Below are 72,089 nucleotides of genomic sequence, written 5' to 3' on the forward strand. Positions count from 1 at the left end.
TTCAGATGGTACACAGTTAGTACATATAAATGCTCCTGAATTTGTATGTTGAATTTGCATCCTACAACTTTACCAAATGCATTTATTAGTTCTCAGTTTTTTTGGTGGGGTCTTTAGGGTTTTCTATGTATAAGATCATAGCCTCTACAAATAGGAATAATTTCCTTTTTTCCTTGCCAATTTGGATGACTTCTATTTCTTTCTCTTGTCTAATTGCTCTGGCTAAAACTTCTAGTACTATTTTTAATAGAAACTGTATGGGTGGATATCCTTACATTGTTCCAGACCTTAGAAGAACAGCTTTCAAATTGTCTCTGTTGCACATTACCGTAGCTGTGGGTTTGTTGTATATGGCATTTATAGATTCTTAAAACAGTTTCCAAACTGATTTCCTGGCTTCCAGTATTGTCACTTCCCAGGTATTTTCTAAATACCTGGGAATTTGGAGAATTTTGGATACCATATTTATCTTACTAATAAAAAGTTTGATTTTGCACTCACCTATGCAAATTAAATATGCACACAAAGATATATACATACACATAGAAATACAAAGACATATACACACATGCAAATACACACAGACACAGATACACAAACACACAAATACACACAGTCACATACATACATATATACACACACTCCCTATTTTGTCAGAGGTGGCTTTTCATGATCTGATTCTAACCTTTCTCTTTAGCTTCCTCTCTTGCCTTTTTTTCTCTTGAAATAATTAAATACCACTCTTTTAATAGCATGTGCCTGAAATATATTTTCTTGTCCACAATCTCTTCACATATAATCAAGTAAACTCTGTCATTCTTCATCCTCTATGTTTGCTTTTAAATACATTCTGTGAATAATTTCTCTGTATAATTCAGTTATGTTATTTGATAAATTATACTGAAATGTATCTGTTTATCTATTTCTTTCAATAGTATCTGAGTGCTAGGAAGGCAAAAATTTCTTTAATTCTTGGTTTCTCAGATTACCAAGGGATATGAAACAGAGTAAACAATATGTGCTAAATGAATAAATGGATAAATGAATAATAAAGACAGAAAACTTAATAAACAATCATTGAATGCTTACTCTGTGTAAATCTGTGAGTCAGACACTGCAGGTATACATACCAATGGGGAAGATAATTGAAGCATATATGTAAGGGCTTGAATGCTGTTTTAATTTTTTTTTCATTTATTTAAAATATGTTCCTAACTGAACTTGAACCTGGGTCAATTTGTACTCCATTATTAGCTAAGTTTTTTCTTAGGATTGCCATCTAAGGTTTTCTGGATGGCATAGTATAAAAATCACAGAGAGGAAAACAATTTGATTAGGTGAGGAAAATCCCTGCAAGCTTCAAGGCCCCAGCTCATTATTTATTTACTCCTGGAGGCTGTAACCTTTTCTCCAAAGAACTGATAACTCATTTAAAACTTATAAATTCATTGCTGAAAATCAGCCTACCAACCAGGGATTAAGACCTGCAGGAATCACATTTGGCTTAGGACAAACCTGGGTGCAGTCACAGAAAAACAGCACGTGAACGGGAAGGAACAGAGGGTTCCTGAGCCTCCCATTCCTGGAAGCTAATGCCGAGCGCCCTCAAGCGTGGTTGCTGGAGTTGTCTTAGTATTAATAACTGCTGTACAGAATTGCAAGATCATTCCTTTATTGTTTTGTTTTTCATTAGATACCTCAGATACAAAATTACAAATGCCCTATCCTAAAGTTAATCAGTATAAGGAATGTCAGGCCAGCAAACATCCTCTGAGCTGTGGGGACCGGCTAAAGTCTGCATCCAGTGGTCTCTCAGGAGATTGTCCACCTCTAAGAGGAGTGGCCTTGTTTGTGAAAGATAGAATATTCTGGTGCCTGAGATTCCCAAGAATTATACATAAGGTTTTGTGAAAGACTTAAAGTCGGTGTGGTGTGGGCAAGATTATTGAGACAGGTTGGTTTCAAACACTAACGATGTGACCTTGAACAGTTATTTAAGCTTTCTATGCCCCAATATCGTAATCTGGAAGATCACTTCCTTATCCCAAAGGACGTAATTGAAAAGATATTACTCCCATGTAAAAAGAAACTACAAAATATGACAGACTTTGGAGGTTAGAAATTGAGATGGTAAAATGTTCATGTGTGTATGCGTGTGTATGTGTTCTTACTGTTATTAGAAATTAATCTCAAAATTCATTCTCTCCTACACCTCAAATAAGACAACGTGAATAAGTATTCTCCAAAGCAATACAATTTTTGTATCTTTTAAGAACAGTTAAATCATTTACAGTTCAGTATGAGTTATAAAGAAACATGATGTCTAGTTTATGTCAAAAAGGAAATATGTATCTCTAAAAATGTAAAGTGTCATGTGAAGAAAAAATCCTTCCTGAATATTGTGAGTTCCTGCTCTCTGCTAATTTTAGAGGTGTTACCATACTCAAAACCTACCTTCATTCAAGATGCAGCGACTGCAAGTGTTTGAATCAGATGGCACAGATAAAAGTGTGATGATTGTGCAGCAATAACACATGCAAAAATAATTTTTACTAAAAATATTCTTTGTAAGACTTAATTAACAACAGAGTTCCCAGTTTACACATGAGATACAAACATTGCAAGCTTGTACGAAAACTGGATGTTCAAATGAGGAGAATTGTGTAAGGCAATATTCTAACCGGACAGCTGGGCTGAAAAGGAAGTAGACTAGGAGAGGAGTGGGCGGCAGATGTGATCATGTATCACCTGTGACCTTATGTAAAACACTTAACAACTCTATCAATAAGTGGGCCAGATTGCATTAAATTTAATATGGCTTCTCTGTTGTACATACTTGGATCTGAGGATACAGTGTAACCACTACTGTCCCTAGGTTGTTATTGTTCCTGTTTTTCCCACAGGAACGATAGCTAGGAAGAGGGGATTAAGCTAATTCTAAAGTCCAGAAGTCCTGATAGCTTTATAACTCTATAGTAAACCCACATTCGTTTCATGTTACCCCCTAATAGGAGGGCTCTGTTTCTTCTCAAGGCACCAAACAGGACTCAGAAAGCCACAGGATCACAGACCTTTGCTGGGCAGGGGGGAGTGTTACCACACATGAATAACACAGGGGGGAAACAGTATTTGATATTTTCTATCTTCTCTGCTAGGAAAAGTGAATCCTCCTCCACTTCCCCTACTGTAATGTTTGCATGTGTTCACCTGTCTGTCTTTTCTAATACACATTCTGTGGTCTTCTAAAAGGTAGGAGCCACTTAACTCTGGGCCAGGCATAGAGTAGTTTGCAATGAATAGGGCAAGAAGGAAAAAAGTAGAGTGAGAGTAAGGAGAGAAAGAAGAAAAATGAGAAAAGGGAAAGAAGAAAATAAAAATTGAGGAAGGAAGTACTGTCTCGTAAATGCGTTAATCACCATTTGTTTTCTCCCAATTGTTCTTTCCTTTCTGCTTGTCATATTAGAAATATCCAAAAACAATATCTGTGTAGGCAGACATTTTGAAAACACTTTGTATATAAATAACCAAATTTAATGTTAAGCACTGTAGTGATGCTATGTTGTAGATATTCAAGGGAAGGTAACTATTATCTTCTTTACAAAGAGACAAAAGCTCACAGAGTGTGACACTGGGTTACAAGTGCTGTGCTTCTGGACTGTACTTAGTTTTCAAGGTTCTGTTTCATCTCACCTCCCTCACGATGCTCTCAGCTCCACAGTCCCAGATCACAATAGTTTCTTGGGAGACTGAACAAACAATAGAAAATAAGGATTTTGTCCTAATTCAAATATTGCTTCTTAGCTTTAATTACATTTTATATACGCACTTTCTCTCCATCTAGATAACAAACTGCTCGGTTATAACATATTTCCAAACATCTAGCCAAAATCTGATAAGAAGAAGGTACTTAATAACTAGTTATTCTTTGATGGACCAGAGAGCAAAACATGATATAGCACAATGGGGAAAAGACATATAATCTCAATCCATTCTTATTCAAATGCTTAACAGGGACATAGGAACCAGAAGGTTTGAAAGTTCAGTGAGTGTGCTGCTGAGTTGCTCTACCTCTACCTTGGGCATACATCAGCATCTGTATACATTTGCTAAAAGTAAAAATATGCTTACTGTCCACCTTATACTAAAGGTTGAGTATCCCTAATCCAAAAATCCAAAATCTGAAATGCTCCAAATTCAAAAACTTTTTGAGTGAGTGCTGACACAACACCACAAGTGGAAAATTCCACACCTGACCTCATGTAACAGGTCACAGTCAAATGCAGTCAAAACAGTTTTATGCACAAAATTATTAAAAATATAAAATTACCTCAGGCTATGTGTATAACATGTATATGAGACATAAATAAATTTTGTGTTTAAACTTGAGTCTCATCCTCAAGATATATCATTATATTATGTAAATACTCCAAAAATTCAAGAAAATCTGAAATCTAAAACACTTCTGGTCCCAAACATTTCAGATAAGAGACACTGAATCTGTATCATAGTTGCTTCCAGTGGTTCTCCCTTTAAATGTGTCTTCTATTTGCCTATCAGCATGTTCTTTTCATAATTATTTCTATAACATTTCCTAGCTTAAACGTTCTCAGTGTTACCCTAGTGGTTAAAGGATATTTCAACTCTTGGTTTCTCATCCGTAGAACTTGCCATTCTCAAAATATTCAAATTATTTTCATGCTTCTCTGTCTTTTTTCTTTGCCCAAGACAACTTTATTTATTTGGCAAACTTTTCTCATCATCAAACTCAAGTATCCTTTGCTTTTCAAAGATTTCTCTGGATAACTTTTATTTATTTTTCCACTTGATATTGGCCTTTATCATTCATCCTTTTTTTTCTTTTTGCACAGATTAACACTGTGTTTGACACATCACCTGTGCTCAATAACTATCTGTAGAAAAAGTGAATACATTAACTACTTAATTCACTAATAAAGTGCTTTCTTTCTGGTTCATTTTCATTTCCTGTGGAATGGTGTCATTCTTCAAAATACACTGAGGCCCTGTTCAGTGCTGACATTCTAAGTGTCTACATTATTAGTGTGATAATATTGCTAGCGTGGTATAACGCATTGCTCTCCAACCCATTACAAGGAAATGGGTTTACCAAGGCCAAGTAATTTTGAGAAAGATGACACACTCCACCCCATGTCTCCTCACACATGTCTGTTAGTATATGAATGGCTAGATAAGGTTCACGGTAATGAAATGAGTTTTACTTCCTCTAACTCAATAATTTCTAAATTGGTTTAAGAATGTCATAATCACAGCTGTTTCCCATTACCCACATTCATGTCTAAAATTTAAGCCAAAGAGTCCCTTTATTAAGATAGAGTGAAGACAGGCTAGGTTGCCTTTAAGGTTTTAGATAGGGAAGAAAATGAGAGTGACAGATACTGAGCCCTTATACGGGTCAACATTGACTTTGGTATGGTACTTCTCAATAAATAATTAAATGCTATGAGGGAAATATGATTGACCATCATAAAGAACAGATGAAGTAATAAGGGAAAAGAGAAGCTAAGGAACTACAAAAGAAAAAAAAATGGGGAGACTGTAATTGGATGCTGTTCTTTTACATTCTGTTCCATTTGATATAAAGGTCGTTTTGGTTTTTATTTACTTTCATGTTTCATCTCATATTTTATCGAAGTCCCAAATGTGTCTTTGCATCTTAAAATAATTTAATTTCACATACTATGTTTTTAAAAAGTCCAAATTATAGGAGTCACTCTGGCATTTTTTTCCAAGAAAGACAAAACTTCATGGGGTGCATGAACATTATTTTTAAACTGTGAAATTATTACTTACAGAAGAAAAAATGACAAGCATTTTAACAATAGGAGGCCTCATGATAATATGCTTCGGGTATTAAAAATTATGATAATAACATCACAAAATTTGATAAAATTAAGACAAATTATAAAGTAAGCGTTTAAACAACATGCCTATTGGGGATTACTTAGAGTGGCAATAATTTTTCTGTGTAACAATAATTTTAATAAAACATACTGGAAAAGGCAAAGTTTTCAAGCATAGACATTAATGGCGAGAATAATATAAAAACATTGATTATACTGTTATTTCTTTCATTTTTAATTTTTAATTATTATTAGTGCATAATAGTTGTATATCTTCATAGGGCACATGTGATGTTTTGATACAGGTATACAATATGAATTAATCAAATCAGGGTAATTAGAGTATCCCTCACCTCGGGCATTTATCATTTCTTTGTGTTAGGAACATTTCAATTCCATAATTTTAGTTATTTTAAAATTTAGATTATAAAGTATAAAGTATTTTAAAATATTTTAACCTTTCGTTGATTATAGTCACTTTGTTGTGTTCTCAAATGTTTATTCTAACTATCTAATGATATTTTGCACCCATTAACCATCCCCACTCTATCCCCCCTCCCCACTACCCCTGACATCCTCTGGTAACCATCATTCTACTCTCTGTTTGCATGAGATAAATTGTTTTTAATATTTGACTTCCACATATGAGTGAAAACATATGAGATTTGTCTTTCTGTGCTTGGCTTATTTCACTTAACATAATGTTCTCCAGTTCCATCCATGTTGTTGAAAATGGTAGGATTTCATTCTTTTTTGTGGCTATATTATCAGAAAGACAATCCATAAATATTGATGAGGATATAGAGGAAAAGAAACCCTTGTACACTGTTGGTGGGAATGCAAAATGATGCAACAACTATATAAAACAATATGGAGGTTCCTCATAAAATTAAAAATAGGATTACCTTTTGATCCAACAGTCCCACTTCTGGGTATATTTGTGGAAATGATATCAGGATGTTGAAGAGATAGCTGCACTCCCAAGTTCATTTTCACATTATTCACAATAGCTAAGATATAGAAAAACCTAAATGTCCAGCAATGTATAAATCAACAAATAAAGATAACGTGGCAGGTATATAATAATATTCCAACACACATGTGTGTGTACACACACACACACACACACAATGGAACAATATTATTGAGCCTTAAAACAAGAAGGAAATCCTGCCATTTCAACAACAAATCCTTATTGAAGACACTGTGGTAAGTCTTCAGAGCTGGAAGACATGATGCTAAGTAAAATAAACCAGAAGATAAATATTGCATGATCTCACTTACATGTGGAATCTAAAATAAACTCATAGAAACAGAGAGTAGAATGCTGGTTACAGGGGACCAGGGAAAAGGGGAAATGAGGAAATATTGGTCAAAGGGTACAAAGTTTCAGTTGTGCAAAATGAGCAAGTTCTGAGGAGCTAATGTAAAACAGTGTGGCTACAGTTAACATTATTGTATTGTACACTTGAAATTTGCTGAGTGGATGTTATGTGGTCACCCCCACCTCACACACACACATACACAGAATGCATACATCAAATCATCAAATTGTATACCTTGAATATAAATAATTTTTATTTGTCAACTATATCTCTGAAAAAACCTGAAAAAAAGTCAATTTCTATTTAAAAGAATAAAAAATTAAGACAGTTTATTACATATTTACCATTTCCAGTGTTCTTCATTCTTTCATTTAGATCCTTTACTATCTGGTACCAACTTCTTTCTGAAGAACTACATGTAACATCTTTTATACAGTAGATGTGTCAACAATTCATGTCTGAAAAGAATCTTTATTTTTCTTCATTTTGGATATATTTTCACGGGTAAGAAATTCTAGTTTGGCAGGCTTCCTCCTCAACCAGCACTTTAAATCTGTCTGTCTTTTGGCTTGCAGAGTTTTTGACAAGAAATTTGTGGAAAATTGCATCATTGTTCCTCTCTACATAATATGTCTTTTTTTCATCATGATGCTTTTAAGATTTTACTCTTCATTACTATTTTTTTAACATTGTTAATATAATGTGGGTTGTTTTGTTACTTTTTTGGAGTTTATTCTGCTCATAGTTTATTTAAAATTGTGTATGTGTGCATTTACAGTTTTACCATTTTTAAAAATATTGTGCCTATTTTTCTTGGGCATTTTTTGTTGTGCCTCATTTTTTCTTTTGCCACTCAAAATTGCTCCTTTGAGCAATTTAATATTGTCTCCCAGGTCACTGAAGCTTTATTTATTTCCCATCCATTCTTTTCCTATTGTTTTAGTTTATTAATTTCTATTCCTTTGTCTTTAAGTTCACTATTCTTTTCTTCTTTGGTAATGAATATGTTATAAAGCACATTAGTAAATTTTTCATTTTAAATACTATACTTTTTTCCAATTTATAAATTTGATCTGTTCTCTTTATATATTTTATTTTTCTTCTCAATATGTTTAGGATTTTCTTAAAATCCTTGAACATATTTTTATCTGTTTTAAAGTAGTTCTTGTTAATTTTCTCATTTCTGTTATTTCTGTCTTTTCAGCTGACTGGTTTTTCTCATGAATATGCATCATATTTTTATTGAATGCCTGATTTTTTTTATTCTATATATTTTAGTATTATACTTGGTTATATTATTTAAGTGTTGGTCTATGTTCTAGCTTTTAAGGTTTGTTTCAAAAGCTTTTAGTGCAAGGATAGAGTAGTCTTACTCTAGGGTAGTATAGTCTCATTACCAAGCCGTGCCTTCTTTTGGTATCTGTTAAGGGCCCAAGTATCTAATAAAGTCTCTGCATACTGGTTGCTAGAAACTAAATACATCCTTTCCTCTGTGTGAACTCTAGAAATTGTTTATTAATATTCCCCTACAGTAGTTTTTTTTCTCCACCATTTGTGATTTGACCAGCCTTGTGGAATTTTAGTCAAAGACTCAAGGAAACCTTTTTGTAGATTTCTGTTTCTCTCTCTGAATGATTTTCTCCTCTCCCATCCTCTGCTACACAAATTCTAACCCTCTTAATTTCTGTAAATTCTGATTTCTTTCTCCTTAACGTAGCAAGACTGTGGGACTCTGTTTAAATAGTTACTCTTTACTCAGAAGGTTAGAAACTCCCTCAAAGCCAGGAGTTAAGTGTAGAAGTCAGTGTGTCACAACTAAATTTTTGAAGGGGGATTTTCTTAATTGGATTTTAGATTGACAAATTCATAAATTTTAGACTCTGCAAAACTAGGGTGGGTTGGTTAATCTGAAATCATGAAGCTTCTTCTTTTTCTATTGTTTCCTCTCTCTATCCCCTCTTCTTCAGTAACACTGATTTTTTCGTTCTGTTCTATGCTTTGAAGCAGCAGTTACTGTAAGTTCTTTAGGGTACTGCTACCTCATACTTTAAGAGTTTTTACTGACACCCAAGACAGACCACCTGTTTGACATTCATAAGGAAGATTAAAAAGAAAAAAGTTGAGGTTTGGATTAGCTCTATGTAACATTAGATTCACGATAATGCAAATTCACAAGTGAATGTTGGCATTGCTTGCAGCCCTTTGAATCAGATGTGTTAAATTACTTGTAGGCAATTTGAGAACTTTGAATATTATAATGCATAAATATGATTAGCTTAACTTAGGAAACCTCATTAATAAAACACAATCAGCCATTCTGAGACATAGTCTATGTAAGGACTCTCACATCTATTTTAGGAATTCTAATAGTCGGCTGATTTTAAATGCAGAATTGCCTTCCTATGCATTAGTTTTCAGTTTGCCAGAAAAAAATAATTTTTATCACTTCTCTATTTTTCATATAAGCTATTCTATTTGGCATTTTGGTACATTTTTCACATTGGCCTTCTGCTTCTCCAACATGGAAAGCATACAAAATAAAGGAACAAAAAAGCTTATTTGTGATCTGTGCTCAGCTTAGTGACCTTGGGAAAGTCTATTAATTGTTCTCAACACATTTTTCTCAGCTATCAAATGAACATAACTTACAGCTCATAGGATTTCTTAATATCTGCTGTAAAAAATAAATGTGCAAGTGTTAGGTAAATAGTGAGGAATTCCAGGTTTCCTAGGGAGAAAAATGGGTGATGTTGCTGTCCATGCCCCGCCAAATGGGCTCTCAGAGAAGCTCATGGGAGATGCACATGTGCAGTAAGACTCAGGTCATATAGCTCCCAACTGTCCAATCAAAGTGGTTCCATGGTGACATCTGAGCCATGAGGGAGTTCCCAATCCCGACACTGTAAAACAGGACCCAGACCATAACTAAGCCCTTTCTCTCTCTCTTTTGCTACAACAGTGGGTCCTGTCGTCATCTGTGGCATATGTATCTTGCTCTGTAAACCTGTATCTTATTCTTGCTTTACAATCCTACCTTTCTTTCCTCAATAAACCTCATTTTTGGGCTTGCCTCACTTTGGTGTGTCTGTTCATTCTTCAGCCATGAGGGCACCAAGAACAACATTTCAGACTGCGACCCGACAGAAGCATTATATAAAAGATTAGAATATTTTATATTTGCTGTTGATAATATTTATTTATTTTACTTAGCCATCTTCTCAAGAATGAATGAGCCCAGGAAATAAACCCTAAATTAGCAGTTTAATACGATTGTACCATTTCTCATGCTTGACTCCATAATACTGTACTTGGACGAGTTTAAAAAGAGATAATGGAATACACAATTGCCTGCCGAGATATAAGCACTTGACCCTTAAAGTCACTTGGGCAGAATCCTTCATACTTTGGCTTCTCTGAACCCTACTTTAATCTTGACTTAGCTTTTTAAAGAGAGTTCCACTTCTTTTTTTAGCTCCATAGTCTTACAGATGGAAAATAAAAGGGAAAAGAAAGTTGACATTGTCCAAAAGACCAAAGAAAAATAGAGAATATCTCCAGACAGACAAGACTTTTGAACTTTGCTATCACTCCTTTGAAAGCTCCAACTCCTAACACTTAGGCCCCAGTTAGTCTTTGACCCGAATGGCAGCTCTTCTCAGGCGGCAGGTAATAGTGGAGGGGCAATTCCTTAACCTTCCTTACCTGTAGGCAATTGTCACTGACAATTCTCCACATTTTATTCTTTTGTTAATCTAAGGAGTTGAACAGTCAGTTTTACTGTCAGTGAGAACTGTTAATTGCACTCTAGAAGGAGAACCTCAGCAGAGATTCAAAAGAATTTACCTTTTAAAGCTCACATTCCCAACCTTATGATTGGCCCTTAGTAAGTCCTTTGGTCTAAGGACAGTGTCAGACTCAAGACTTCCTGTAAATTTCTATTTAACGTTGTCTCCAGAAATCACCTCAACATGTAGGAATATTACTTCAGTTACATTTTCCCCAAAGCTACCTCATACCCTGAGATAAGGACTCTCTATTTCCATTTCTTACCTTGGTGTTATCCAACTAAGGGATTTCACCAAACAGGCTCATCAAACAAGAGTTATACAAGTGTTTAGATAAGAGCATAGCCCAAGCCCTACAATATCCAGTGATATAAAACATCTTCCAAATATGCCCCCAATAGCAAAATTTAAAATTGTACCTTGTATATTCTTAAAGAAATCATTTGTTCCCACTAGAAAAAAAATCGAACCCCACAAACTATAAAGCACATTTTCTTTTCCATTTTTCTTTTTTTTTTAATTCTATTCAGTCCTAGCTAGAGCATGGTCTTGAAAATTTGGATGCCTGTCTGGGAGAGATGCAAATTGTGTATTCTTCTATATCCTCTCAACTTCACCTTTGTATTGAGTCTGATCTCTACAAATCTACCTGGTAGTGTGATATTGGAATTAGATAGAATGAGGGATAATGGAAGAAAGTTGCAAAACTTAGCACCAATATAATCAAAATTGGCTATCTATGAAAATTGCTAAATTCTTGTTATTGACAACTGTAACAATTCCTCATACTTGCATAATCCAAGTCAAAGTTAGCAAAGTCCTTTGACACATGCATGACCCTTTTGAAGATGGTAGATGAAATGGGAAGTGTTATGGATATTTTACAGTAGGAAAAAAAAACAACAAAACACCAGCTGAGAACCCATGATGGCAAATGATTGCCAAAGGAAATAAAAGAAAACTAGGATGAGTTCTGGGGACTGAGTGTGATGGCCCACACCTGCAATCCCCGAAGTTATAGGGGAAGAGTAGGACTAGAAATAAATATTTAAGAGACATCAACTGGGTAAGTTCACTTATGTAAATAAATAAAAGAAGAAGGATCTATACCATGTCCTAGGGTATTTTAATATTTAGAGGTTAAGCAGGGAGACAAAGCCAGTAAAAAAAAAAAAATCTCATGAGGAATTTCCAGGGAAGTAAGGAAAAATCAGGATGTTAGGTGATCCTGAACCCAAGAGCAGATGATTAATTTGTCAAATTCTTCTGAGACAATTAAGATAAGTGGATATCAGATATGTCAAGAATCAAGTTACTGGAACCTACTACTCATATTGCTATGAATAGTAGCTGTATAGTCACGGAGACAAGAGAACCTGAGCAATTAGGAAGTGGGGACATCTAGAGGCACTTTGTTCATTATTTCTCTATGTAAATGAGTAAAGAATACATGCGTCTGAGGTCAAATGAGGATTATTTTTACATATGTGTATATGCTGTTAGAAAATATCATGCAAAGAAAAAGAAACTGAAGATGCAGGAATGAGATGGGATGATTGCAGAAGGTGAGCACCGGATATCTAAAGAGAATCATGAAAAATAAATAGAAATCATCCAGACTTCTAGGGCAGCATAGACAACAAATGTAAACTTTTCAGGCAAAATTCAGACTGTAAAACTTTATTCCAGATATTCCAGATCAATATATTCAACTATATCCTGTACTCTAACACTGATGCAGGTGCTTCTTATCCTCCAAGATGCATTTACTTTTTGTTTATCTTTAATTAAGTGCTTCTTAATTTTTTGTTGTAGGCTGGGCATGGTGGCTCATGCCTGTAATCCTAGCACTCCAGGAGGCCGAGGTGGGAGGATTGCTCGAGGTCAGGAGTTTGAGATCAGCCTGAGCAAGAGCGAGACCTAGTCTGTACTAAAAATAGAAAGAAATTATCTGGCCAACTAAAAATATACATAGAAAAAATTAGCCGGGCATGGTGGCACATGCCTGTAGTCCCAGCTACTCTCTGGAGGCTGAGGCAGTAGGATCGCTTAAGCCCAGGAGTTTGAGGTTGCTGTGAGCTAGGCTGACGCCACGGCACTCACTCTAGCCCGGGCAACAAAGCGAGACTGTGTCTCAAAAAAAAAAAAAGATTGTTATAAAATATCTCCATGTTTTGTTCTTAATGATGTTAAATATCAGTTACATACATAGGAATAAATGTGTTGATTTTTTTATTCTACTCGAGTCAGTTGAAGCACAAAAAAATATTTTATCTGTGGTTCTATTGCTGAGATGTGATTATGTTTCACTTTCCTTGTTAGAAGAATAAATTACTAATAGCTATTATTTTATTCACCAAATATCAAACTGACTTGAAAACTGTGCTTTGGCATGCTCCCTTAGGCTCTTTTTCTCAACATGAATCCCACTCTGTTTTTGGTATTTTTTTACTGATATTAATGTATCTTAGTTGTACATTTGTTTGGGGTACATGTTGTATTTAGATACATACATACATATATGTGTATATATGTATATAATGTGGAATGATCAAATTGGGGTAACTGGGTTATCCACCACATCAAACATTTACCTTTTCTTAATTTTGCTAATGTCCAATGTGCATTTCCTCATCTCTGAGGCCAAAATAAAAGAAAACAAGAACAGCCAAGACCTTACAACAGGACTCCAAAAGCCAACGGATCTATCTCCATCAGGTCAAGACAGAGCCAAAAAATTCACCACCAAATATAACTTTGAATTGACTTCTTTAAAAATAGAGGTTCCAAGGAACTCTACCTTTTTTCCCAACTTTCTTCACTCAGAGAATGCTACAATTAATAATGACTTAAGAAGATCCCTTTAATTTCAGTATAGGTTCCCATGTGCTATGAGGCATACAACAATAATAGAATGCATTAATTTAGAAGCTTACTTGGGATATTCTAATAAGTCTAAGGTCATTAACACATTATTGTTTTTATTTATTCTAACAGTTTCCTAGGTTTTTATTTATTGTTTTGTTTTGTTTTGATACATTCCTTTTTCATCAATCTAGAACTTATGGAAATAGTCGAACTTTATTTCCTCCCCTCACCAATGGATATCCAAGTACCCCGTGTCATTTATTTCATAGCCTGTCCTTTCTACTCAGCTGAAATATCACTTATTTCATACATATTATATTACTTATTACATGCATATTATATATGCATTTTACACATGCATGAGTCTAATGCTCAAATCTTTTGTTAAAATTACCTGCTGGTCAAATCTGTACCCTATCACACTCATTGAATTGATAGCATTTTAATGTATGTGTATATATAATCTATAGTAACGCAAGCCTACCCTCTTTATTCTCCTTTCTCAAAATTACCTTGTCTCTTCTTGCATATTTATGATTCCATGTAAATTTAAGATCACCTTTCAAGATCTCTATATATTTGAAATCCAGAGTAGAATGAAGGGCGTAATAAGCTGCTTCCACTTTTGGCAAAAATATATAGTTCACATTTGAGGTCAATTCACAAAGCATTCTCCAAATTATACTCCTTCCGTCTTAAGGTTATAATCTAATGGGAACACAGAAACATAAAAGATTGATTGCTCTGAAAGCATTTGTTGGTGATTACTTACTTTTTGGGGTAGTGTTTCCTATTATTACCTGAAGTAATTATCACTGCCACCTCTCACCCATGAGACATTCTATGGGATTTTACTGTTCAACTCTTTTGTATCAAATATATTTCATGCTAAACTTTCATATGCAGTTTATTTTTTAAAAAAATGCATTGTATGTCTTCTATGTGCTACAGCCTGTAGTTGAGAATGGAAGGAGTCCACTCTCAAGGAGCTGATGATCTAGAGGTAGTAACAGGCAGAAAAGCACAGTCAAGTGCAATAGATGCTATGAAAGTCTAGGGCAGGGTGCTACAGGCACCATACAGTGTGAGCAGAACACTGCGACAGTTGAGAGCAAGGACTTGGACTCAAAGCCCTGGGGTCCAACCCTCTGCTCTCCCATTCACTGCTATGGAATCATAGGCACGTTGCTTACATGCCCTAAGTCTCAGCTTTTTTATCTGTAAAATGAGGAAAATAATAGAATCTTCCCCAGAAAGTGTTTGTGATGGTTACATGAGATAATCTGTGCAAAACTTTCATATCAATTTGGCACAGAGTAAATATGAGAGGAAGGATAACTACTCTTATCAGTTACTATTATTGGTCAGGGAAAGATTTTGGAAGGAGGTTAATGTTTGATGTGAATCCTAGAACGATGCAGAAAGACCAAGGGAACACTTTTATAAAGTGCACTGTTATTCGTTGGGCTCAGCTCAATCTTTCCAAGTCATCAAAATTTTAAGTGGGAAATATTTTTATGCATGTTTCGCAGGTGAGGCAACAGGCCCAAGAAGGTAAGAAGCTTTCCCAGAAATACTTTCTAGTAAGAAGCAGAAATGGAAACCAAATGTAAAAGTTTTGATGTCGTGTTGTGCATCTATAACTCTTAATAGGGCGGCCTGCTTCCTTGCCTGTTACCTACTAACAATAAGCTATGACTCGCTGGAACTATTAAGTCAGTGCACCTGCAAAAGCAGAAGCTGAGCTTTTCTCTGCCCACTCATCTAAAATGCCTTGATTTGTTCTGATTGCGCACTCTTTATAACTGGTAACGGAGGAGCAAGTGAAATGAATTCATCTCAATTTTATTTTAAAGAAATGTTACAGTGAGTTTAGTTAGAAGGAGGAATCTTGTCTTTTAACCAGTATAGCTAGAGAATTTTAATGGAGAAGTCATTTTGAGAAGACACACCCGGGTTCCTAAATAGCTAAACCAGAAAACAGTCACTTCCCTCAATATGTGTTTAGGGATTGCTAGAAAATGAAAATTTCTACCCAATAAAAAGCACAGTTTGAATTATTGATGGTCTGGCTCTCATGTGTGGCTTCCTCTCTTAGTGCTGAATCACATGCAAATTTGGTGAAACTAAAAATCACACGCCGTTTTAGAGAGGGGGTAGTTCTGAGTTCACGACAATTCAATTTTAAACACTTCCTGATTTTCCCTTCCTTATCTTAAAGTTTCACATTAATATCCTGTGGCAATCTGCAGCGTCTCAACGTAACAATCTATAAACCTGGTCTTAAACCTCTTCTCCGCATGCCCTAAGAATAAAACATACCTATCTTTGGTGCCACCCCAGAAAAATATTTACTTTAGAAAAATCTAACTGGTTACTGTCCATTATTTGTGTGCTGATTACTTCTGGCCATGCACTTGAGTTAGGAAAGTTCACAACTGCTTATTTGAGGCTGATTTTCACTTCTGTGTATTCTTGCACTGTTTTTATTACCTGGAAATGACTCTGAGAATGCCTGGAGGAATAATCAGTTCCATGATGAATTATTCCTCTTCATAACAAGGGAGCATAATTACTTGTTCACATGTCCACATTTTTAATTTGGTTTCATAACAGAATGCAAATATTATTTCACAAAAATCTGTCTGCATTATATTTGTACAATTAGCAGAGACTTAAAGCAACTTGATGATCTCTTAGTTCAGTGAACTTTGAACTATACTGTATCAGTATTTTATTATCATCTGTTTTAACATTAATGTGAAGTTCAAAAAGAATAACTACATAGACCCATTCCATGACATTTTTACTTAGCAGTCATATTTTCTTTCCCTAGAGTCTTCTTTATACAGATAATTTACCAGTTACAAGTTGAATGTGCAACCAAGAACTTTTTAGCTTTTATACTTTTTTGGAAAGAAAAAAAAATGAGGATTTCTTATTTTCCTTACATTTAACATTGTGTCAGCTGTTATAAGCAAATGTTGGGTCTAAAGTGCAGGAAAAGAAAATGGTAATGTCAAAGGAAAAGAACCCAAATTCTGGAAAATAACTTATAGAGGTTTATTCTGAGCCAAATGTGTGTTACTAGGACCCAGAGAGCCATGCCCAAGAAGCCTTGAGCAAGTGGTCCTGCCATGGTTGGGTTATAGTTTGGTTTTAAGCATTTTACGGAGATAGGAATTACACATAAAGTCATAAATCAACACATGGAAGGCATATATTGGTTTGGCCTGAAAAGGCAGGGTGTCTCAGAAGCAGGGGGCTTACAGGTTAAATAAAGTGTCTGTTAAACAGAGACAAGTCACTCAAGTGATCTGTTAAGTAAATTGATGGCTTGCAGGTGTGTTTTAAGCTTTCTCTAGAGTGGCCTTAGGCCTTTTAATGATTTAGTGTCTTATTGTTTTAAGGAATAACTTCAAAAGAGAGAGAGCTTAACTAGGCCCGTCTCACCTCCCCTCTCCTCAGGGCTGGCAACTCAACTTTAAGGTTTTTCTGGGGTCCATTTGGCCAAGAAGGGGTCCATTCAGTTAGTTGAGGGGCAGGCCTAAGAGTTTATTTTAGTTCACAGTAATGATAATTGTCACTCATCATTTTCCAACAACGAAATGAGTTTTTGACTCACATAATAATAAAAAATTCAAGCATAGTTCCATAACCTAATTCACCTTTTTATCTAAGAAGTACTGTTCTGCAAATTACTCTTGCAACTTAATCAAACAAAAGATTCCAAAAATAAATTTGTATTAGTCAAGAGACTTTGAATGTCAAAGGGAGAAAATCAACTCAAATAAGGTTTTTATTTATTTAATTTTTAAATAGGATTTGGTTTGCTTGTGCCTAAATTGTAGACTCTAAAATACTATTTCCCTCTGAAGAAACCAGGACTCCTGTTTGGGATTATGTTAAACAAAGGACAAGCCTAAAACATCTTGTTATTCCAGAATTCAAAGAATATATCCGAGAGTAGGAAGGTCACGTCAAAAGGACTAAGGAGCCATTTGAAAGAAGCTTTTTGTATCTAAAGTTTAAAATAAAATGAAATAAAATATATAACAATTTAAATAAATTTATAATGATCATAAAATATGGTCAAATTTTGAGCATGCTAAAAATCTAATTCAGTATTTTAAAAAGAGATAAAGGGACAGAAAAATATATGTAATGTCTTTGCTATATAACCTGTACAACAGGTAACCATATAACTGATTAGAGAAGTTTCCTGTATTATGGCTAAGTAAAGAAGGAATGATAGCGTAGCACCATTCTGCAATCTACAACGGACTAATGTATCTGGGCAATCATCAGTGGCTGCTAATTTCACGCACATTGTAGAGAAACTAGAGATATCTGCATATTTGTAATTTATATGTATTCTAAGATTACAATGTTAATAAAGAACGGAAGGAGATTGAGATTCAGAACTCCAGAATACTTCCTAGGAGTTTGTTGTTAAGGTTGTTTAAATATCTCAGCATAGATGATCTGTTTTTTGTTCCTTTCTCCAATTAGCCTTCTACTTGAAACAACACAGAATTTTTGTGTCATCATGGAAACACAAACAAGATCAGGAAACACCAAAGGACTATATCTGAAATTATAATTTCTAGTTTCTACAATATCTCTCCTGTTTGTGACTAAGTTTGCATCTCTTCTGAGACTGCTTTGCTTTCTACTCATTATAACTTTATCTCAAAACAGTGGCAATGTCTGCCTAACTATTTTCACACCTATAAAACAGCTACTTTGCCATGAGAGTTAGCTTTCTAAATCACTGGGACAATCATAGCATCTCATATTGCAGAAATTTCCTAGGGCATTGTGGTGCCGACGAATGCACCTATACCCACTTTATATGGACCTAAACGTTTCCATTTCCCTTCCGTCTACATCCCTCATTGTAATTTATGAACTTATCAGAATCAACTATGCTTTGATTTTTCAAGTCTTATGTGATTGCATATGTTATCCCATGAATCTAGACCACTCTTATGTCTAATTGTGTGTTGTAATGGATTTCAATGTTTTTGAAATATTTGAAAATTATAATTCATATCTGTGTGTGTGCATGTGAGCTGCTGTCTAAAATGTAAAAAGTTAGCTATTTGCAATGGGAAAGCATTCAATAATAGTCTTTAGCAAAATCTGTTCTGCTCCAATACATGATTCAAATTATGATTCAAATTAGCTCATATTTAATTGCTATATAAAGGATTGATGTCAATATAATACAGAAGTCAGGTTGTTTCATTTGCATTTTTCCATTACATTAATACTTTTATGCCATTCATGTAAGAACAATTGAATGAAAAGTTCACTAAGCTGAATACAAGTCATAAAGAATAGATTACTGTATGTGATGTTTATTCATCTCACTTTTTTGATGTCTTAGTTCAGTTTGGACACATGCTTTGTCCTATCTTGCAAGTGCTTTCCACATGATTCTCCTTAATCTATGTGTATTCTGTCCTTGTCTCTATAATTTAGTACCTTCAAACTTATTTGTCCTCCTCTGATTTTGAGAACACTAACTTTGACTTTAATGGCAAAGCCTAATATGTTATCTAGCTTTTCTTTATTTTGTAGGAATCCCACCTATTTTTTACTGTGCTAGTGTTGATACTGTATTGTATTACAGCATATTATTCATAAAGATGTATTGATTTTGTGTGGCTTATCCATAACCCTATTTTTCCCATAAGTCCTGTTTTCGTTTTTGAGAAGACAGGGTTATTCAGTAATACATATATCATTTTACAGTACTCAGTTCAGTAATGTTAAAGAGAAAACATGTCCAGAGGGAGTTTCCACAAATTCCTTCCTTTGCTGGCATGGGGATATATAGCTTTAGACTTACATGCAGTGATGTTATGTTACCTCTTTCATCTCTAACAAATAGGAAACTAGTTTTATTGCTGGTCTGTTTTGTCTTTGCTTCATTTAGCCTTCTTATGATTGCATTTCTAAATTTTTCATTTGGCACTGACTTTGACTTTATCACCTGTTTCTTTCCCATTGCTCTAATTGTTGCAAATGTTATAGAAATAATTGCCTTGTAATTTTGAATTAATACAATGGCCCGTTATATGACTTTACTCTATGACAGCTTTTGATTATTTTCAAATACATTTAACATTGCAAGCTAATCTTAGGATTGACTTAATGGTCTTTCACAAATACTATAAGACCCACTAATATCAAAGTTGTAGATATTTCATGCCTTATTGGATAAAATTCCATCTGTGTGTTTTGAGAATGTCAGTCCCTGCCTATCTTGCCTTGTCGTCTGAGAGTTTTAAAGACCAAGGCTTCTGGGCTCTGCTCTTTCCAGTCTTTGGCAAGTGAGAACCCAATCATCAGGATGCCATAGATGAGGTATGGAAATGGCCTCCTGCCACATCCGCAAAGCCAGCATGCATGAAGCTAACAGAGCCCTGAGGGTTGCCAGGTGCATTGTCCTTCCCTCTCCCTCCCTTACTCCAGCCAATGTGGCCTGCTTGGGCCTCCACCCTAATTTCAGGTTTCATTACCTGAAATGCCATTCTAAGCTGCAGCTCAGTGAACTAGATACTTGATTCTCTAAATTATTTTCAAACATTCCCTCTTCCCGGATTCAAACTGGAATGTGTTTCTGTAACTGTACTTTGCTCCACATTGCTGTGCTATGAATTAGCCATAAATAGAAAGGAGAATTTGCTTTCTAGAAGGCCCAGAACCATGTGTCCTCCTACGCCTATCTGTAGTCTGTGTATTTGTGATGTAAATTCCTGATTCCTCCTTTGAATGCCTAATCTTCCTTTCTGGCAAGTTTCATTATTATTCTTTTGGGTCTCTCTGGCCTTTTAATTCCCATTGTGATCTCTTTAACATAACATACTTTTCAGCTACGTTGTTAAGGTGAGCTTTAGTACTGTAACAAACTAAGACCATCATTTCAGTGATTTAAGGTAATATACATATGACTCTCACACATAACAGCACAATGGGGGTGTCTATCGTCAGTGGGTGGGTACAGCGCTCTGCTCACCACAACACATTAAGGCACCTGCACTATCTTTTTCAGAGCCTGGCTTCTAAGGTCACTCTGATCATCTGTATCAAAGTACAGAAGAAAAATTTTATGTCCCAAGCCTGGAAGATATGTATACCTATATTAAGCCGGCTACAACACTATGTAATAGCTAAGGAAGCTCAGAAATGCAAACTGTTTGATCACAAAACAAACAAAAACAAAAACAAGAACAAAAACAGAAAACAGGGATTGTTGATCTACAAGCAACCTCTGTCTGGCATGTACAAAAATATAAAAAACACTATAAACATACTCATGCCACACCAAATGCCATTAAAATCATAATATAAACTTTAAAGTGTATGTTAACCATGACATACTTAAAGTAGATTAAAAACTGTCTTTAGAACAAGGGCCAGGTAACATAAGTATACTAAATGTAATAAATTTGTACCATATCTGGGTTTTTATAGTTAGAAAATTTAAAATGATGAAATTATAAGAAAAGTGTAACAAAGCCAATTAATTTCAAACATTATTATCTTAATACTCTCTATATGGAACACATTGAGGGGAAATACAGAAATGATTAACAACTTTGAGGCATAGTTCAGAAGCCTTGTTTTCTCTGTTTCTCATGAAGAAACAAGCAGATACATAAAAGGCTCTATTATAAATGCCAAAAGAAATAACATAGAGAGAATGAATTAAAATGGATGTGGAAAGATCTTTGACTTCTTCTGGGATCTAACTAACCTAGCTTGACTGCCTGACTCCCAGTTCATGCAGTGGTGATTATCTCTGGCATTGTCAACATGACACTTTCAAGGGTCACTTTCTGGTAATGAACCTCTACATTTACAGACACATTTATCAGCATGCACACGTCAACATCACAACCCCCCTTTCTTAACTGTCTATTCAAATTCAAAAACAAATTACCTGTTCTCTCCAGGGTCAAACACCCATGTCTTGGCGATGAGCAGTGATATTAAATTACTGAAAATAACAAATAGATAAACAAATAAATTGAAATGGTCTCTAGGGAAATGCACAATGTATTAGCGCCTATTAGAATCAATAGTTTTTTCTCCTTTTCATTTTCTCAGTCAACCTTCCCAGGAAGTCTTACTATTAATACTTCTGGAGAGAAACTCTTAAGTTCCTTTTACGCTGTCCACTCATATCATGAATTAGCTAGCACATAGCATCCTTCCACGATTAATTGGGAGTCAACTTTGTGCAAGCTTTTGTTTTACATTGTTTGTGGGGTATTTTTATGAATTGTAAATCTATCAGATTTATCACGGCATAAAAGTCTTCACAACCTAGCTCTCTATTTTTCTCCGGCTACATGCTCCAGTACTTCTAATTTCCTATGCACATGTACTTAATTCTTTGCCATACTAGACTCTTGTCTGTTCCTTGCTCCACTTACTTTATGGATGTTTATCCCTGTATCTAGAAAGGCCCCCTTACTTAATTTACTTTGAAAACACATTTTCCCCATACAAGTCTCAGCTTAAGAGTCACTCCTCCTAGAAAATATTCCCCAACACAGCAGACTGAATTTATAGCATCATTTTTTATGTTTCCATTGAATCTCAAACACACTTCTATTACAGCCTTCGGCAGAAGCTTGTGTATCTTTCTGTATATGTGACTATTTATTCATTAGACCATGAGTTCTTTAAAAGCAGAAACTATATTTTAATACACTTTAAATACCTTAGATAATAGAAACTCAATAAGTTCCCAATGCATAAATCAAAAAATGAATCAAAAGTTTTTGTTGCAGTTGAGGGAGACAAGCTATAGACACAAAAATAAGTCTTTAATCTATTTATTCACATATTGACTTAATACCTTTCTTCCTATTCCAAATGCTGAACTTCACAAAAAGAATGCAAGAATGAGTAGCACATAGTACTTCTGAAGAAGCTCATATTCTTATGGAGCAGCAGACAGTTGAAGACCTTATTTCAGTGGATCTAAAACATTATTTATAAAATGTACCATTATATTATGTGTGATAAGAAATATAAAATAATGCCAATGAAACTCTGGCACATTGTAATTATTATGTAGAATTCTCACTGTATTAGTAATGAAAAAGCTCTTTAAGACTTAGTAAAAAATAGTTTGAATTATTCTTAAAATTTCTATACATTTGAACTGTGATTTTTTGAACATTTTTCAATTCATAGTTGTCATTCCTGTGTTTAATCCTTGTATTGTAATACTCTGTGCTCAAGAGAATTATTTGTATTGCTGAATGTCTTAAAATAACTCATAAAGAACTAATAGACATTCAGGTAGATTCCTAGCATTTACTCCTGTTTTTTAAATATTGCCCCAAACTTCTGATTTGTCACCTTCCTCATCTCCTCTGCAGTCAACTTGATATTGGGGATTAAAAACATTTTCCACATTGTTTCTGAAAGTTTCTTTTAAATTGTGATGTTGCTATATTTGATGTTTGTGAATGCTTGGGCCATAAACGCCGACATTATGGCTGATGTCTGGTGTACTGCAAGATGACTGTTTAAAAGACACACTGCAATTCAGAGAGGTTAAAATGTTACAAAAATCCATCTTAATTTTGCTAGAAAACTCCAGAATACCTCTACATAGGTGCAGAAGCAGTGATGTTTAGAGCTGCATTTTGGGATTTGAATAAAATGGAGTGCAGAATGATTGTGATATAATATTATTATGTCTACACAAGCCTTGTAGAAATGACAACTAGAAGTTCCAGGACTCTAACATAGCTCATAAAGAACAGGTAAAAGAAGTCATAAATACTTCAAGAAAATAATCTCATCTTTGGGTGGTATGTACATATATTAAATATTGACTACTGAAAATATTAACACGTAATGTATTTTTGAAAAAAATGAATGTTTTATGATTAAGCATATTGTACAAAGGCATATGTTTATTTGCAAAATATCTTTAATATTTAATGGTATCAGTGAAGATAACTTCAAGTTAGAAACATCATACAGTTTGAAATGCAAAAATTATAAAAAGAATGAACTTTTAAACATATATATAATAGAAAATAATGGTTACAGGTCTTAATTTGTTGGTAGGACTAAAAAGTAAAAAATTATCTCTAAGTCCATATATGCTATTAGCATTCTACTCATTCTACAAGAAAAAAAGAATGACAACAACAATAACCACAGAAGTTATTTATTGAATGCTTATTATATGGCAGACATTGTACTAAGGTTGTACATGCATTTAATTTATTTTATTGCCCAAGAAACACTATGTGACTGTCATTCTTATTTTCCTGATGCTAAAGATGGGGAAATATTGTGGAGCCAGGTTATCTGACCCTGAAGCAGAGGTTGTACAATAATCAAACTATTGCTGAGGAGGCTTAGGTAGATGCAGGACAGCTAACCAATGGGCAGAGATACCAGGTTTGGGAAATACAGCATGGCCCAGCAGAAAAATAGACTTTCAAGTCATACATATCTGCTAAAATTTTGACTTAACATTATTTATTATATGATTTGGGGCAATTTTTTAAGCAGAATTTTAGGTTCTTTATATTAAAGATGGGATATAGGACATCAGAAAGATGGTGGGATAGATTGCTTTCTTCTGTCATCTTCCCCACAAAAGCATTGATTGTGATAATTACTCAAGGACTAGAGTACCTTTGTGGGAGTCTGGGAGTCCAACTAAGAAGTTCCAGCTCACGGTTAGAACAAAAATTAGGAAAATAGATGCACTGAAAAGCATAAGAAGAACACTTACACTTTAACCATGTCACCTTTCCACCAAGGTAGCACAGTTCAGTACTAAGGAAGACCCTCTAATGCTATGAATTCTCCCATGGGGAAAGTAAGTGTATGGGGAGTGAGTGCCCAGTTCTCCTATCCATACAGGACACTACTCCAAAGATCCTCATCTTTCTAACTCTACCCAGAATACTGAGATAATCAGCAAGCATAGATAAGAGGTTGGGAGAGGATGGGAAGAGAACAGAGATGTCATGAGCCTTACTACCCACTCCATGGACCCCATTAGAAAACTTGAGATACTCTCTTGTGGACCTCCAAACTGGCCATGGGCACCACAAATGCTCTATGTGCCTCACTCTTGATTGCACAAGTCATCTCTTCAACTGCATCTCTGAAGACATTGAGTGCAAGCCTCTCAAGAAGACAGCTGGCTTTACTCTATGGAATTGAGAGAAGGCATAAAAGCTTGAATATTTCAGGACATTCCTATATGAAAAACAAACAAGAGACTCTCTGCACCTTACCTGGATTTGCAAAATTGAGAGAATATATTAAATCTTAAGAATTACCTCCAAGATGCACCATGAGTTGTGGAGTGAACACATCTACAGAAAATGTCTGAAAGACCCTCAGATTCCAAAGTTGGGATGATCTGTGAAGGTTTTTTTGCTCACACACAGTTGGTAAAGAGTTGAAGAGGTGACTTCTTCTTGAAATGCAAAGTCGCAATGCAAGACTACAAAGAACATGAAAAGTCAAGGGAACATGAGACCACTAAAGAAACACCAAAAAAATTTTGAGTAACCAACCCCTCCAAAATGGAGATCTACTAATTTCCTAATGGAAAATTCAAAATAACTGTTTTAAGGAAGAGCAGCAAGCTACAAGAAAACACAGATAGTCAGTTAAAAAAAATGAGGTGAACATTACAAAAGCAACATTAGAAGTTCAACAAAGAGACAGAAATCATAACAAAGAACCAAATAGAAATCTAGAGCAGAAGAATACAATAAGTGAACTAAAACATGTAACAGAGAGCATCAACAGCAGACTTGATCAAGCAGAGGAATGAATATGTGAACTGAAGCAGAGGTCATTTGAAAGTATTCAGTCAAAAGAGGAAAAAAGATAAAGAAAGAATACCTGTGGGATTTACAGGGCACCATAAACAAAATAACATCTACATAAGGGAAATTTTATAAAAAAAGAAGAAGGACAAAAGGGACAGTAAGCTTATTTTAAGAAATAATGAATGAAAATGGATATGGACATCCAGATACATAAAGCTTAAAAGTCTCCAAACAGGTTCAAACCAAAGAAAACTTTACCAATACACATTATAATCAAACTGTGAAATATCAATAAAAAAGAGAGATATTTGAAAGCACAAAGAACAAAAAAATATCTTGTCAAATACAAGGGAATGGCCATGAGGTTATCAGATGTCTCCGCAGAAACCTTGTAGGTCAAAAGAAAGTGGGATGATATATTCAAATTGCCGAACGAAAACAACCACCCAACAAAGATATACTTTGCAAAGCTGTCCTTCATAAATGAAGAAGAGATAGGACAGTACGGTGACTATAGATAATAAGAATTTATAGTGTATTTCAAAATAGCTAGAAGATTTAGAATGTTCCCAACAGAAAGAAATGACAAAATTTGAGGTGATAAATGTCCCAATTGCTCTGATTTAATCATTTCATATTGTACGCCTGTATCAAGAAAACAATCATGTATCCCATAAATATATGCAACTATTATGTATCAATAAAAATGAAGAAAATATAAAAACTTTTCCAGAAAAACAAAAGCTGAGGGGGGTTATCATAATTATATCTGCCTCATAAAAAATGCTAAAGGAAGTTCAAACTGAAACAAAATGATGCCCTCTTTTCAAAAATGCCTACCCATATTTTTAGCCCACTTTTTAATGGCTGGATGGTTTTTTGTTGTTGTTATTGAATTGTCTGAGTTTCTTGTAAATTCTGGATATTAGTATCCTATTGGATGCATAGCATGCAAATATTTTGCCCATTTTGTAAGGTTGTCTCTTCACCCTGTTTATTTCTTTTGCTGTACAGAAACTCTGTAGTTTAATTAAATACCATTTGTTTATTTGCGTTTTTCTTGCCTGTGCTTTTGAGATCTTAGTCATGAATTCTTTGCCTAGCCCTATGTCCAGAAGAGTTTTCTCTAGATTTACTTCTGGTAGTTTTATAGCATCAGGTCTTATATTCAAGACATTAATCCATTTTCAGTTGATTTTTATGTATGGTGAAAGATATGTGTCCAGTTTCATTCATCTGCATATAGGAATACAATTTTGAAATCAGTATGTTGAAGAGGTATCTACACTCACATGTTCATTGCAGCTTTATTCATAATAGCCAAGATATGGAAACAACCTAAATTCTCATCAGCAGTTGAATGGACAGAGAATATGTATATATATATATATATATATATATATATATATATATATATATATATTTGAACTCATAGAAACAGAGAGAAGAAGGTCGTTTGGGAAGTGGAGGAGCTAAGGAGATTTTTGTCAAAAGATACAAAGGTTCACTGATATAATGAATAAGTTCTGGAAATCAAATGTACAGTATGATGACTGTAGCTAATAAAAATGCATACTTAAAGTCTGCAAAAAGAGTAGATCTTGAGTATCAACTCTCACCACACACAGAAAAGTATGTGAGGCAATACAGACGTTATTTAGCTTGATTTTAATAATATTATCACAATGCATACAAATATAAAACAAAATCATGATGTATAACTGAAATATATAATTTTTATTTTTCAATTATACCCTAGCAAAACCAGAAAAATGGCACAGAATATCTGTTTTGCAAGATTGTTGGGATAATTAAAAACAATGTTTATATAAAGTATACAAGTTGAAAAATCAAATTATTATCTGCAAGTTGTGGTAAATTTCCAAAAAGATGGGAATCTACAATAGAAGCCAGAAAAGAAACAGCCAGAGGGAACAAGATAAAAGGAGAAAAATGCCAAACTGTTAAATAAATAGTTCTGATACTCTTAAAAATCTAAGTGTCAACCCTTCCATACACATCACCCAGGAGAGGAATCTTCATGCTTATAGAGATCAACAAACTAACTACCTTCCAACAGTTACATATGTTCCCCAAGCTCAAACTACAAGTGCTGGTGCAGGAACTCAAATTCCTGGGTCAGGTTATTTTGTCTTCCAAAAATCCAGCTGAGTGACGTTTTGTTTTCTTCAAAGATACAAAATATATTCAAATACAACTTTTCCATCAGTTTAACTTCTTTGTGCTATGTCTCCAAGAGAAGCTTTTGCTAAGTCTTGCCTAGCATTTTAAATAATAAATGACTTAACTCTCTTGAAAGCAAAATGTGTTTTTCTTAAAAATACATTTCCAGTTTAGAAAACTTCTAACATAATAAACATGAACACTTGAAGAATTAAACTTGGAGAACAAAAGACTTTCATTCTCTGAGAGTGTTTGGAATAAGAGAATAAACTGGCCACTTTGCCACATAATTTAAAATATTCTAATAGCTCTTATGAAGAAGAAAAATAGGAATCTTTGCTGTCAGTAGATTGCTTTTATTTTTTATTTTAAATGTGCACAATGCTTGGTGGCAGATAAACTAATATAATCAGGACAGTATAAATCCCACAGAGCATATTGTTTATACTTTGTGACTTATCCCCGTGGACAGAAGCAAAGAATGTGTTTAATAAAAGAACATACTCCCTTCCATCTCTGTGTTTTATAGAATACAGAAATATTTGGAAAAAAGTATTGAGTTGGAGTGACCTAGTAAAAATAAGAACATGATCAATTGCTTCAGACCACAAACCAGTGATAAAAATGTTAAGACGATGTTAAATTCTCTCACATTAGGAAGTTGACCCCATTAAGGAATAATGGGTGTTTTATGCAAGAACTAGTTAGAAATATACCAAAATCCCACCACCATCTGAGGTTTTTAGCATTTCAAAAGATACAGAGATAAAAGTACCCCAATTAATGTTCATATCACTATATGACAAGCACTGATTAATTATCTTCCTATAACAACTTTAAAATCAAATTCTTGATGCTAGAATTAATAGTGAAATAGGCAGTGATGGGGAGGGAGTGAAAGGGACTAATCTAGATATTTTGTAATTTCCAGCCAAAGATTCTTCGAGAATTTTTCAAAATTTTCTATGTATCCAGTATGAATATATTAAGTATTTGTATCTTAATTCTTAGAAAAATATTTTGAGATAAAAAGAAAATATTTGTATGTGGAAAAAAAATCATGTGTATGATTTTGTGATCTTATATATGATCATATACACGTAGGTATGCATGTGTGTATATGTGTGTGTGTTTGCATAGTCACTGAATGCTTCTCCCTTTGCTTTCTTTTGCAGTGCATGCTGGGTCTTATTGTTCGACATATAAAGCAAAAGGATACTATGCAAAAAGAAATGGCATGAGAATTCTGTCTTAGTCTTTCTATTTAGCAGTCACACAGCAGAATGGAAAAAGGGTTAGGACTAATGATCTGAGCTAAACAAATTCTAATTTAAATAAAGGCTATCCTAGCTACCTGATGTTAACCTCACACCTCTCTATTTTTCCCATCTGTCAAATGAGAAAAAAATTAAACAAGTCTAGGAATAATAAGTTTTTAAAAATCAAATGTTATAAAACAGAAAAAATGCTTTCCATAATATGCATCATGTAGTGTGCCCTCAACAAATGTCAGCTATTATTCTACTTGTTATTTTAATTATTCACTGTGTGGATTCCAGAATGTCTTTTCCTCTTTACGTTTCACAGTCTTTATCTTTATAAATGCGGTTGTCCACTTGTAGTTGAGCATAGGAAAGGGAGGCATGGTCGAATTATTCCTTTGTTTTGCCTAGGAATTTTCATTTCCAGACTCAATAATAGAGTGTGAGAAGAACATATGGGTAAATTAAACTTCTTAATTAAACTATTATTTCCATAATAAATCTGAGAAATAATCCCCATCAAAAATGCTTTCAAAACTTTCAGAAATAGGGCAGGTAGGAGTTTTGTGCTTAGAAAATTTTAGCTGAACTGATATTGTGATGATGATATTGATTGCTTACCGTGTGCTAATCAATGGAACTTTTATTACACCCATTTTTTAGAAGAGGAAATCAAAGGCACAAAGAATTACAGATTAAATCACTTGCACAAGTCAGTAAGTTTTTCCTTGCTTTTTGAACATAATTGAAGAGCAAGAATTTTATTCCAGAAAATCTGACTCAAGAGTTTATGCTTTTACATCACGCACTACCTGACTTCGAGCTTGCTGGTGCTGGCAGATGTTGGAAGCCAATTCTTTTTCTCTTGTAGGTTCTTTTATGTAATTTCAAAGTGTCCATCCTCAGAACATTTCTTCTCAATGCTCCCACTTATCTGTTTTCCAGCAGTCTGCTAGTCTATTTGAGACTTCCTTTTATCCCCTAGGGTTGAGGTCCCCAACTCCCCGGTGCAGACTGGTTAGGGATCCTGCCGGGTGGCAGACTCTGTGCAAACCCCCTCCTCCAACACACCTTCTGGTAGATCCATGGAAAAATTGTCTTCCATGAAAGCTAGGAAAGGAGTGGGGGTTGGGTGAGCAGCAGGAGGTGAGTGGGGAGCAAGGAAACTTCATCTGTATTTACAGCTGCTTCCCATTACTCACATCACTGAGTTCCGCCTTGCCCTCCCCCCAGGTCCATGGAAAAATTGTCTTCCATGAAACCAGTTCCTGGTGCCAAAACAGCTGGGGACTGCTGCCCTAGGGCAGCCTCTCACCAGCTTCTGGATGGCCAGTATCTCTTCCTTTCTGAGACCGGATGATCTTGCATTAGTTTCCTCTTGCACACGCCCTGCTTGTGCTGCCTGTGATACCTGCAGGCATATTTGCCCCTCATGCTCTGGCCCAACCCAGAGCAGCCTCTCTCCTGCTCCCATAGTCTGTTTTAGCATTTTCAGTCATGAGTCAGTGCTAGTTCTCAGTCTCTCCCAAAGGAAGGGGACATATTTAAATTCTGAATCATCCCAAGAAAGCTTTCTCTCAAGACATGCCACAAAGGAGGTAGATTCCACCACTCCCTCATCTCTCCCAACCCCGCCAAACATGCACACTCATGCATCCTAGGCTTGATCTCACCCCCATACCTCTCTATACCTAGGGTCAGCTTCATGGACGTGTGGCCAGACAGTTGCACAGGGCACCATGCTCAGAAGGGGCTCCGCATACAGGGTTTAATGCTCTGTGGTCATGTAAAGTCCACATTTCCCCCCATCTTTCCCCCTTCCTGGCATGGGTTCTCCAACCCCAGCAGGGGCCTGAACATGTACAGGGAGGGTCAGGGTCCACACATGCACCTCTTGTCAGTGATGGCAATATTCCTATGTCTGAGGGAGTGCAGCATTAAATGGCACATGGAAATTCTATGATACATCAAGAAAGATTGAAGAAGAAAGAAGAAAAATCAAAAACAAAAACCACCAAAAAAGTCCTTTTTTTCTTTTGGAACAAGACCCTTGCATTTTCATTTTGTGCCAGGCCCTGAAAATTATGTATCTGATCCTACACTTACCCCATCCTTTACTGCAGGGAGAGAGCCATAGAATCTGCCTACAACATCCTCCAAAGACATTTTTGCATAATTCCAAATAAATTTTTCTCTCCACCCTCTAATTCTTTTTTTGTCCTTGATTCATCTTTGAGGTCCAAGACTTGTGGAATTAATTCTTGAAATGTATTTTGATTTAGGAACTTCATATCAATTATATTTGATCTCTTGTTCAAATTTCCATTTTTACATTCAGTTAAAAAATGTGAAAGTACTATTTTTTTTTGTCTTCAACATGTTTCATTTTTCAGCTCAGCTCCTCACCCAGGAATGCAGTTGTTATATTTTTTAATTAGCATTGGTAAGCTGGAGGTTGAAGTTCTGTCTTGAGAAGATTATATTAAGAATAATCAATGTCATTGATTTAAAAAAATAAACATAACAAACATGTATGAAGTCCTAACTCTGGGCTTCATCTTTATAATTATTTCATTAGGTAGATATTACTATTAACTTCATCCTGTAGATAAGACTTTGGGGCAGAAAGAGGTTAATAAATTACTCATTTTTGCAAAATTAGGAACTGGTCTAACCAGAATTCAAACCCAAACACTATAGCACCAGATTCCAGTGCCCTTGTTCACCTGGCAGTTGAGGGACTGGAATTGTTTGTTGATTTTTTTGTTGTTGTACATTTTTTGTTTATTTTTATTTTTCCCCAGAGGTCAGAAATTCATTTATTGATGTTTTCATATTTTAAGTCATTCTACAAATGCTTTAAAGCGTTGAACTAAAATTCTAATTTTTTCTCCTTAAATTTTAGTTGACAGGTAATAATTGCACATATTTATGGAATACAGAGTGATATTTCAATATAGACATACAATATGTAAGGATTATATAAGGATAATTACCATATCCATCAGACAAATTATAACAAGATAGGAGGAATAAGTTCTATTGTTCTATAGCACTGGAATGGTTTCTTTTGGGGTTTTTGTATCCCCCTGCTTTATGAAGAGTAACAACAATATTAATTTATTCACTAAGGCCTCACTATGCACCAACCACTGGACCATGCTATTAGTATCAGTTAAATTTCAAAATAACTCTTGTAGCAGACTCTAAGCTCCTACCACTCACCACTGGAGAGCCAGTAAATAGAGAGACAAGGTGTTGGGGCAAGAAAAGCAACTTTTATTTGGAAAGCCAGCAAACCAAGAAGGAGGCAGACTAGTGTCCTAAAGAACAATCTTAAGTTAGTATGAACTTTAGGCTCCTCTTTATGTTAAGGGAAGGGGAAGAAGAGGGGAGTTGTAAGAAGTGACTGATGACAGCAGACCTCTGGGCGTCAGCGAGGGTTGGAGGACATTGTGAAACTTGTTTGTTCTTGGTCAGTTAACTTTGGATGACGTAGGTCAGGTCACCATGTTCCTATAAATCTTCAACATAGCACTATTACTTGTGTGCATACTTTCCTTATCTCCCCAGGAGTTAGTTTTGGGAAAGGGACGGTTATCATCTTCCTTCTAGAGCTGAACTGCAAACTAAATTCTTCCTATAATCAGCTGGCCTACGTGCAGAGCTAAGCAGAAGCTTTTAACCTAAAGGATATTACTGCAGGGGGCCAGAAGCAAAGTGGAGTCAGTCATGCTAAGCCTCCTTTCCACTGCTACACTCTCTGAAATAGGTATTAGTTTCAGTTTAAAGATGAGGAAATTGAAGCTTAGAGAGGATGAGAACTGGAGCTCCTTCATAAGGCTACTAAATACAGCAGCAATTTATTTCAAATCCAGGTCTGCATGAAGTGCCATGATGTACTGGCCTTCGGAAGAGCGTGGAGTCGGCACTGACTGTCGCTGGAGCTGGCTCACAAGCACGTGGCATTCAACAGCCCCAGCTCCCTCCTGAGAGCCCCTTATGTGTATCTCTTAAATCAGGCTGATATCTTTTTTTTTTTAGTTAATAATTGTATCAACAGGTACAAATTTTATTATAAAATTATTAATATTTACCAAGAAAATTTTTATTTTTTATTATTTTTTTTTATTTCTTGAAATTACCCATGGGGTGAGCATATTTACATTGCAGCAATCAACGAAGACTATAAATCGTGGTCCCCCAATCCCATTCAGAAATCTGGTTAACCAGCATACCGTTGTGTCTGACCTTGAGCAAGTTACATAAACATTACTCAGCCTTTCAGTTTGCCACCAATTCCTGATTTACTCTTGTTGTTTATACTCCTTAATCTCTTTTCCACTTGACCAGGAAATCTTCCTCCATTGACTTCTTGTCCGGACTGTTGATACAACACTGAGTCTAGTCTTCCTCTGTTTAGTTCACTCTCAACACTTTTGCCAAAACCATTAGTTTTCTGTTTTGTTTTTGTTTGAAAATGAAAATTAAAATATTATGAAATGTAAAGTTTAATATGTCCACATCCGTGTAGTTATCCCTAGCATTGTGATTCTTCACTAACGCACAATATTTCATCAAATTGGCCTGCATAAACCATTCCATGTTTCTCCATCCCAACAAAATGAGAAAGAAGCTTGGTGGAATATAAAATCTCATTGCGGTCTGGCTCCTATCTACCCCCTACCTGATATCCTGGCCAATCCCTCCTCATTCTGACTTTCTGAGGCAGTAGATGGGTCAGAGCTCAGGCTCTAGAGCCAGAGTGCTCAGGCTGGAAACCCAAGATCTGCTGCAGTTTAGATGTGCAACTCTGGATCCATTACCACAATGTCTCAGTCTCTTGGGGTAGCAAATGCGAATAGCACTGGTAAGCTAGCTTATATGAATTTTGTGAACTTTAAATAAATCAATATATGTAAATGGACTTAAAACAAATCTTGGCACATAATGAGAGCTATGAAAAGTAAAGTCATAGCCATATCATTCTATTGAATAGAGTGCTCAATACCAGAACACTCATTTAATTACCAAGCTTTGGACAAGATAATAGGCCTATTTGTTGGACTAACAAAAAAATAAGACAGAAGCACAAAATATCTGCCTTCTTCTCCACTCCTTTTAGGCTCCTACCTATGATACATGGATGGTTATATGGACATGGGGGGAAGGGATAAATAAAACCAAACCAACCCAAACCAATTTCATACAAAACCATTTAATATGAAACTCTTTGCTAGGAATCCCTTTGGTATTCCATGATGATACATGCCTTTGGACATCAGTACCTGCCTCTCCTCTAACTAGAATGGTCAATAGCCCTCCTACCTCTTCAGCTTTTATCCGACAAACTCCCATCTACCTTTCAAGCACCAGCTCACAAGCAAACTATTCCTGCAATTCATGTCTAATCTTCTTAAATATAGTGCATCACTTTCTCCACTGTATGCCCTGAATTGGGGGCATGCTTCTACCTTGAATTTCTTAATTTGTATTGTGAGTTATTTGTATGTAGGCCAGTTTATAAATTTTAAAATGTGAGATTCCTTGGGGCTGGGTTGTTTTATTCCAGTGATCTAGTAGAGTGGTGATGGATGTTCTCAACTACCACTTGCTAAATTGCATTGCAATATATCAAATTGCATTTAAGTGAGAAGCAGTGGCACCAGATGGGATTGTTGTGTTGTCCTAATCTCCAAGGAGCATTATATCTATGCATGAGAACTATAATGTATCTCCAGTGATGGAGAAGTGGAAATTTACAATTAAATACATACTAACAAGTTGGATTCTTTCCTCAGACATATCTGAACACTCTACTTCCATCAGCAAAATACTGGAATGATAGAGATAATTGATTTTTACTGACTGACTTTATAGAACAGAGATTGACTCATTTAAGAAAATATATTGACAGCTTTTAAAGAACCAGCTAGCAAAAGATCAGGCAGCTGAACCCAATTCTATCGACTTAAAGACCATGCTGTAGTCTGCTCCTACCCTCAAACTTTAAGCTTCATCTCAAGTGAAGCTTTTAAATCTTAAAACATTCTTTTAAATAGCCATTTTTTGGGCAATTCAATACTGAATTTTAGACATTATATGTTCCACATCTAGCTCCATGATTTGCTATGTAGGATTCCTGTTACGTAATAAGGCATACACAATATGTAATATATAGATATTGATATCTCTTGACCTATCCTACAAATATAAATTTAGATAAGCCTCTCCAGTTTAATGGACTTTTTTTTCATCTTTCACCTTAGCTTATAAGATTATTTTATGTTTTTCTGGGCTTTTGGTAAAGTTTTCATGTTAAGATTCTGATCCTTAAACCAATATTTAGACACCTGAAGATGTATGTTCTTACAGGACAAGCTGCTTATCTGGTCTCTTCTTCTCCCATAAATGAGAATTAGATATGCTCCATGATTTTGTGATGTTTTCTGGAGAAAAAGAATCACCAAGTTATGAGATCAAGAAAGAGTTGAAAAAAAAAATAACAAGATGATGCCAAGAGAATGTCTGTGATGTGATTAATATCACTTCTCAGGAAGCAATCTATTACTGCCCAATCATATTTTATTTTCATTAATATACACTCATGTTATATAGATACATAGATTCATAGCCAAATATTGATCTATTTATCTAGATCTATATACAACAAATTTATTGAGATATAACTCACATATCATAAAATACATCTATTCTAAGTGTACATTTTTATGTTTCTAGTATATTCACGGAGATGTACAACCATAACAGCAATCAATTTTAGAATAATTTTGTCACCCTCAAAACACTCTATACTCCATTGTCACTCACCATTACCCTACTACCTATGCATCCCTGGGTAAGCACTAATTTCTTTCCTTCTCTACAAATTTGCCTATTTTGGGTATTTCAAATAAAAAAACTTGTATAGTATGTTTTCTCTTGTGAATGGCTTATTTTACTTAGCATAATGTTTTCAAGTTTCATTCATGCTGTAGCACGAATCAGTACTTTATTTGTTGTTGCAGAATAATATTCCATTGTATGAATGTACCGAAAGTTATTTATCTGCCAATAGACATTTGAGTAGTTTTCCCTTTTTTACTGTTATAATGTTGTTATAGTCATTTGTGTTCAAATTTTTGCATAGATAGTTTTTCATTTTCCTTGGATATATACCTAGGAGTTGAATTGCTGTCATATGGTAAATCTATGGTATAATCTTTAAGGAACTGCCATCATGTTTTCCAAAGCAGCTTAGCCATTTTACATTCCAGCCAAAAATTTATGTGGGTTTCAATTTCTCTACATCCTCACTAACACTTGACATTCTCTCTCCTTTTTATTGTAGCAATTCAAGTGTGGGTGGTATCTCATGTGATTTTGCTTTGCATTTCTCTGATGGCTGATAATGTTGAGCATATGATCATTTTCCTAATGGCCATTTGTATATCTATTTTGGAAAAAAATGGAAATGTTGGTTTCTCTGATGTAGCATTATTATTTTCCCTTTGTAATTAATAAACATTTTGAATAATTTTAAACTATGCAAATATCCTTTTATTCCTCAAAATTGCACCCACTAATTATAGAATCCCTCAGGGTATCTGGCTTGAAACAATTATAAAGTAGTGTCTAATGGTGATTTTCTATCCTCTTCTTTCCTTTTCTAAGGAAGAACTTCTTTTTCCTACCCATTTATTTATGTACTCAATTATTTATTTATATCAATACAAATTCTTGAACATTGATTTTAATACTTTTAAATGCTCTTTTAAAGGTGAGTTTAAATAATTATTCAAAGAACAATTTTCCTTCATTTATGCAACATGTTTTAGAAAATAGAAATAGAGGGTAATTTATTCAACTGATTTTATGAGCTGGGCCTAACTTTGAAACAAAAATAGAGATATGAGAGTATAAGAAGAATTATAGAACAGAAAAATCAGTTCAGTTCAGTTATAAGCACGGATTTTAAAAATATCATGTAAAGGTGACAGTTCATTATGACTCCTGTAGATCAAGAGGACTTAGGACTAGAGAGGAAGAGAGGGAGAGCCTGAGGTGATCTCCACTCTTGCCAAGGCTTAGCTGTGGGCTTTTTGTAGAGTGTCTGTTACCTCAGTCGTATGGAGGAGGAACTGATCTTCCTCTGCCGAGTAAACGGGAGTTACCCCAGCCCTCCAGGAACTCATGGTCTAGTCCAGTGTGAGAGAAACACAAAACCAAAGAAGTTACCAGAGAGCCAGGAGAAGATTCTGTGTCAACTTACTACAAAGAACTTCATTATTTTTTCTGAACACTTTTTCCCTCCTGTATTTTGAACTTATGTGCATTAGAGAATTGACTTTTTCTTTTCTAATTTTCTTTCATTGACTGTTTGAACATGGTTTGTGACCCAATTTCAGCAATTTCTTAGGTCACTATAGTAAGAACATTTTTTTAGATTTTTGTGGCTTCTTTTCTATCACTCCCCCTTTTTTATTTGCCAGTTCAACTTTGAAGGGTTCAAAATTTTTATACTTAATGTGTTTCATAAGCTATCCTAATTAATTTCTGGAACAGGAGTGGGACCAATGAATAGATACAGATATTAATAATTGTGGCATGATATATTTGCAGTAAATTGAATGTGCATAAGTGATCATGGATGATAAATAGATGATACATACAGATAAAATAAGTTTTCTGGGAACTCCAAAGAAGACTTGACAGAGGACGATCTGTAATTTGTATCGGGAATTACAATTAGAAATTAAGTGGACTGACCAGAGGGCTGATGACGTCCATGACTAAGGGCAAATTCATGGTAATGACACTGAAATCTTCCTTTTCTGTGTAATGAAAATATCTTTCTTTTCTTTACCTACCTAGACTGTTTTCTCTGAGGACCAAATATTGAAATGTAAGTAAAGTATGATGAAAACTTTTACAAACTGTATGTAGCATTATTTTCGTATCCTTTTTTTAAAAAAAGTTGATTGTTCACAGGCAAACTGTTTATAGTTACAAATACAAAATATGATCTTTTATTTCCTGTAAAATATAACTATAAACATTGTGGGTTGCTTTTTCATAGAAAACAAATGACTACAGTCCATATCTAATTTGCTTTGACATTAATTTTTCAAATGTTAATATTCAAATAAAAAAAAAGATTTGTCAGTCTCTAAATGTGGAATATGTATAATTTCTATTATCTCCAAATTTTTAACATTCAAAATAATTGAATAATTCAACAATTGGTGGTGATTTCTCTATGTTCCTATGAATTACTTAATTATATGCTCTTAACACAGTGAAGTCAATTTGTCCTCTGACCCTGTTTTGGCTGGTACTGGGCTCATCTTATTGATGTACAACCCTTTGCTCTAAGAACAGACTTAATCTGAAGTGTATTGAGTTTCTTTTCCACAGGAACATGTATTCTCTCAAACCTTTGTGGGGAGGTGGTAAATATTTTTTATTCAGTTTTTCTTAAAGTTTCTTTCTTTCTTTGGTTTCTTTTTGTAGAATTTGAATTGTGTTCTCTTGAGGAATTGCCACAGTTAAATATCAGAGTATTGATTTGAGCAGGTTAAGGCCAGTGCTGTAGTCATCTGTGTATCTAAAGTACATTTGGTGGTTAGAAGGAGAAACTATTTAGAATATGAGAGCCTGAACAAGGACCTTAGGGTTAATAATATCTCTATAAAAGGGAGAGCTAAGCATCTAGCACCATCCTAATGAAATAGCTCTTACCTTTGCTATTTGTTTTCTGTGGTAGTTGGTTTGGGTTGCAGACATAGACGCATCAGGTTATTTTTCTGAAATGTCACCAGCCATTAATCTCATCTATTTGTTTCCTCTTGATCTACCAGTTATCAAATAATCATGTGATCTTGGTTGGGCATCCTAATATAGCTTTTCTACATTGTGAGGCTCTTCTGAGAATGGCAATTATTTTCTCATTGGGAAGTAAGAATTATCACCTGGTTAAATAAATTATGAGTCTGGTTTAGTAGGAATCTGTCTTCTAGAATCCAATTACTGAGAAAAGTAGGTCTACTAGAGATATTATAATAGCTGAGTATGTCTGAGAACAAAGACATTAGACAAGGTCAGGGAAAACCAAAGACCTTCCTAGGAGTATTCTAAGATGTCCTGGGATGACCTGAGAATAAAGTCTGAGACTAATTTCCTGGCATGCAAGGATAAGAGGCCGTCTGGGCTTTGTGCTCACCGAAAAATGTGCCTCTTGCCTATGATTAAATTTGTGGAACAGATGGGGATTTAGGGAACAACATTCTAGGGGAAAAAAAAATAAGGTCAGGAAAAAGAGTAAAAAAAATTTTACTAAAAATAAGACTGGGTGAAGAAAAGTAGCCTCTGTCTAAAGATAAATGATACAAAATGTATTTAGTCCAAATTGGACAGAGGAAATTCAAGTTTAATATATAAAAAAGAACAGTATAAATAGCAGTTAATAGACTAGGCAAAACTGAGTGAGTTCAAATTTCAGGTTTTCCACTCTTCCACCAACTAACCACCTACCCATGGAACCCTATTTTCATAGGAATATATATGTATATACACACATATCTATATGACCATCTTAAGTAGTTCTGAATCATAATAAATACTTAACAAATGTAAAATGCAGAGAGATGTATCCATGGTTCTCTCAGCTGCTGAGTTATACATGCCTGGAACTTTCAAAGAGGTCAAAGTAGAGCAGATGGTAGCCTGGAACTAACAGGCAACAAACAAATGAAGGCATAGATCTGGGCCGGTACATAATTGGACCAGATTGGAATGATTATAATGTGACCCAAGAAGCCAGCTTTAGGCCTCAAGGCTTAAACTAAACAAACCAGATTTTTAGTGAAGATGAAATGAATATGCATATTTCTTTATGTTTACACAGTGCATCTTTATCAATTATGTCTACTAAAATTCCCATTTCACAAACAAGGGGTCCAACCAAGAAAAATGAAATAACTAGCCTCATGTCAAGGCAATGGCTTGAGAAACATCAAAAATTTTGCTCTGTTGTGTTAGAGAAATAATATAGTACTATCCTTTCATTCTAAAATATAAAAAAAACATAGTTTATTAAGTCTCTTCCCTTGCAGAGAATATTTTTTCATTTTGATGGCACAGAAAATAAACACACCATTGTTCCCACTTACTTGCTATAAAATGCAGATGTCGTGTATTGGGTGGTGTGTGGTTGAGATAGAAGATAGCCCTGATTATTCCTGCTAGTTAGGCATAAGTTTAAATTCATACTTTAAGTATTTGAAAATTCTTTTGTAAGGGAAAGAACTTTTTTTTTTCTATTATATAACTACAAACAAAAAGACTAACAACCATTTAAGGGCCTTCCATTCAGAGGTAATCATCAGTAGATATCCCTTAACATGCTGTTGGAAGTTGCCTAGAGTTGAATACCTATAAAATGGGACATGTGGTGTATGGATACCATGTAGCTTTGGCAGTAGGAAATTATGGTGGAAATAAAGTGTACAAGTTTTCTGAGACAGGCTGCTTGTGAATGTGTTGAAGATCTTGGAGAACAAAAATGACAAGCTTGGCCGGGCACGGTGGCTCACGCCTGTAATCCTAGCACTCTGGGAGGCCAAGGCTGGTGGATTGCTCGAGGTCAGGAGTTCAAGACCAGCCTGAGCAAGAGCGAGACCCCATCTCTACTAAAAATAGACAGAAATTATATGGCCAACTAAAAATCTATATAGAAAAAATTAGCCAGGCATAGTGGTACATGCCTGTAGTCCCAGCTACTCAGGAGGCTGAAGCAGGAGGATCGCTTAAGCCGAGGAGTCTGAGGTTGCTGTGAGCTAGGCTGACACCATGGCATTCATTCTAGCCTGGGCAACAGAGCGAGACTGTGTCTCAAAAAAAAAAAAAAAGAGAGAAAAAAAGAAAAATGACAAGCTTGGGTCTTTAACATCTCAACTCTAGGCATGTATAGAAAATAGACATTTTCTATGACAGTCCAGCTGTATTGCTATGGGGCAAATATTTTAGGAAATCAAATCCAAAGTTTCACCCAACAAGTGTCTGAATTACAAAGTAAATTGAATTCCTGGCTTCCCCAGATCTCTCATGTTAAGATCAGAAATGAATGGAACTGTAGGAATTGGTATTGAGATCTTAAATCCCCAAGTCCTGGGGGATTGTAGGGGTAGAAACCCTTCCTCTGTCTGGGGAGATTTGCTTCCCCTAGACCAAAGATCTTATTAATAACTTTGCCAGAGGCAGATTCCTTGCACGCGCAAGGTAAATGTCCTTAAGACCCAGATTTATACCTCTCATTTTTCAAAACACATAGTTAAGCTCTAATCCTAGTAGATTCCAAGAAGCAGAAATACGAAGTCTAAGGAAAGTTGTCATGCAGGATAAATTCACACCTAACAGGTACAATGCACACTATTTGGGGGATGAATATGGTACAGAGGCAATTTATGTAACCAAAACGTTTGTACCCCTGTAATATTCTGAAATTTAAAAAAAAATTTAAAAAAATATTGCAAAATTTTCCCAACTCACATATGTAGAAAACTGGGAAATATGTATTGGAATGAATTCCAAAGGCATTTAATGAGGGGGAGGAAAACAAAGTTGTATCTGTATTGAGTTATTATTAATAATGTGGCTACACTGATCAGAGTTTCTGACTTCAAAGACAGTGGAAGCAGCTTGAATGAAATCTAGATTCAATAGCAACATTGCTTTTTCCATGTTAATATAAACTCTAAAATAAAAAGAGTAGTTTCTCTTTTCCTGAGTGACCTTGACTGATATACACTGTCTTCAACTCCACTTCATTTAGGGTGGCCTGACACAGCCAGGGGAAGTACATGGGAAATGTGAGTACCATTGTTTGCATTACATTCTCCTCCCCCTCTCCTGGATTGCTTAAGTCATATTCTGTTCTTTTTCGCATGTGTGTGAGTCTCAGAGATCTTAGCTCTAGTCACAGAATTACCGAACCAACATTTCCTGATGAAGATACTTTTGACTACAGCCATATTCTGCTTGGAGGTCTGAGAAGCGTTTGTTGTTTTTCAGCAAGTTTTCTCATGTTGAGGAAATCATTACAAGAATGTTCAGGCATTACTCATAATTTTTGGTATGTGTTTAGGAAATTTTCTTTTAAATTATTCTATTTTTCTCTATTTTTGTTTTCTGTGTGTTTTAACCATACTGAATAGAGTAATAATGGATTTATGCTGCTATTGTTACTTCATGAAATTTTAAATAATAAAACAGGCTCAGTGAGATTAAATATTTTGACCAAATGCACAGCACAGATGAGAATTAAAAAGTTGTCTGTCTGAATTTATAGGTTTTTAATTGAAAAATAACCCTTTCTTTAGCCACGGGGAAAAGGCTTATATACTAATACCAGTATGTGACAATGTGACAAGACTACAGACCTTACTAAACTGTTTGGCATGACCAGGGGCAATTGGAAAGGTTCTATTAATATCCTTGCAGATAATGCAGTTCAGTCAAGCATTTCTAAACTTACATTCATGGTGTGACTTAAATTCCATACTTAATAGGATTAAGAATTAAAGTAATACTAGTTACACGGTGACAAAGAATTTAGAATTTCTCTTTATTTCTAACTCTAGCTTACCCATTTATTTATTTTATGATATTCTTCTCTGTTTCACACTATATCTTTTTCTGCAAAAGGGATTGCACAGTGTAGCAGCCAAATATAAACATAATAAATTATATATGCAAATCCACCTTTATCTGTGACTATTATCCACACTACATGGAGCAGCATGGATTTGAAGGAAAATGATGCAAATAGGGAAAACAGCTTACTACTTTTTAGCTTTGCTTACCTTGGGCTCAATATCTTAAACTCCTGTTTTGATGTCTGTAAAATGAGGATAACAGTCTGCAGGGTTGCAAAAAGATTAAACATGATGATTGGTATAACATTAATATTAATACCGAACTAAATATGTAATCTTGAGCAAGTTAACCTTTTGGAACTTGTTTTCTCACCTGCAAAATACGAACAATCACATTCATTCATAGAGTGTTGTTGTGAAAATTAGATGCAATCAATCAGCACTCTCATGGAACACTGTTAGAAAGGTAAGATTGATAGAACTTCCTATCACTGTCTTTATCCGAGTCACGTATCTTTATACAAGGAAGTGAACAAGCAGAGCAAGAGATGAATTCAACCTATTTTTAGTGTGTTTCGAAATAATAAGGCTTAAATGCCATTCCTGAAATAGGTGTTGTGGCATAGAGGCCTTGCTAATGATAAAGCAAACATACAATGCTTTAGATGAGAGGACTTCACAAGCAATGTCTCTCAAATGTAAAAGGTTCTGAGAGATGTCTCTTAGGGCTGTGGTTCCCAACCCCCAGGCTGTGGCCTGCTAGGGACTGGGCCTCAGAGCTCCACCGCCCACCCCCTGGGCACACTCCTTTCCCGTCTGTGGAAAAAACGTCTTCCATGAAACCGGTCCCTGGTGCCAAAAAGGTTGGGGACCGCTGTGACTTAGGGGATATAGAAAAGAAGGCACTTTCCTGTTTATGAATTATTAATAGGATGCAAAGTAAAGTGAGCATTTTTATGACACGTATGACAGGCAGTATAGCAAATTGTATCAGAAGCCTTCAAAAACATTACCTGTATACCCAGAATCTTTTGTCAATCACTAAGAAAATAATCAAGTTTTATGAACAGGTTAGGTTCACCTCAGGGTTACTGCATAAAATTATTATAAAACCTAAAATGTTATAAATCTTATAAACCAGAGTGTAAAATAAATATCTATGAGTCAATATTAACATAAATAAAGATTGAATAAGCAAATAAGTGAGTGATGTTAGACAAATCTATGACAACTTACAAATAATTTATTATGTCAGGAACCCTCTCAGGAACAGTGATCAAGGTTAGCTTGGCATCAATAGTAATGTCATATTAATAATATGTACCCTTGATAGGATGTTATAGAAATGACACTTTACCTCTGTGGTTTTTCCTCCCAAAAGCACATTAGTCCAGTCTAATCATAAGACAAACAGAAGACATATGCCAATTAAGGGACATTTTACAGAACACCTGACCAATACTGTTCAACATTGTGAAGTTCATCAAAAACAAGAGAAGTCTGCGAAACTGTCACAATGAAGAAAAGCCTAAACAGATATGACTGCTAATTGTAATGTAGTATCCCAGATGGGGTCATGAAACAATATACAGACATTAGGTAAAATCTAAGGAAATTTGAAAAAATAATGGACTTTAGTTGACAATAATATCTCAATATCGGTTAACTAAATGTCACAGATGTAGTTTAATGATAAAAGAACTTAATAACAGGAGCAACTTACTGTAGAATATATGGGGATTCTATGCTATCTGCACAATAATTCTGTAACTCTAAAACTCTTCTAAAATAGTCAAGGCTATTAAAAAATAAAAATCTAAAAATTTGAATTATGAATAATAGTCTGTTCATTACTAGAAAAATACTTGTTTTCCAAATGCTTAAGAGTGATAAATCTGTATCATGGGGTTATGAATGATGTTAAATTTTCTGGTATTATTAATGCAGAAATAGAATCTAAGTAATCAAGAGACTCACTGATGTTCACAAATTTTGACTCATGAAGGTAATTTATAGGAATTTATTCTAAGGGAAAGTAAAATATAACTATAAAGTACATGTGCATGTATGTTTTCTACAACCTTAACAATCAGAAATAATGTAATGCCAAAAAACGTTGTTATTATTTTTTAATGTGATACATTGAGGAAAGACAGCCATTAAAAAAAAAAAAAACAGTTTTCAGAAAAATAAATTATAACAGAGAAGAATGCTTTCAATAATTTTAAGGCCCAAAAAGCATTCAATCTTATACACCAAATGTTTACATATATGTTTGTATATTCATGTTAAGAGCAAACAGAACAAAAGGAAATACTCTGCCTGCCTATCAGTTTGTTGACCTTTTCTGGTTTGTTTGTTCCTCATTGTCCTAGAAGAGGGAGGTTGATACTGCAGATGCCTTTTCAAGGCTTCCAGATGGATTTGGCCAATGGGATGTACTGGTGGGAGACTGGAAGGTGGGGAGGGAATAAAGCCAGAATTATTTTTCCCTTCCTTCTCCATCTTGCACAGCATCTCGTGTAGCTAGCAAATCTTCTTCTTAGATTCCAGATATGCCCCACCTGTGAGTGAGATCTACTAAAACCACCCTCTCCCTTTATCCCTCCAGTATAAGAGTGGTATTACCTTAAGCTATTGCTAATCTCTAGTGCCTTTAAGATTTCCTACTTGAAGTTTTTTCATCTTTTATGTAATTTATCCTGTTCATTGAATTCCTTCTTTTTAAATACTCAGAATTAGCTGTATCTGCTTCATTGTACCCTGACTTACATGGAAATAAAAATATGCTTGTTAATTTAAGGTGATCTATTTGTTGAGATAAACAACAAATTGCAACATTGAAGACTCTGTTATATCTAGCAATTCTTTGTTTCTCAATAAGATTTGGAACTATTTCTCCTATCATAACTGTATGTTTCTTTCATCTGTGTGTATGTATAGAGTTATTATAATTGGTTCTCTTCTCATTAGCAATTCTAACTGGCCATTACAGACATACACCCATATGTACACACACATGCACACGTATATATGGAGAGAGAGAGAGAGAATAGCAATAGATTTGTTTTTGATTATTCATGTTAAACCACTTTCTTCTTTTGAAATAAATTTTTATTTCATATTGGAGTTTTTCTCCATATACTTATATGCTGTGATAGTCATTCATAAACGTTTAAGGTGATAAAAAGCCTCTAAGTTTTTGGTGCCTACAAAATTGAGGCATCGGAAATTGAGGCTCTGAGATGTTCCATGAATCCTCTGTGCCCCTTACATCAGTACTTTTTCTGCAGGCACTTTATAACATAATTTCTCTACATCAGTAGGAACTACTCAAAATTAAACATTTATTCTCCAAATATTTATTGAACACTTAACAGGTATCAAAGATTGTTTTAGGTACTGGGAATAAAAGAATAGAGAAAATCGCTTTAAAAAAAATCTTTACACTTCAGACATGGAAGTGGAGATATGCACTTCTCAATCGTCTATCAAGATGAGGAAAAAAGTCTTCCCTGAGAATTCTTAACCATGTACTCAAGTTGAATTTTCTAATTGAATTTGCATTACCAATGTGCTTTTCCCCCACACACAGAAAAATTGAAAATTAAACTTAAAAAGGTCCCAGCTACTAATGTCATAGGAACTGTATAATTAAGTGCAATTCCAATCTAGAGGTAAACATTTTAATATTACGTCTAAAAATAAAATTCCATTAAATATAAGCCTACAATTTCATAATTAAAAAAAAAAAACTAAGACTGTCATGGCAGAAACCTCCCTTTCCATGAATGATAGTGAATGATGATGATGGATGATGATAGGGAAACTATCAAAAGAAATTCAATATATTTAAGAAAAAATATATAGAACTTCTAGAAATTAAATATTTAATTATGACATAACTAACTCACTGAATTTGTGAACTGAGCAAATTAGACAGAGCTGAAGAAAAAAAAGAATTAGAGTAACATAAAATAGAACAGAATAAATAGCTAAAAATGTAGCACCAAGAAGCAAAAAATAGAAATTATGAACAAAGTAAAGGAAATGAACAATTAAGTGAGAGTCTGCCTATATATTTAAGTAGAATTCAGACAGAAAGCATAAACAGAGGCAATAAACAAATAGAAATTTACTATATTCCAGAATTGATAAAAATAATTTTAGAATTCATAAATTCTATTACATTTTAAGCTGAAGGAACACACAGAGATTTATGAGTAGGAAATTTACTGTCAAGCTAGAGAATACCAGAAAACAAACCTTGTAGGAATAGAGATTAGAATTCTGTCAATATAGATATTAAAAATGCAAGGATTTGAGAGATAGTTAAAAATGTGAAGTAAACCTGACTATATGATGAATTGAATATAGGGTGTGAGGAAGAATGACACATCAAAAATAGTAATTAGGTTTGTAAATTGGTCCACTGATTGGATGGTGAATTCATACTCTGAGATAAGAAACAATGGAAGGAGATCAAATCTGGTGTGCTGGGTAGGGGTCTAGGGGTCTCGGGGTTTAGGGGTAATGTGTTTAAGGTGCTTATGTCTATTCAGATTCAGATATCAAGTAGTCATGTAGCTATAGATGTAAGAAATAACAAATGAGAGTTAAGTGTGGATTTATATTTAAGAGTGATCAGCATCAACATTGTGATTAAAATTTTGGAAAAACATGAAATTGTATGGAATGAGATTATACAGAAGAAGAGTTGAAAGTTTGAGGAAAAACAATAAGGGATTCTAAAATCTATTGGCTAAATGTAGAAGTCTATAAAGATAATAATACAAGGAGAACCAACAGGATGGAGAAACCAGTAACATTTTCATTCTGGTTAAACCATGAGTGAATGGTGTGATACAAACCAGGTGTATTTTAATAAAGAAGAAATAGAAAAAGCAACATAAGGAATGTAAAGAATGCCCTTTGAACTTAGCAAACTGGAGCTATTTTATCAAACGCAAATTTATCAACATGCATTTCAGTTGAGTAGATCAAGGAAATAGCCACATTGGAATGAGTTGAGGGTTTAAATGGAAATGAATAAATGTAGACAGTAAATTGGAAAACTTTCCTTCAAGAAGTTTACTTGTGTAAGGGAGAGTTATGATGGGTGTTAGTTCATAGAAAGTTTGCTTCAAACGTTAGTGTGTGTGTATGTATGTGTGTATATACATATGTGTGTGCATTTATGGAGTTGGAAAGAATGAGATTGCATGATAGATATCCTGGTAACACTAAAAATGGGAAAGGGTGCGAGCCCTGGGCACAGGTAGAAGGACTTGTGTTGTAGACAATGAGGGATATATTCTCAATCACAGTGGTTCTCAATGTGTGGTTTTGGGACTAGCAGTATTAGCGTCACTTAGCAATTTTTTTAGAATTTAGAAACCATGATGAAGACCAGCAGTCAGTGATTTAACAAGTCCCCCAGGTGATTCTGATACATGCTAGAACCTGAAAATTACTGATCTATTGCAACAAGACAGGAGAATGAGAGGATGGGTGTGATGCAAGCAAGGTTTATGTGTTTGGAGAGTGGAAAATTTCCCATCTGACAGCTTAATGTCTTTAGTTAAGGAGATATCATCTAATATTAGTGAAAGGGAAAATGGATTGGTCAAATTTTGAGAAGAAAATGTTTCATTCAGGGCATGAGTTAACTAGAGTAAAGTAATATAGTTTCCTGGGGAAACTGAGCTCATATTTGAGGTTCAAAATCATTAATTAATGATGATACTCACATGCCCTGTTGATATACTTTGGATATTTGTCCCCTCTAAACATAGTGTTGAAATTTGATTCCCAATGTTGGAGGTGGGGCCTAGTGGGAAGTGTTTCGGTCATGAAAGTGGATCCCTCATGAATGACTTGGTGCCATCACATGGTAATGAGTGAGTTCTATTAGTTCCCTTGAGAACTGGTTGTTAAAAAGATCCTGGCACCTCACTCCCCTCTCTCTCGCTTCCTTCCTTTCTCCGTGAGATGCCAGCTCCCCTTCGCCTTCTGTCATCAGTGGAAGCTTCCTGAGGTCCCCACCAGAAGCATATGCTTGTGCTAGGCTTCTTGTACAGCCCTCAGAACCGTGAGCCAAATAAACCTCTTTTCTTTACAAACTTCCCAGCCTCAGGTATATCTTTATAGCAATGCAGATGGACTAACACGGCTGCTGTGTGAGCTTTTCCAGGATGCTAAAGGAATTCAGTCAAAAGTGTAGGGAAAAGAGACACTATTATCTGTGGATGTAAGATTTGGATGTCAGTGATACTAAGGTATGTCCAAGAGTAGCATTGGAAGGATAAGTTCTAAAATTTGAGTTGAATAAGAAAAATAATTAAAAGTAGGTAGGGCTGGCAATTGATCAAATACATCTTTCTTCATAGGATCAAGGAAAATTTGAGAGTTGGTTGAATTAGACAGTTGATTAAATCAATTAGTGATCTTGTAGTTGGAGTTTTTTTTTGTTTTTTTTTTTAGCTTTTTTGAGTATGATCTGTGAGAGGGTGGCTGACATGAAGTGGAGAAGTCCACTGAAGATGACCAGGAAATTGGAAGAGTCATGTGTGGTACCCATGGATCTCAGTGTGTGGATCTCTGCAATCCTTGATTTCGTCTTGTATAGTTCCCTTGCACATTGAGTCACTGCCAACCTGTGTGACCAACTGAATAAAGAGGAAGTGATGGTGTGTGACTTTTGAGGTGTTATTACATTTACACTTTGCCTCTCTTAGGTGGCTGACTCACAGCAGCTGGCCACTTGCCATGAAGACAATCAAGCAGCTCTCTAGAAAGGGTTAATGTAGCAAGAGACTGACCCCTGTCAAAAGCAGGGACTTGCCAGGGGTATGAGACAGCCACTCACATCAAGCCTTCAGATGACTGAAGCCCCACATGACTGAAGCTCTAGGTCTTCATAAAAGACCCCAAACCGGGACCACCTAACCAAACCACTCCCTAATTCCTGAATACACAGAGAATATGAGAGATAAAATATATTTATTGTTCTATTAGGCTACCAGTTTTGAAATAATTTTTATGCAACGGTAGATATCTAATGCAGCATTCATGTGAATATTGCAGTCACATAGTATGATAACAATAAAAAATATGGGAAGGAAAAGAATGAACCAGTTTCCAAAATCTTTGTAGAATATTATATCTCTCCCAACATTATTATGGAAAAAAGAAAAAAAAAGAAAAAGGAAAGGGAAGAAAAGAGAAGGAGTGGTATTCTTCATGAAGGCAAGTTAATTTTGAAAAGTGGGTGATGATGATGATTCTGAAGATATTTGTTTTCTTATGCTGGGTTAAATGCAGTTTAGAAACTCTATGAGCTAAAGCAGTCTTATAGTTAGCTCTGGCTGAGCAGATCAAGCCCAGTTAGAGCTTTCTTTTAAGAATAGTTGCAGAAAATAAACAAATTTGTTTTACCTTTCCGTTCTTCTTATCTTTGAAGGCAAATGAGACCAAATAATTGCCTATGTGATTAGTATTTATAGTAAGTGCTTTTGAATTATGATAGCTTAATCCATGCTATGAAAAGTGTATGTTCTCTAGGCTGGAGTCAGAAGGAACGTCAGAGAAGCAGCAGCAGCACCGTTCCTGACCTGCATTTCTGCCTGTGAGACCAGCTTCATGGGAAAGAATGTGGGAATCAGAGTAGAAAATCTCGGGAGGGAAAGGAATAGAGTGGAAATTGGGGAATGGAAGCTACTTCATGCCACCTCTCTCCACTGGGGACATGCCTACCAATGAAGACTAATTTTCCTTCCTGTGCTTTATTTAATTAACCCCCCCCCCCTTTATTTTTTTTTGACAGTCTAAGGTATATAGTGCTCTGATTGTATTTGCAAGACCAGTTATCATTTTTGCCAATTAAGTTTCTTCTTTTTCTTTTTTCTTTTTATTTCAATATATTTATAGGGCACAAGCATTTCTTTGTTACATGGATGAATTGCAGAATGCTGAAGTCAGGGCTTTTAGTGCACCTGTCATAAGAAAAGTGTATATTGTACCCGATAGGTAATTTCTGATCCCTCCCAACCTCTCACCTTCTTTGTTTCCAATGCCCATTACACCACTTTTATGGCCACATATATCCGTCATTTTGCTCCCCCTTATCCTTGCACAGCAAGCATTTTTCACAGACTTCTGAAAATAACTCTGAACTTCAAAATTAATGATGCAACACTTGGTGAATTAATGGACAAAAAAATTCTAACACCTTAATAAATGTGAAAACTATCTAATGGAAAATGGAGGTGAAGTACAAGCAAGAGTGTTTATGCATAACTGTTTTTGTAAATTCTAAAATAAATTCTAAAATATGTGCTCTTCCCTTCCAAAAAAGGAATACCAATTGAAAAGTTGAAAATCACAGTGCTTATATGTCATAAAATTATAGCACTGAGCAAAAGGAGGTGAGAAATTAGCTTTATAAACAAAGTAATGACAGTATAAGAGCTGGAGATGAAGGAAATGACTGTTCCTTGAATTTAATATTTATGTTGCAGATACATTTATTTTCAGTGTGGAAATGATGAATAAATCTTGAAACCTTAACCTTAACCATATGAATATGAGAAATTGGAAATCTCCTGGGCATTTGTGAAGGAAACCTTGCTAGAACTGATAGAATGTTGTTATATTATTATTATATCAGAGAAATATTTATGATCTTAAGCAAACATTAAACAAATTAATTTAAAAATGGATTTTTTAAAAAGTATGTCTAAGACCAGAGAGCTAAAATTTTGTGGTTGTCACAGGGATAAAACAAATATTTTTAAAATTTTCATGCACAAGTAAAAACTCAAAAGTATTTGAGAAGATGCTATACTTCTATAATTTTTCCAGGAAACTCAATCAGTAAGTGTGTATTTAACAAATGTCTTTATGTACAATATTCAAAAAAGAAATATAAATTTGACTATCTTCTGTCCCCAAGGTGCTTGTAATCCAATTACATTAAAAGAATTAAGTATAGTATAGAACCAAATGAAATAAGAGCTAAAAAAGGAATAAACAACATGCTATAGAATACAGAGATAGTGCTTTTTAAATGCTATAAATGTGATGTGGATACTATCTAAAATTTTCACTTTTCGTTATACTATGTATTTTAAAATTTAATCTTTTGTATATGTCCATCTTTCTGAGGATCTTAGTTTCCATCTGGCATCATTTTCTTTCACCCTGAAAAATTTGCTTTAACATTTTTTGTATTTTGCATTTTGTGTCTATGAATTCTCTAAAGCTACATTTATCTGAAAATGTCTTTGATTTCTTTAATAACTTTGCTTCACCCAAGTGAGGATTAGAGGCATTTGCTTCCCCTCTACAATGCTCACCATGTCCATTAGTTGTGAGTTTACCACCTCCCCAACCCCTAATCCCTGGAGAATATTACTACCATGTGACCACCATAGTGTTGATCAGTTAGTGCCAACTTGATGGCGAGTATATGTGGAGCCTATTCTTCCATCCTTGTGATACCTCACTTTGGAGGATGGGCTCAAGCTCTATCCAGGAAAATATAAGAGGTGCTAGATCACCATCATTTCTTATAATTGAGTAATAGTCCATTGTATACATATACCAAATTTTAATAATCCACTCATGGGTCATATCTTAAAATTATCAAGTCCATTTATGATAAACCTATGGCCAACATCATACTGAATGGGGAAAAATAGAAACCATTCCCATTTAGAACTGGAACCAGACAAGGTTGCCCACTATTTCCACTTCTATTCAACATAGTGCTGGAAGTCATTGCTAGAGCAATGAGACAAGAGAGGGGAATTAATGATGTCCAAATGGGGGCAGATGAGATCAAACTCTCGCTCTTTGCTGATGATATGATATTATGTCTAGAAAACTCCAAGGATTCAACCAAGAGACTCCTAGAATTGATAAATGAGTTCAGTAAAGTCTCACGTTACAAAATCAATACACACAAATCAGAGGCATTCATATACACCAATAACAGTCAAGCTGAAATTCAAATAAAAAATGCAATACTTTTTACAATAGCCTCAAAGAAAATTAAATATCTAGTAATATATTTACTGAAAGAGGTGAGAGACATATACAGTGAGAACTATGAAAAACTAAGAAAAGAAATTGCAGAAGATGTAAACAGATGGAAAAATCTACCTTGCTCATGGATTGGTAGAATCAAGATTGTTAAAATGTCCATATGACCTAAAGTGACCTACAGAATTAATGCAATCCCTATCAAAGTACCATCATTATTCTTTACATATCTAGAAAAAATAATTCTACCCTTTATATGGAACCAGAGAAGACCTTGTATAGCCAAAGCAATCTTAAGTAAAAAGAACAAACTTGGAGGTATCAGTCTACCAAACTTCAAGCTGTACTACAAGGCTATAGTAACTAAAACAGCATGGTACTGGCAGAAGAACAGAGACACAGACCTTTGGAACAGGACTGAGAATCCAGAGGTGAAACCATCCGCATATGGTAATCTAATCTTTGACAAAGCAGTCAAAAACATACACTGGGGAAAAGAATCTCTTTTTAGTAAGTAGTGCTGGGAAAACTGGATAAACTACATGCAGAAGAATTAAACTGGATCCCCACCTCTCTTCTCTCACAAAAATAAGTTCAAGATGGGTAACGGACTTAAACCTGTGGCATGAAACCCTAAGAATTCTAGACGAAGATGTTGGGAAGACCCTTTAAGACATTGACGTAGGCAAAGAATTTTTGAAGAAGACCCCCAAAGTAATCACAGCAGCAACAAAAATAAATAAATGGGCCTTGATATTTTGATGGAAATTATATTGAGTCTGTAAATTACTTTGGGTAGTATGAACATTTTTACAATTTTGATTCTTCTAGTCTGTGAGCATAGGACATTTTTCCATTTGTTTGTGTCATCTACGATTTCTTTCATCAGTGTTTCACAGTTCTTCTTGTAGAGATCTTTCACCTACTTGGTTAAATATATTCCCAGATAGTTTATTTTCTTTGCAGCTATTGTAAGTGGACTTTGAAACAAGTATAGGTGTTAGCTCAATAGATGATGGGGATATGATGAATGAGTATAAAAAGCAGAGAATAAGGACCTGGAAAGAGAAACACTGCATGCCACATCACAGTAGCACGAATTTATAAGATGCATTATAACTTGCTTGCTAAGGATAAAATATATAGCTTGTTAAGGATAAAATAAAAATGTGACGTAGGAAGGAACAAGCCAGCATGGTAATCATTCAGCAAATACTTAATTCATTTATCTAATATTCACAGAGTATTCAGTTTTTGTTAGGTATGTCACTATACAGTGGAGATATGTTGATAGGCAAAACACAAAAGGCCCCTTCTCATTTCCAGGTAGCATTTGAGTAGGAAATGCAGACATTACTCAAGTAAAATGACACAAATATATATTTAATTGTTTACTACAATAACTGATATCAAAGAAGTTTCAGAATTTCTTACTAATCCAAGGGATCATTGAATGTCACCCTGAGGTAGTAACAATTAAGCTGAGATTTGAAGTAGGCAAGTTGAGAAGGAACAACATTGCAGGCAGAAAGGGCATACACAAATATTCTGATGTGGAAAGGTACCTGGGACTTTCCAGGAAATTAAAGAATGTCAGAGAAATTAGAGATCTGAGAACAAAATTATAATGATTACTATGGAAGGAAGCAATGGTCCATCACACAAATCCTTTTTTCTGCATTAAAGTATTATCCCTTATCCTTAGGGCAATGAGGAACTTTATTTAGCAGGATATGAGCAGTCAGAACCAGAGGGTGGGGTGAGTGCAGTATGTGTTCCCACAATTAGTCTAGGAACATTAGGTTTAAGGAAAAGATTGATTTTTCATGGTCCAACAAAATCTTCCATTTCTTAAATCTATTCCTCTAGTTATCTTTACTGAGAGATTAAGACAAGTTGTAGTAGTCAAAACTACATTTCTATAGTTTTATTTTGAATAGCTTTCTTTGTTTACAAAAATGAAAGTAACAGACTGGAAGGAAAAGCCACACGGCTAGGAAAGCAATCAGGATAGGGCTGCACAAATCAAAGAAAAAAAAAAACTGAGATAGTGAAAGAGAATACAAATAAAAGCAAATAAACTTAAAAAAAATGTTTAAGAGATAAAATCATAAGACAGTCTATTTAAATTGATATTGTGCATCCAAGATATATGTAAAGGATTATTTGCAGGCAGAAATGTAGCTCAGAAACAGCCTTCTGAGCTAAGCTAGTTTTATTTTATTTTTAAGATATGGAGATCCACTGTAATATGTTAAGCATAAAAGTGGCATAATTATATACACATTTTTGAATGAGAACTCCGAGAAAGCTGGTAAAACTCAGATCAGAGGTCCAATTAAGAGGTTATTGCTGTATGTGAGGTCAGAGAGGCAACATAAATAAAAATATTAAGAATATTGAGTGGGGTGGGAGAAAGCCACGATAGGAGAGCTCCCATATTTCTGCTTGTGCTCTAGGATAGGTTTTAAAAAGTCAGGTTCATATTGTGGAGGGAACTTTGTTGATATTTCTCATATTGTCCGTGTTGAAATTTTGGTGCTTGGGAAATTGAAGCAGCGATGAGTAGTTTTGTTTTGTCTTTAATGGAAAAAGAATTATCCAGAAGTCTAAACCCTATAGCAAGTTGATTATTGCAGCTGCTCTTTATCTCTCAATCAAGGTAACTAGAGGGATAGATTTAGGAAAAAGAACACTTTGATGAGCCAAGAGAAAGCAGTCTTGTTTTAGAAGTAATGTTTCTAGACTGATGAAACCTGTCCTGAACTCACTCCATCCTCCAGCTCTGACTTCTCTTGTTGTTAGAGGATGAACAAGATGCCAAGTGCAAAGAAAAGTAGGCTTGCCCTTGTTCAATGCCCTTGCCCATTTCTAATTCTCCCACCAAAGCCAAACTTTGTACAAAAATCATTGATCTTTGTGTTGTTAATAAATCCCTTCCTCACTGACGAGGAAGGAGAACATTGTGCTTCCCCTGGAGATCACAATGTCTCCTTATTACCAAGGAAGTGGTTGGAAATACTAATCTAATGATCTTAGGAGAGAGATAAAGTATTTGAAGTCTGAAGCCATTCCCCATCCCCCCTGGTAGCACATAGTATTTGGGAATTAAAAGAAAAAGAAAAATCTACACAATGGTATGGGCTCAAATCAAGTCAGTAGTTCTATTTTAAAACTCATGCTTATATCACCAGTCACAGACATCACATGCCCAATAAGCCAACCAGCCCTTTGTAAGAAATAGATCAACTCAGTTGTACCTTTTATGTTTTCTTACAAATAGTCTGTTTTCTGCCTGTAGCCAACTATTTCCCAAGCTTGATGTGTACAGTCATTACCTCCTAAAGTTATGCACTCCAGATCCCACTGCTTACCCCCATGCCTCCTATGCATGTCCTATTAAGGACACACTAATTCACCAAGCATGCACTTCCTGATTCTTGTCTAAATCTCCATATTTTTCACTATACCATAGTGGAGAACCTAGCACATCCAATAATCTGTATTTCTCCCTAGAACTTTTTTCTGTTCACATACACCCTATTTCTACACACTTAGCACTATGTATTATTGAATCCAAAAGATTAGATTAATTACAAGGTCAGGATATGGAAGTATAAGTAAAAGCCTTACATGATACACATAAAATAAGGAGAAGGATCATAATTGTTATATGTTGGATGTGAAAGGGCCTCTGGGACATTTAAAAGAGATTGATGAGGTTTCCAAATCCAGAAACAATCTGAGAATGCACTCAGCATCTCAGTTGACTAGAGATCAACCACATATGATGTGATACTCTTAAAACAGCAATGTTTACAGTATGTCAATAGAAACCATGCCTCTCAGAGTAATGGCAAAGAACAAAGGGTAGGGGTAGAAGTTCCACAACTGTCTGAAATGCAAACCTAAGCTTCTGCACTCTGCAGAGAATGGTGACCCTATTACTACTTGCCTTCAACAAAAAGCAAGTGATTTGGCAAAAGCAAGGTGAGAGAAGCTCAGAATTTTAACTTCTTTAACTATAAAAGTGCCCTCTTGCCCCAAGTCTGGGGTAAATTGAGACAGGAAGATGACTGACTATCACCTTCAAGACAGTTATTTTCTAGCCTAGAAGGGCCCAGCTACACCAAAGCCAGGCCTGTGCTGAAATCAATTATAGATATTGTTATGAGAGAGACGCTCAGAGAGTTTAAGGCCTGAAGAAAAGAAAGACAAAGACGGGCTGGTACTTAGTGAAAGTGACAGGGTTGAGATGTTTCTTTAAAAGGGGGAAGTGGCAGATATTAAGGAGCCAGGGAACTTCAAGCACCAAAGGAAAAGAGTTGTTAATAAGGGAGCAGAGGTCTTGAGAACAGGAGCAAATGGCATCTGAGAAAATTGACAGTACTCATTTTAAGAGACAGAAAGATTTCTCAATTGCTAGAGGAGAGGTAGGGATGGGACCTAACAGGCAGAAATGGCATGACACAGAGGAGGGGCTGCAGGGAGAAAACACTAGGAGAAGAATTCCACTCCCAATTGACAGGCACAGTGTAAAAATCATCACTGGTTAGAGAACAACTGCTAGCCCTGGTTCAGGGGTAGATGAAAATATCTCTCTAAAGGCTCTTTAGTGTGGTGTGTCTTTGCTCAGATTCCTAGAGGCTTCAAAATTGATATGCATGATCTATTCTGAGACTTTTAAAGAAACATCCACTTGTCCATTTGTTTAGGAATTCATTCATTCATTCATTCATAAACACGCTGTTGCATCGTTAGGGAAGACAGACAAGTTACAAACGCTGTTTACCTCACTAAGAATGGACATAGTAAGGTGTTGTAATATATAAAACTTGTAGGGTTTCAGGAAAGGTTTTGGATGGGAGATTCATCCAAACTGAGCATGGAGGGATGTGTGAAAATGGGAGAAACAAGCAAATGCCAAGTCCCAGACAGGTGAAAAGAACAATTACGTTAGATATCTATGCAAAATAACATTCTAGTGACATGCTTGTGGAAAGCAGTGTTGCAATAGGGGAAGTTAAACAGGATGTACAACCAGATGAACATGATTTTGAATTCTTATCCCATCACCTACTAGCTTATTGACTTTGCTCTCATTATATAAAATAATTGAGGAAGTTTTCTTATCTGTAAATGAGAATTTGACCATTTTCCTCTTTGAGTTTTGTGAGGATTAAATAAGAGTATATATGTAGACCCTTGGACACTACCTGGCACATGACCACCTTGATCCTAGGATCTGTAGCTTTGATCACAGTAAGGACATGCTTAGAGAGTATGTGCTGTAATTCCTCTCTTTGCTTCCTTTGGACAGGGCTGGAAATTGATGGTTGCAGCTTTCAGAGCTACTCTGTGTACAAGGACGTGGGTTGAACTGTTTGAAAACGTTGAGGAGAAACTGACTAGGTAAGGTGTAGATCACTATAACGTTGACTTTCAAGAGGTCTCCGGAGGAACAGTAGGATCAAGAAACCAGGATGAAAGGATAAATGAACATAGAGAATTGTTATGGCAATGTGGTTTTGGAAATTACATGCTGGAGCAATGGTCAGATTAAGGAACTGTGTGGTATTCAGAAAAAAAAGAGAGAATGTTTAACAGAGAGAGGATTTAATACTGAGGACTCAATATTTTGACTTTGAATTTTTTTTCTCGTTGAACTTATCTGCCACAAGGGACTCTCTAGCATTGAGTTGGTGGAATAAATAAAAGTTCTCTATGCTTTACATCATTACTACCTGACAATATTGCAAAGCACAAGGACAGGCTGGTACCACACTATTACAGAAAGCTTTTTCTAAAGTAGCTGTGGCACTTAATACTTGTTGAGGTACCTCTTGGAGAGCTGTGCCCTTGAACAGGATTTTAGGTCCTCAACAAAAAATTTATAGCAAGGCACTCTGAGGACCATCCAGCTAAACCTGTGGGAGTTAAGAGAGCCACTGAGGGTCTAGGGTAGGGAACAGGCTCCTCTGAGCTGGAACAGGTCAGTGTCAGACTGACTGGAATCTCTGCACTCCACGTTGGAGTGCTTTGAGTGAGAGGGACTATATTTCCAAGCCCCACAGATACGTTCCCCTTACCAGAATGGAAAAAAAAAATATTCCTGAACCACAGGTCTTTCCACATCTTAAAGGAGGCATCGTCCCTAGGGATTGTCTTCACTTCCCTGTCTCCCATTATTTTTTAACACCTTGCAATTTGGCTTCTGTTATATTAGGTCACTGAAATGTTTGCTGGCAAGGTCACTAATGCCTTCCAATTTGCCAAATCTAATAATCACTTCTTTGTCCTTCCAGCATTCACACTGAAGACCAATCCTTTTGGAATTTTTTTTTTTTTTTTCTTTTCTAGGCTTGAGTGATGCCACCCTCTTTTGATTGCATTGCAACCTCTTCAAGCTGTCCAGCCAATCTTCAAGAACTCTGTAGAGGAATAATTTCTTTCCTTTCCTCTCCTCCTTTCTTCTTCTTCTTCTTTTTTTTATTATGCTTTCTCTTGGTCAGTTAATTAAGACCTATGACTTTAAAACTCCATTTCTATGCTTATGACACTCAAAGTATAACTCAAGCCTTGAACTTCCCTTTCTCATCAGTTGATTTGTCATTGAGCCTATGTAGGTGTTTGAAAGACCCCTCACAATTAACGTGTCTAAATCAGAGCATTTGATTCCTGCCACTCAAAATATGTTCATTTCTCAGGCTTCCCAATGGCACCAGTGTCCTTCCAGTTGCTCAAGCCCAAACTTGAGTCTTCATCTATTACTTTTTTACTTATATGTCATAACCAATATATAAAAACAATATTATTTTCTCTATTTCTAAAATATGACACAAACCCCACAGTCTCACTCTATATTTGTTGATATACCAGGGCCATATGTTTTTCATTTCAACAGGTTCCTAATATCACTTAGAACAAGATCATTATTCCTGGTCATGGCCTGCAAGTTCACACTCCCTCTTGATCCTATTGATTCCCATTCCATGCATCCTATACCATTCCTCCCTCAGTCACTGTGCTCTAGAAAAGTATTTCTAAGTATTTGCCAACCAACCCTCTAATGATTTTCAAGATTTAAATCAAATGTCTCTACCTGATATACATCCCTTAGACACATCAGTTTTGTTAATTGCTTAGTAGTTGTTATTGCTTAGTAGTATTATGTGGTTAAAACATATTACACTTTGTTTCTCCATCCATGACTTAATAAACATTTGGATTGGTTCAGGTTTTTGGCTTTTATGAAAAGAAGTTTCTATGACAAATCAAGTACATGTATTTATGAGTACATATATCTTTAACTCTTCCAGTAAATATAGGAGTCATATTTTGGTAACATATAGTGATGATAAGCTTAATTTCTCAAAATAGCCCAACTGTTTTTTAATGGCATGGTAGCATTTTGCACAAGAGTTTCAGTTGCTACTTATTCTTGCCAATACTTGATATTGGCAGTCTTTATGATTTTAGCATTTGCTGTGGGTGTGCATTGGTATGTCATTGTGGTTTTAATTTGCACCTATCTAATGACTAATAATATTGAACATTTAATTTATGTGAATATTTTTATTTATATATTTTCTTTGGTGAGATATATGTTCAACTATTTTACTTGTTTTATTTTCATTTATTAATATTTTTTACTTCTTGATATTGAGTTATCAATGTTCTGTTAGTCTGAATATACTAACAGAATGTACTATTAGTCTGAATATAAGGCTTTTGTCAAATAAATATTTTATAAATATTTTATCCCATTCTATTGTTTACCTCTTCATTTTCTTAGTATTGATTTTTAAAGATTTTTTAAAAACTTGTCATTAAGTTCAATGTATCTAATTATTTCTTTTGCAGCTTATGCTTTTTTGGTACTCTAACAAAACATTACTGAATATAATCACAAAGATTTCCTCGTATATTTTCTTCTAAAAATTTTATAGTTTTAACTCTTACATTGAAACCTTTGAATTATTATAGCATTAGAATATACCTGAAAGTTAAATAAGTCCTCAAACCTCGTTCTTCTTTTTTAAAGATTGTTTTGGCTAGTCTTTCTATTTTTCCATTCCATTAAGTTTTGAAATCAACTTGTTAATTTTAAGAAAGGCTGCTTAAACCTTCTGGGCTTCGGAGAGGATTGTATCAAATTACAGATTACTTGAAAAGAATTGCTGTATTTTCAACATTAAGACTTGCATCCAACAGCATGGTATATGTCTCAAATTATTTAGGTGTTCTCTAATTTCCCTTTGCAATATTTTGTACTTTTAGGTGGATAGTTCTTGCACATCTATTTTTTAATTGACAAAAATTGCATATATTCAAGATGTACAGTGTTGTGTTTTGACATATGTATACATTGTGAAATGATTACGACAGTCAGCTTAGTTAACACATCCATCACCTCATATTTGGACATCTATTTTTAAATTGTTTCTTAAGTGTTTTAGATGCTACTTTAAACTGAGGTTTTAAATTTGATTTCCCAATTGTTCATTGTGGATATAAAAATTAATTGATTTTATATTAATTTTTAATGTGGAACTAGTATATATTTTATAGATTCCTTTTCTTGCTGTGCATACATAATCACATCTTTCACAATTATAGATTGTTTTATTTATTTCTTTCAAATTTGTATGCATTGTACTTTGTTTTCCTGTATTACTGAAAGGGTTAGAACTCCCATTACAATGTTGAATAGATGAACTGATAGTTGACATTGCGGTGGTCCAATATCAGACAGAAACCATTCAGCCTTTTACAAATAAAGGTATTAGATACATGTGTTTGTAGAGACCGTTTATCAGGATAAGGAGTACCCATTCTATTCCTAGTTTGTCGATAGTTTTTCTTTTCTTTTTTTAACCCTGAAATTTTTTAAATTTTCTCCAAAGATTTCCAACACTTATGAAAATGATCACATACTTTTATTTCTTTGTTCTCTTAATATGGTGAATTGCATTAACTGGTTTTCAAATGTTAAATTAATCTTCCTTTCTCAGAATACATCCCAGTTAGGTTTTGTAGCCACATTTTTAGTGGTCACCCTAAAGGTTATAAGATACATTGCTAATTTTTCATAATCTCTTCATAATTGATATTGTGCCACTTCATTTAGGTCTGTTTCCTTCCCTGTATAGTATTATGTGTGCTACATCTACATATGTTATAAATCCTTCAGAAGAATATTGTCATGTTTTGCTTCAAGCAGGTGTATAGCTTATAAGAAATTAAAAGAAAAACGAAGCATAAAGGAAAAATTACTATTTGCATTTACACAGATATTTACCATTTTTTTTGATACACTCTATTCTTTCCTATGCACCTGAGAGTCCACCTGATATCCTAACCCTTTGGGCTAAAGAACTTCCTTTATCATATTTGTAATGCATGTTTGGTGGTAATAAGTTCTATTAGTTTTAATTTGTGTGAAAATACCTATTTTTATCATTCCTGAAAAATATTTTCACAGGATGTACAATTTTCAGTTAATACTTTGTGTTGTTTTTAAGCACATTTAATGTGTGCTTCCATTGTCTTCTGATTTTCTTGATTTCTACAGAGATGACAGCATATAATTATCTTTTTGTTCCCATCTGTTTCATATATAATTTTTCTCTTGTGCTTTCAACATTTGCTCTTTATATCTGATTGTCAACAATTTAACTATGATGTGCATTTGCTGGGATGATTCATGCTTATTTTTCTTGGTATCCATTGAGCATGTGTTATATCTACAAATTAGCATTTTTCATCAAATATGGAAATTTTTATTATTATTTCTTTAATTTTTCTACCCAATTCTTTCTACCCACTGCTTCTAGGATTTCACATATATGTACATTGAGCTAATTGATATTATATAACAGGCACTTGAAGCTCTTTTTTATAAAATACTTTGAGTCTTTTTTTTGTCTGTTCTCTAAGATAATTTCTAAATGATTTATCTTCAAGTTCACTTATTCTTTTCTCCATTTTCATTCAGGTGAAAAATCCATTCTATTATTACTATTTTAAATTTAAGATACTGTATTTTTTCAACTCTAGAATTTCTATTTTGTCCTTTTTTTTCTTTTCTATATGTCTGCTGATATTTTCTAACTTTTATTACATTAAAAGCATATTTTGCTATACCTCATTAAAAATATTAGCAGCCGTTTTAAAATTCTCATCTGGTAGTTTTCAAGTTTGCTTCATCTCAGGGTCAGACTCACTTCATTTTATTTCTGTGTCAGATAATTTTTAATTATATGCTTTACAGTTTACAAGTTATATTGTAGAGATTTTAAAGACTTGTTTTTTTCTGATTAGGATTATTTCCTTTTTTGGCAGGTAATTTTCTTGCTGGATCTAAAATTCAAACCTCATGTCTTAGGAAGCAGCTCTCATCTCTGATACATCTTCTGTGATAGAGCTTCTCTAAGTCTATTCTGCAAACCTGTGTTTCAGAAATCACTCATAGATGTCATTAGACAGAATTTGGGGTATCTTTCTCAGGCTCTTCCTTTTTCAAGTTTCCCCCACTCATTTTATTGCTGAGTCCCTGGCTTTAGGCTCAAATTCTCCTCATCAGAAAGATTGTGTCATTTGACACTGATGTCCACCACCCCTGGTCAGGGCGTGTGGCTTGCATGTAACCACAGGCCTAGATTTATACAGCTGGAGAACTACTTTGATCTATTCCCGTCCTCTCCCTGGAGTCTGACTCCCTTTGTTTACCTCAAGTGACTTCAGGCAGTTACTCTTTGTATAATGTTTGAATTTTGTAGATATTGTCTGCAGGGGTTGACCTCCAGTTGAGAATCATTCTTTCATTAGGGTACCATGAGTTGTAATTCAATTATTTTGATACTACTAAAAATAATATTGTTTTAATTTCAAGTTCCAAGTATGTATTTGTTGTTATATAGAGTAGCATTACAGATTTTTGTATATTGATCTTGAATTCTGCAACATTACTAAACTCATCTATTAGATAATACCTTCAAATTTTCTAGAAATGTGGTCATGTCATTGGCAAATACATTCACTTTTATGCTTCATTTTCCTAACGATGTGCTTTTTGTTTTTTTTCTTTATTGCCTTATGTGCTGACTTGACTCTTTAGTATAATACTGCATGAAAGTCATGAGAGTGAACATCTATGGGCTGTTTTCAATCTCAGGATACAACATATATTCTTTCACATTTAATGTTGTCCTCTTGATAAACTTACTCCTTTTTATTATGAAATCTTATTATCTCTGGTTCAAAAATGCTCTTTCTCTGATATGAATGTATGTAGGCTAGTGTTCATTTCAGTAATGTTTGAATACTGCAGCTTTTTCCATCCTTCTTTACTTTTGACCTGTTTGTATTTAGGTTGACAGTTTGTGTTTAGGTTGATAGCTAATTTTTTTCTCTGCCATACAACCACTTTTAATTCTCTGTTGTCTTATGGCTTGCATCATTGCATCATTTCTGAATTGAATACTGTTGTAACTCATACCTTCTTCCTCTCCATGTAATCATTCTTTTAATCTCTGGCTGCTTTCAGTCTTTTTTTTTAGCAATTTGATTGTGTTTATGCCTTGGTATGGTTTTCTTTAATTTTATTACCCTCACATTTCATGGAGCATCTTGGATATGTGGGTTTATATTTTCAATCAAATTTGGAAAATTCACACTATTATTTCTTTACATTTTTTTATTGTCTTACGCCATCTCCCTCTCTTCATTATTATCAGACCTGATCTAGCTCTACTAACATCAGAACAAATAAATAATAAAGAGGAAGATGAAGAGGGAAAGTTAATAATGATAAAAAGTCAGTTCTTCAGCAAAATGTATAAGTATAAGCATATATGTATCTAAAAAAAGAGCCCCAAAATATGTAAAGCAAAAAACTGACAAAATTGAAAGGAGAAATAGGCAATTCAGCAATAATAGTTAGAACATATATAACCCACTATAAATAATGGGATGAAACAACTAGGCAGACGATCTCAAGGAAATAGAAGATGTAAACAATAGAAGACATGAACAACACTATAGACTGGGTAAACCTAATAAACATCTATTGAACACTATACTGCAGCACAGCAGAATAACTATTCTTCTCAAGCACATCTGGAACAAACAACCTGCCAGATAGAGCATATGATAGGACACTAAACAAACCTCAATAACTTAAAAATGATTGAAATCATAAGAAGAAACTTCTTGGATCAAAATGGAGTGAAATTCAAATCAATAGCAAGAAGAATTTGGGAAGTTCTCAGGACACTGCTAAATAACCAATCTTTAAAAGCAGAAATTGCAAGGGAAATTTTAAAATATTGGACATGAATGAAAAGAAAAACACAATATACCAAAACTCATGGGATGAAGCAAAACTTACAGGGAAATTTATAGCTGCAAATGACTATACCAAAAAATAAGTTCTCAAATCAATAATCTAAACTTCCATCTTATGGCACTGAATCAAAAAAAGGGAACTAAACTTAACAAGTAGAAAAAAAATGATAACATTTAGAGTGTATATTAATGAAATAGAAAATAGGAAAAAATTGAGGAAATGCAAGAAAACAAAAATGTTTCTTTGATAAGATCAATGAAATTGACAAACTTTTAGATCAATTGATAAAAAAGAGAGAAACTCAAATTTAAAAATTCAGGATGAAATAAGGGACATTACCACCAACCACAGAAAATAACAACAAAAAGATTATGAGAAAACACTATGAAAAACTATACTCAAAGAAATCAGTTAAATTAAATGAAATGGATAAGTTTCTAATAACAAGCAAAACTACTGAGAATAACTCAAAAAAAAAAAAAGGAAAGAAACTGAATACATCTAAAACAAGCAAAGCAATTGAATTTGTAATTTAAAACTTTCAACAAAGAAAAGCTCTGGAATTATTGGCTTCACTGGTGAGTTCTATCAAATACTTAAGGAAAATTAACACTAATCAAGAAAGTGAAAAAAGATGCCACCGAAAGGGAGAAACTATTTTGAAATTATATGTTTCATAAAAAACTTATCTAAGTTATGAAGAAAATCTCTTAACAACTCAATAATAAAAGATAACACAATTAAAAATTAGGCAAAGGATCTAAAGAGACATTTCTTCAAACAAAATATACAAATGGCCAATAATCACATGAAGAGATGCTCAATCATTTTTCATCAGGAGAATACAAATCAAAACCACATTAAGATATACTTTATACCCAGAGCATGGTCATAATAATAAGACAGATAATCACATGAATTTGGAAGGGTTCAGAGAAATTAGGACCCTCATTCATTGCTACTGGAAATGTTAAAAAAAAAGTGGTATAGCTGCACTGGAAAATTTCTGGCAGTCCCTCAAAAATGCAAACATACAGTTACCAATTACTCAGCAATTCCACTCCTATGTATATATCCAAGATAAATGAAAACACTTGTGCTTGCAAAAACTTATATGTGTATGTTCAGAATAGCAATAATTTATCATATCAAAATATTTTTAAACAACCCAAATATCTATCAACTGAGGAATGGATATAGTGTGATATGTTCACAAAGTAGAATATTATTCCTTATTAAAAAGAAATAAAATACTGGTACATGCTACAATATGGATGAACCTTGAAAACACTATGCTATGTACAAAATACCAGTCACAAAGGACTACATGTCATAATATTCCATTCATATGAAAAGTCCCGGGTAGCCAACTCTATTGACACAGAAAAAAGTATTAATGGCTGTCCAGAGATTGGGTGGAGAGGAGGTATTTAGAGGTAGAAGGTGACTGCTGAAGTGTACAGAGTTCTTTTTTAGGGTAGTAAAAATGAAGTAAAATTGTGGTGATGGCTGCATCATTCTGTGAATATACTAAATATTATTGGATTGTATACCTCAAGTGGGTGAATTGTGTAAAATTTATATCTCAACAAAGCTGTTATAAAAATATTCCATGAACATTCATTGTTGTATGGACATATGCTTCTCTTTTTTTTTTTTTTTTTTTTTTTTTTTTTTTAATATATATATTTTTTTATTTCAGCTCATCATGGGGGTACATAAGTTTAGGTTATATACATTTTCCATGTCCCACCCATCCCCCCGAGTCAGAGTCCCAAGCGCGTCCGTTCTCATTCTCCAGACAGTGCACCTGGCACTCATCATGTAGTCATACCTCCATCCCCTCCCCCCCCCCACCTCCCCGGGTCTGCACCTTCAAGCATGACCATTCCCCAGAGGGTGTGCAACGCACTCATCATGTAGGCATACACCCATCCCCTCCCCCCACCCCCCATCCCAGTCTGATATCCAATTGGTATCCTTCCCTGATGTACATTTAGGTGATGATCAGGGAAACCAGTTTTCTGGTGAGTACATGTGATGTATGCTTCTCTTTTTTCCTGTATAAATATCTATGAGTTAGGTATTTGGGTTGTTTAGGCAGTGTTGTTTAACTTTATCGGAAGCTGCCAAGCTGTTTCTCCATGTAATTTCAGCATGTGTGTTCTCAACAGCAACGTAGAAGGTGTCCAACAGCACTCTTATCCTACCATGATCCATTTTAGTTTTCTTTTTTCTTGTAGTGGTTTTCTTTTTTGAATGATGGAAATCAATTCACCAAAATGAGTAATATATTCATCAGATTATCATCCATTTACATTTAGCAGTTATATTGATACAATAAGCATTTTTGAAGCATCTATGTGCTAGGAGCTTTGGTAGCCTTCTGAGATATAAAAGTAAATATAGCATAGTTCCTGCTTCCAAGGAACACACAGTATTTTAAAGAAGATTAGACAAGAAAGAAAATGGGGCAAAATGAAATATGTTCAACAATTCGTGTGTAAAGAACAAACAAATGGCTCAGAAGAAAGAACCATAATTTCTAACTGTGTTGAATAGGGAAGATTTTACGAGACTGTTGTGTTAGAAATAACTAGATTGAAATAAGCATATAAGAGCAAAAAGCATGAAGAAAGTGATATACACAAGAATAATTTCTAAAAATCAGTTTGGCTGGTATATTCACAGGAAGCAAAGAAATAATCACCCAATGAAAACATACCAATGCAGGGGAGCCTCATCAAATTCATTAAATATCGTGATACCTGGATATTCCTGTTATACTTTTGAGATAGGGACTGATTATTGCTCTGCCCTGGTTTGCTAAGTTTCTAATTCTTGGGGAAAAGAAACAATGGTAGAAGATGAATCATTAGTTTAGCTTTTAGTCAAGGATCTTAGTGACAGAAGCTTGCTGATGCCCTAGGGATACTCTCAAAAGGAAGTTATAACTACATAGCAAACACTGTGACTTTAAGTAGTGGATTCTGAAATGTTTTCCATTGGCATGTGTTAAAAATGTGTATTTATTTATTTTCTAGTTTATTCCATTTCCTTATCATATTTATTAATAAATCCTCTTATAATCAAAGACTCTGTGAGGTAGCTGGGCATACTGGTTACCAATTCATGGTGCCATGGAGTCATGGGGAAGCCCCAGGAGTTACAGTGGTGTGCACAAAGATTTAGAAGCATTGCAAATCTGAGGCAGTTGACTCAGTGCTTAAATAAAAAGAAAAAACTTAAAAGAAAAATATGAATAAGTTTGGTAATAAGATTTAACTTCATGATTTAAGAATTCAAAATTTAGAAGTTAACTGTAGCTTAAAAACAAAGAATCATAATTCAATCAGAGGATTGAAAAGCTTTCAGCAGATTGTCATTTAAGACGTATAAATGAAGAGGCAGAGTTCAACTCTTCCTAAAAGTAAACAGTGAACTTCTCTATCCTGATACCACACCTGTTTCGTATCCTTTGGGTGGAGTTTACTCTACATCCTACCATAATGCTTTACAAATTATCAGTGTGTTTAAAAATGTATTAGAGAGAAAGAAATCTAATTTCTATTTAGGCAGGAAAAATAGATATTTTAATTATAACCTATCCTTGGAGTCTGCCTGTTTACCTTGAATTTTGTCAAAATGCAGAAGGAAATACTAATTCAGCTAGTTCTCATTTATATGTTGTTGAACTTTATCCTTTTAATTAATTATGTTAATAACATTCATTTTAAACACGCAGAAAATTAAAGCTGGATATATAAAGCTTATCCACATGAAATCCTGAGTTTTCTGGACATGAAATGAATATTGTTCATAGGAGGAAGTGGCTTAAAACACAAGAAAATCTATACCTAAGGAAGAATGAAACATTTCCTTTAAGTATTTGGATGTGCTTGTTACTCATGTGAAATGAACAGAATAATTCAAATTGGCTTTCCAAATGAAGATGGATGTAAAAGAACACTGGCACATATGAGAAAGTATGATCTATGCCTAATTAAAGAATAATGATCAGTAATATTCTTCCATGCACCTTCTCAGTCTTCATATTCTTATTTTGAGAGATATTTAGTGACTTTATTCTCTGATGACCTGATGATTATTCTCCTATAGTCAACTTCTCCCCCAGTTTTTTTCTTTTTACCCTATTTAATAACAAGTCCCTAAGATCCATACTATTTATAACTTTATATTTATTTTTCTTTCCAATCTTGCAAACACAAAACAATATGAAAACCTGAGAGTTAAATAAATGAATAGTAATCACCTTCAGTTCAAAGATATTGAAATGTCATCACATTTTTATCTGGTACTTGCTGAATATTTACCATAAGCAAGGCACTTAATGCTTTACATTTGCATTCCACTTAACTCTAAAAATAAATTTAAAAGTTTAATGCTATTGTTATGTACATTTTAGAAGAGTGAAATGAGGATCATTACATATATATTTATCTGTAAATATGTAATATATATTAATATATAGATATAGATATAACAGTATTTACAGGTATGTGGCAAATAGGGAATCTGACCCAAATATTTAAAATCTAGAGCTCAAAATAGGTACGGCCTCTATGTTCCAGCACCTGCAGCTGGAAGTTGAACACAGCTTCCTAACCTGTATTTCATAGAAGTCCTCATGATTGTGCAAGTGTAATTTAACGAACCAGATAAGTAAAACCCTAAGTGCAAATATTATAATCAGACAACATGTAACATGTATTTGTATAGCTTTATTGAGAATTAACTCACATAGCACACATTTCACCCATTTAAATTATAAAATTTAATATTTTTTAGTATATTTGGAGAGTTGTGCAACCACCAATCTAATCAAATTTTACAACATATTTATTGCCTCAAAAAGAAAACCCGTACCGTTAGGAGTCACTCCCAATTGCCTCATCCCTAGGTCACCACTGATCTATCTTCTGGCTCTATGAATTTGCCTATTCTGGACATTTCATATAAATAGAATCATATAGTAGTCTTTTGTGACAGGATTCTTTCACTTACTACAATGTGTTCTAAGTTAACCTATGTTGTACCATGTATCACTTTGTTCCTTTTCATTGCTAATAATATTCTACCATGTAGATAAACATGGTTTGTTTCTATATTCATCACCTGTGGACATTTGTGTTGGTTTTACTTTTTTGGCTACTAAATTAAACAACATTAACTTAACTGCAAATATAATCCTTAAGCAACGTGGATCATTGATTTCAACCTCTTCATAATACAGACTGGGAGATTTCAGAAGTCCTGTCAACTCTAGCAGCTGTGGTTCTGTAATTTTTTAAAATAAAGTCAGTCCTAAAGTAACTGAATCCTTTATTTAAATATTTTGCTTAGGTCAGACAATATGTGCGTTGCAAGGTTTAATAAGAATGGCAAATGGATCTTCTTCTGGGCCCCTCAAAATGCTATGCAAGCAACAAAATTAAGTATTCAGAATATTAGTGACATTTTGGTCCCAAAATAGGCCAAGGTAATCATGCATATTATAGAATGTGTCACAAAGCAATTGAGAGCTGAAATGCTTCCCTGATAAATTCTAAACAATGTTAATAATTTGGACACAGAATTTTAGATCTTTAACTTTCTATAGGCAAGATACACTCTTACTCTCCAGAGTGGTAGGTGAACAACCTAAATACACACATTTAGTTTGCATCTACAAAGGATGTCTATTGTTTTATCTGACCCATCATTTGTTAATACTTCTTTTGATCAGAGTATTCTCATTTTTCTCTGAGGAGCCACACATTTCTATTTGTGTAATTCTGCTGGGGCTAACGTGAATGGCTGGCTCTAGCTATGGCTAATTAGAGTGAATAGGTCTGGGGAGTTCAAATGGCCAAATCATCAACTCCATTCCCAGGCATTTGTTGCACTTCTTAGGGAAGTGGATTTTACATGTTTACATAATGTTTTCTAAGCTGATAATAGTGTTAACATAAGCCTCATGATGTTAGTGGTCATCTTTGTCACAGTCTCAGAGCCTGACTGAGAATGGAACCAAACCAAGTAAATCTCTGTGGCATTATTTGAGCACCTCAATTCAACTTTACAAGGCTCCAGTCTATCACCAGACTGTGAACATCTAATAAGGACACTATTTATCCCTCCCAGCCTCCTTAAAGAAAGTTTTGTTTGTTTCCTTTCACTTGCATTAAGAAGAGTCCTTAAATTCCTGACAATATCAAATCTAGAGTAAATTTCAAATGTTTTGATTCTCAGATTCTTAGCTTCATGTTTTTCTTCCACAGCGTGGTACATTAGACTACATGACCTGCCTTTATGATGGCCAGAATGAGAAACAATTCACGTAGCATTTAACAGATCATATTATTCAAACAATATATTCTATCAGCTAAAAATATTAATAATAATCCTGAGTTCTTGCTTTCAAGAGCTCACATTCTGGGGAATAAGAACCATACATAGTAACTATTATGGAAAAACATACCTGACAAGTAATCTAATGAGAGCAGCAATTGATAAATGCCACAGAAGAAATTATTTTGTCTAAAAGACTTCCCCCAAAAAAGTCTTTCACTAATGTGAATTATCTGAATGAAATATTTGTTCTTGATATCTGTAAGAAAGAACTTAGTGTTCTTGCAAATGTATCCCCCCTGCAAAATTTCAACACAGCATAAGAAGTAGCCTATATTTTCATCATCGTTTGCAATATGATGTCCGAGCTCAATGCCTCATTGAATATGAATGTGATCCTGTATTTCCAAACTCTAAACTAGGTCTCTGTTTATTTTTAGAATGCACTAAATTATAAGAAAGGGGAGTGAGAACTGGTGAAATCAAAGTTTAAGATTAGCAATTTCCAGGTGCAATCAAGTTCTGTGGTTGTCCTTCAGGACGG

The sequence above is a fragment of the Lemur catta genome, chromosome 4, assembly GCF_020740605.2.
Source record: "Lemur catta isolate mLemCat1 chromosome 4, mLemCat1.pri, whole genome shotgun sequence".
Classification (NCBI taxonomy): Eukaryota; Metazoa; Chordata; class Mammalia; order Primates; family Lemuridae; genus Lemur; species Lemur catta.